The 60,948-nt window shown below is 36.6% G+C and overlaps 3 protein-coding genes across 3 annotated transcripts; 2 read left to right on the forward strand and 1 right to left on the reverse strand.

Moving 5' to 3' along the window:
• The first annotated feature begins 19,931 nt into the window (after window positions 1-19,931).
• On the forward strand, window positions 19,932-21,531 carry LOC114532145 (collagen triple helix repeat-containing protein 1-like). Its single transcript, XM_028553721.1, has 3 exons — window positions 19,932-19,946; window positions 20,139-20,384; window positions 21,178-21,531. The coding sequence occupies exons 1-3, from the start codon at window positions 19,932-19,934 to the stop codon at window positions 21,529-21,531; spliced, it is 615 nt and encodes a 204-aa protein (XP_028409522.1).
• An 18,543-nt stretch (window positions 21,532-40,074) lies between these two features.
• Window positions 40,075-52,065, forward strand: LOC114532174. The gene is made up of 2 exons (XM_028553750.1): window positions 40,075-41,050; window positions 48,301-52,065. The coding sequence occupies exons 1-2, from the start codon at window positions 40,499-40,501 to the stop codon at window positions 52,003-52,005; spliced, it is 4,257 nt and encodes a 1,418-aa protein (XP_028409551.1). The 5' UTR covers window positions 40,075-40,498; the 3' UTR covers window positions 52,006-52,065.
• Window positions 52,066-54,572: 2,507 nt separating this feature from the next.
• On the reverse strand, window positions 54,573-59,589 carry LOC114532188 (hemagglutinin/amebocyte aggregation factor-like). Its single transcript, XM_028553761.1, has 6 exons — window positions 59,504-59,589; window positions 59,370-59,415; window positions 56,805-56,920; window positions 56,467-56,637; window positions 55,729-55,918; window positions 54,573-54,696 (listed from the first exon to the last, which is right to left on the reverse strand). The coding sequence occupies exons 3-6, from the start codon at window positions 56,905-56,907 to the stop codon at window positions 54,666-54,668; spliced, it is 495 nt and encodes a 164-aa protein (XP_028409562.1). The 5' UTR covers window positions 56,908-56,920; window positions 59,370-59,415; window positions 59,504-59,589; the 3' UTR covers window positions 54,573-54,665.
• Window positions 59,590-60,948: the final 1,359 nt, after the last annotated feature.

Here is a 60,948-nt window from a genome sequence, read left to right on the forward strand (position 1 = left end):
GGGATAAATGGAAAACGCTTTTTATGACTGTATTAGATAAACATGCTCCAATAACAGAGAAAAGAGTTAAAAATAAACCAAGTGTCCCTTGGCTAACAAATTCAATTAAAAGACAAATTAGAGAACGAGATCGTCTTAAACTCTTTGCAATAAGATATAAATCGAATAACTACTGGAATGCATACAAATTGTCCAGAAATCAAGTAACTGATACATTGCGAAAAACAAAAACAGCTTATTATAAAGTACAATTTGATAAAGTGAAACATGATCCAAAGCAAGCTTGGAAAACTGTCAATAAAATTTTAAACCGAAATCAGAAATTCTCTGAAATAAACTCTATCAAAACTCAAAACGGAGAAATATCTGATCCAACTGAGTTAGCAGAATGTTTTAATGATTACTTCATGCACAAATATCGGTCCAGATATTGCCACAACTGTCGAAAATTGTGACGGAAATTTTGCTGACTATATGACTAATAAAACAACAAGCAGCCTTAAGTTTCAAGCAGTGTCAGAATCCAAAGTATACAGACTTCTTTTGTCTTTAAATCCCCGTAAATCTACCGGAATTGATAAAATTCCAGCTAAAATTATTCGTATTGCGTCCCCAGTAATTACAAATTCTTTGACAAAGATTTTCAATATGGCAATTAGCAATGAGTCCGTTCCGTCTGAATGGAAAGCAGCGAGAATTACGCCTTTATATAAGAAAGGTCCTCGAAATCTGTTAAACAATTATCGGCCTATATCTATTCTACCTATTGTAAGTAAAATTTTCGAAAAAGTATTATATGAACAATTATATGATTATCTTGTGGCAAATAACTTGTTATCCCATCACCAATTTGGTTTCAGGCAGTTTCATTCGACAGCGTCTGCTCTTTTAGACAGTACGAACGAATGGTTCGTAAATATGGATCGCGGTCTTTTTAATATTGCGGTATTCCTTGATTACAAAAGGCTTTCGACACGATAAATCATGATATATTATTGAAGAAACTTGGTTTATATGGCTTAGAAAAGCCAGCCTTAAACCTTCTGAAATCCTACCTAGCAAACAGAACCCAAATGTGCTCTGTAAATGGGGTAATTTCTCATAAAAATTGTTACATGTGGAATTCCTCAAGGCTCAATTCTTGGTCCGCTTCTATTCCTAATCTATATAAATGATTTACCTAACAGTTTGCAGTATTCATCAACAAGAATGTTTGCAGACGATACGACCCTAACTGTTTCTGGTAAATCAATTTCTGATGTAGAAGTGGCCATCAATTCTGACCTTGCTAACGTCAAGCGGTGGCTCTCTGTTAACAAATTATCCTTAAATCTTATAAAAACTGAATACTTACTAATTGGATCACGGCATAACGTCAATAATCTATCTGCCGCTCCAAATGTATTTGTTGGCGATGTGCCAATTAAAAGAGTAAGAGAAACAAAATCACTCGGAGTCTTGATTGACGAGTTTTTATTATGGGATAAACATATTGACAAAATTGCTAAAAAGGTCTCATCCGGAATTGGAGCAATCAGAAAGCTTAAGTCTTGTGTGGATCGAAATACATTAATTAGTGCCTATAATGCACTCATATTACCACACTTTGACTATTGCTGCGAAGTTTGGGATACTATTGGTACCACCCTTGCTGATCGTCTCCAAAAATTACAAAATAGGGCTGCTAGAGTGATTACAGGTCGTAAAAATGAACACGGCCAATCTGAACTTGCGTTAAATGAACTAAAATGGACTACTTTGAAAGAACGTAGAATTCAATTTTCAGCAAGTCTCATGTATAAAATAACTCATGAAATAGCGCCCAAGCAATTAACCGATCTTTTTCATAAGACGCCTTCCTCTCAGCATTATAATCTACGAGGTTCTACCACGCAGCTCCAATTGCCTAAACCCAAGACAGAATATCTTAAGAAAAGTCTTAGTTATAGAGGAGCAAAGTTGTGGAATAGCCTTCCAGATGAAGTAAGAAATATACAATCATTTAATCTATTTAACTCAAGTGTGCGACACCTGGCCAGTAGACTAAACTAATTTAGTAATATATGTGTTAATTAATAATTTGTAATTAGTAGATGTAAAAAAAACCATGACCAGCCGACAATTTAAGAAAGTAAAGTAAAAAGCAAATTCCGAACAAACAAGACATCTTGAGAATCAAAATATAATTCAAACAAGACACAGATTGAGACTGTAAATTTTCGACTTTATTACAAAGTCATCTTCAGACAGAATGAAATACAATACTTTACAACGCATATTTATACAACACAGAGAGAGAGCGCACGTGTCAATCCAGCATGTAGGCGGAAGGCCGGTAAACCAAGCAGAGCGAAACATGATAAGGTTGTGAATAAAACTAAATATGTATGCTATATTTACAACAATATGTTAGATAGATTAATTTAAGGAAAGAAAGAAAGACCCGACAATTAAGATAGAGAGATTAAGTGAACAGTTGTAGTTCTTTGCTGGCTTTAAGTCCAGTGTTAAGGAAAGGTTTGTTGTGTTTGATTAAGAGTGCTTCAAGAAAGGCGAGAATATGATAGTTATTCGATTTAGTTATGTGTAGGATTCTATAGTTATTGAAAACCAAGTTCTCAATAGGAGAAGGGTTATTCAAAGATAATGGTATATCGTTGAGTATTGAGAACTGGTTTTGTAGTGTGGCTAAGAATTGAGCATGCTCACACTCAGAGAAATGTTGGCCTACTGCACTAGAAGAGAGCCTAGTGGAATGCTCTTTCAAACGTACAGAAAGGCACCTTTGCGTCATGCCAATATAGGTTTTCCCGCAGCCAGGGCAAGCGACTTCGTACACTAAATTGCTACGAGATAAAGAAGGAAGTTTGTCTTTGTTAGAAACAAAATAAGACAACCTTTTAGTGTCGTAAATAGTGACGAATATACCTTATCTCGGAAATCGGGGCGATTTTCTGCTTAAATCATGTCTCAATAGAATACAAAGATTTCTTTCCAAACCGGTGAAATTCGTCACTATTTACGACACTAAAAGGTTGTCTTATTTTGTTTCTAACGAAGACAAACTTCCTTCTTTATCTCGTAGCAATTTAGTGTACGAAGTCGCTTGCCCTGGCTGCGGGAAAACCTATATTGGCATGACGCAAAGGTGCCTTTCTGTACGTTTGAAAGAGCATTCCACTAGGCTCTCTTCTAGTGCAGTAGGCCAACATTTCTCTGAGTGTGAGCATGCTCAATTCTTAGCCACACTACAAAACCAGTTCTCACTACTCAACGATATACCATTATCTTTGAATAACCCTTCTCCTAATGAGAACTTAGTTTTCAATAACTATAGAATCCTACACATAACTAAATCGAATAACTATCATATTCTCGCCTTTCTTGAAGCACTCTTAATCAAACACAACAAACCTTTCCTTAACACTGGACTTAAAGCCAGCAAAGAACTACAACTGTTCACTTAATCTCTCTATTTTAATGGTCGGGTCTTTCTTTCTTTCCTTAAATTAATCTATCTAACATATTGTTGTAAATATAGGATACATATTTAGTTTTATTCACAACCTTATCATGTTTCGCTCTGCTTGGTTTACCGGCCTTCCGCCTACATGCTGGATTGACACGTGCGCTCTCTCTCTGTGTTGTATATATATGCGTTGTAAAGTATTGTATTTCATTCTGTCTGAAGATGACTTTGTAATAAAGTCGAAAATTTACAGTCTCAATCTGTGTCTTGTTTGAATTATATTTTGATTCTCAAGATGTCTTGTTTGTTCGGAATTTGCTTTTTACTTTAGTAGATGTAAGTGTAATGTGTAATTGTAACTTTTCGTTTATATCTGTAATCTGTTGTAAGCTAATTATTTGTAACATTTTTAACCTACGTCCCCCTTGGAAACCAGCGTATGCTGTAGGGGTTAGCGTAGTCAAATAAAGTTTTTACTTACTTACTTAAATGTCATGGACGTTCAATGGTCATGGTAGTTGTGCGCATGCGCGAAATTTGAACGAAGAAAGAACGGTCGTCTACAGCTTGCTGATTGGCTAAGACAAAAAGAGAGCATGCATATGTGTAATGTGTTCGCAAATGTAAATGGTTCGTGCTGTGTTTGATCATATTCTTCAATGGTGTGCAAACTGCGACGTGTCAACGTGCCCATACACGACCACATCTTGTTAAACGGCGAAATAGCAGCGATATTATTAAAATAAGACCGGAATCTTTGTGTAGTAAATATATTCTTACCCCAATGCTAAATTGCAGAATACCCCTCCACTAATGATATCATATCGTCTAGCTTCTGTTTCACTGGATACGCGATGAGATTGATCAATATATATGGGTACGATTGGGTATATAGCTATATATTTTAGTCGATACGTGAATTCGCAGTCTCGATCACAAAGATTCAGTGGAAATTTGCATACCTATTGATCAGGCAGTTCACTGAGGCAGTCAAGCCACACGTTCAAATTTAATCAAATCACGCATTTACTTTTCACAAAACATTTACTATAACAAAAGCTTGGAGATTCTGAAAATATAGAGAACACACGAGTGAAAAGGCTAGTCAATGATTGCGTATATTTGAAATTGCCGTAGGAAGGTATTCTCATTCAATTCTGTTTGTTGAACCCGCTAGGAGTGACATCGGAGTATTTACGTCGACAGCAGAACTGCAACGGTGGCGTATCTTAGAGGCCGGTTTCACCTTTAAGAAGCCGTATTTTAGTGTTGCGTTATCTGTTTTGAGAATCTGTAGTCTGCTCTCGTGCTTGTGAATCAATGAAATACGCTATCGGCTGTATTCTAAAAGCTCACTCACACTCACACTGAAGTTAAACTCGAGCGAGCTGCTCCCAAGTGTGATTGAAGTGTGAGAATAATGTTTATATATATATATATATATATATATATATATATATATAATTATATATATATATATATATATACAGTCGTTATCAAAAAGGTTGTCCCGATCAATACATATAGAAATATAGAAATATCAATCACGTGACCATTAAACATGGCTTATTTTGATCTTTTATCACTTGTTTCTTTATTATTACAATTGTTCACCTTACTATGACATTTCAGAAATTTTTACGACAGATTTCCAACAATTTCTCATAAAATTAACGTATCTAGTAAAATCACGTGACCGATATTTACGTATTTATATATATTTCCATATGACAACCTTTTTGATAACGACTATATATATATATATAGTCGTTATATATATATAATATCTTAAGAGCCTTTGAGTAATGGAATACAAAGCTACACATATTTGAATTGTTTAAAAGTGCCTTGCATGCAATTTCGTGAATACTTGCGAAATGTACTTGTGCAACCGTCTATGCCACACATATACATTGAAAATTTGGGGCACATCTGTGACTTCTCCCAATCTGACGGAGAGCTGCTGGAAGGTTTCTGCTATATATGCGTCACAAACACTGCAATTCCAAGGCATTCAATCTAAAGAATTTTCGATATTGTTATGACAATTTCTCGAATAATGTATTTGAGATATTGCTATATATATACCTAACTGCCGAAACCAAACCTAATAAAAATAAACATTTTGCTTGTGGCGGTGACCCATAACATAATATGTTATATGTCTTAGCTGATAAAGTCGAACGGTGCATTTTATTTACTGTTATGGAATATATTTAATATAAAAACCCGTTTAGAAGCGGTAAATATTTTCTTGTATTTGCGTTCCTCATATTTCCATATTTAAAACGTCTGCATGCATGCGAATCATTCTTATAAAGATTATATAAAATTATAAATGTGAAAACCTACAAGGGTTAAATGCGTAGGCGTCTAAAAAAATATAGTCAGACTGGCAAATCGCACTCCTTTGTAACAACCTATAGTAAAGTTGGTAACCCGAGTTTGCGTTTCTCCTCTTCTATGATCTATGACTATGATATAACTGATAAGTATAGCAGTATACTTGGCGTGTCACTTACTGTAACTATGGGCATATATACTGCTTAGTTCTGTCGCCATATATAAACACTCCTATAAATCGTACTCTATAATAATTATGTGCATGGTCACTGAATTGCGCAACAACGAACCTATAGCGCACTTATTTATACGCATCTTCATGCTTATTTCAGGACGCAAGGGTTTTGGAAAAAATTGTATTAATTTATATAACATTTTTTTAATCAACAACTTTGAGTATATAGCCATTCGGCGCACATGACCGTCCTAAGTGCATTTTAAATCTCGGCAACTTCGCGCAAGAATTTAAAGTTTTGTGTCATCCAATATGAGCAACGTTAAATTCATTTGTCAGTTATAGATCCCCACATATATGTACAATCGCTGTTGGTGCTGACCACTTGTCGATACATCATACATCAACGTCGACATGCCTCGCTGATATCACGCATGCGAAAAAGTATCAAATATTCGATGACGACATAGGATCACGTGCTTTATTTTAAACCAATCCCGAAGAGTACTCCTTTTGGCGGTAAAGATAAGAATTGATAGGATACCCGACTCACGGTCACGGATTGTCTATTCTCTTTCTTGTGCTCGAAGAATACAGACGCGTAAGCTGATTTACAAAGGTGAGAGTTACATATGCTCGTCTTATGTATATATAAATATATATATATATACACCCATTTGCAAAAACGTTGGCCGCAGATAGATATATAGATAGATACCCGAAATCTAATTAGAATTGCATATGTTGTGTAATATGATTGAAATCCCATGCAAATGTAATCATATGCATTTCTAATTAGACTTCAAGTATCTATCTATCTATCTATCTCCGGCCAACGTTTTTGCAAACGGGTGTATATATATATATATATATATATATATATATATATATATATATATATATATATATATATATATATATATATATATATATATATATATATATATATTTATTAAATATATTGGATGCACTGATGTCGTATATCAGTTTTTGGCTGAACGCCTTATGATTTGTCAGTAGGATATAGGGATATGTTGTTTCTAATTCCTCGATACCTTCCCATGTTTTAACATTAATTCTTATATATGCATGTGACAATCACTGCACGTGCACTATAGATAATACGCAATATATATTGTCGTAATTCATAGTCCAGCTTCATGTTCAGGCAATTTTAACGCTATTCGTAGGTTTTGGCGCGCAAATTGCACGAGCGGCCTATAATGCTGAATGCAATGCTTGTAAACCAATTCTTGTTGTTATTACAATATGGAAAGACGTATCATTTTGGGATATATATCACTCAATTGCAAAATATTATGGATAGTCTCACGATTTAATTAAGTTTGTACATTCCAATCTAAGCTGTTTATCCATAATTCAGTAAAATATTGTTGTTTAACTTTGTAACGATTGCGATTAATTAACGCTAACGCGCAAATGAATTTAGGTGGGTTTCGTCATTATATATTCTCCAAACCCTGAATATATCTTGGTACCACAAGGGACCCAGTAAACAAGATTTGAGCGCACAAAGTGTATGTCACATAGGTTTGGCGCGCAAAATTTAATTCATGGAGATGAAATTCTAGCCATAACTATTACCCATTATCTCAAAAGCCGTAAATCGCCTTACATTCCTACAAGATATGCTCAGCATTAAACTGCTTGCACTCAACATGACTTATATTTTCATAAGCCTGTTGTTAGTGGATTACTAACTATTATAATTTGCTAACTATATAATTTGCCATTACTCTAACAGCGTCACAAGTGCTTCACAAGCTATAACACAACATGATTAACTGCAAAAATTACCTTACGTCAATGTATATATAATGCCTTTATGCGCATCTCAAGTTTGTGGCAGTTTGATGAAAAGTTTTTGGCGCGCGAATTGATTTCATGTAAACGCATGCGTGTTGTAAATTGCTTGTTCAATAGAATATTAGTTTATATATTACCGCATCGGTCTTGTAATCAACATACACGAGACACATAAACTCAAGCCGTTTTTGTCTTTCTTGCACAAGCAAAATATTAAAGATCGTCTTACAAAACACGTATGGCAAAAATCAAATTGCACCCAAACCACCTAGTTTGAGGCGATACTAACTGATCACTGGACACTGATCATGTAAACTGCTTTGTTCAGGCAATCTAAGGTCATAGTTTAGCTAGGCTTGGGTTGCAAAATCGACTGCAAAAAGCATTCCAATGTAGCGTGACTTTTGTAAATTAAAGCTGTCATCGAATGCGGTGACTATTTCAGCAAAGATCGTGAATATTAAAACCTAAAAAACATGCACTAAAGGGCACATTGGACCTGTTTCATAGGTTTTCACGCGCAAATCAGTTGATATAAAGATTTTGAAATGTGGTTTCTTGAAACTCAGCATTCATCGTCGCGCAAGGATTATGTTACAAAAATGTCAAAGATAAAATTGCGCCCTGCATCAATGAACACATCAGTGGCGTTGCCAGCATCGATAAGTGGGGTGGACATACCTATTCATATATTCATGTTCACAGACCATTAAAACAATCAATTTGAAAAGAAATGAATAATGTAAAACACGAATGTATTTATGTATGAATAAGTCCACCCCACTTATCAAGCTGAGGACGCCACTGGAACACATGCAAGAAACATTTGCACTTGTATAGTAAAATACCGCTTTGCATTTGTAGTAAAATACCGCTTTGTATTTGTAGAAAAATACCGCTTTGTATTTGTAGTAAAAACATTTCAAAGTGTACATGTTATTTCTTTTTCTGTGGTTGAAAAGCATGATTATTCCTTCCAGCATATGGTTCCAACTTTAAAAGTATGCCCACAATTTGTAGACGTAATGAGAATAAAAGTAGCTATATACCTATTACGAATAAAAACTTACCAGATTTTAGACGAGCCATGCAGTACGCGTTTGAATGTCGCTTGCTGTCATCTGATAATCACGATCAAGTACAATTCAAATCAAACCATACTACATCATATGCTACGGCTGCGCGTTTCAAAATCTCGTATAAAAATCGTTCCGCCCAACAATCTGTTTGTTATTGTCGATGATGATTGATGATTGACGATCATCGCGTCGATGATGATTGTTTGATGATGATGATTGATGATGATTGTTCGCGTCAATGATGATTGTTTGATGATTGACGATCATCGCGTCCAATGATCGTCAATCATTGGACGCGATGTATGATTGATTTATTTATTAGTCATTGAAAAGGGGAATGTGAATCAGTGGACGGTTCCGGCAATTCTAAAACTGGAAAAATTCGGAATCTGGAAAGCAAAATTTAGAGAAAATCCATCTTTCGACTTGTGTACTTCTCATCGACTGCACTAAATACCATACCCTTTTCGATGGCATAAAGTATTTCTGAAATACGTACAATACCCCCACCTTTTTCCGAAAAAAAGCGATGTTTATCGCTCAAATGCGTCGTTTTCGAACATGATACCATTTTTCGTCGATCTTGTTGTAAAGAAGTAGAACGGTAAAAGGTACCCTTTTCGGTAAACTACATCCTATGTCGTTGGATGAAAAAAGGTACCCTTTTTGATGAACTTATGACCTGTTGGAGACTGACAGACATTAATTAAGTAATTTGAGTAGCGGTTAATTGTGGGGAAATTAGGTTAGTTATTTGAATCCAATCAAACGTGTTAGTGTGACTGTGACCACGATGGTGAAAGGGTGTGTGTGAGACTTGTGATTATTGTGAGACGTGCGATTGAGCTTTATTAAATATCTTTATTATTGTTAACCTGGGACTTGTCGAGGACTACGTAGTTCGGGGCAAACATTCTCGACAGACCTCCGTAATAACGAAAAAGGGTAGACTGGAATTTGATCTGTTGATGTCAAATAGGATTGATATCTAGGTTGAGTGTATAACTTATTGTATATTTTACAGTAAAAAAGAGTACTTATAGAGAAAAATATCGAAAATACAAGGTGTCTAAAAAAACGGAACCTGCGCAAGTATTTATGTATTTGTTACATTTCTGTGCCTCTGGGATTTCATATATTTTGACACGTATGAGTGAAAGCAAAACAAACCCAACTATAAGGACTCTTTTACTATTTTTCCGTTTTTTTGAAGAGCACCTTGCATATGCGAAAGAGTGATTATGTCCAAAATAATTAAAACTATCGGTAGATTAGCGGCACCTTCAAGCAGCATTTCCCTGAGGTTAGTTACGTTCCTTCGGTAGAAGCATTCGGCTATTCCTGTTTAAAGCATGACATGGCAAGAGGACACATTATTTCACAGTCTATAATAATTTTTTTTAATTGATCGATATATATACAAGACGCCTGTTCTGGCATTAACTCCGGCGCACGTGCCAGACTTCAATATAGAGCTTTTCATAAACAATACACTGTTCATATTCGCATTTAGATGCCTTGCGAACCTAAGTGTTCGATCGCAAAATTCAGAAGCATATCGTACTTTAAAAAGTATAGAAGTTCAATTGTTCAAAAATGTAAATAAACCCCATGATACATTCGCTTTGTCTTACCATTTGCCTTTGGAATTCGCGCTCATATAGTTTAATATATTAAATCTTCAATCCTGTGCAAACTACGACGTGTAAACGCGCCCATACACGACCACATCATCTTGTTAAACGGCGAAATAGCAGCGATATTATTAAAATAGGACCAGAATCTACATTTATTTGTTCCTCTTGGAGGAATTGCCGTATCATGCAAGCGAAATCGAATCGCGCATCGGAAATTATTAGCCAAATGCCAAAGCTGTGCACCACAACCCTTGGGAGATAAGACTGGGACGTAGATAAATACGGTCACATACATATTTCAAATACTAGTATATTTCGCGCCATTACAGACTTGCGACGACGAAAACAAAACAAAACAAAACCGGGGCTAATTTTCTATTTTCAACTCCGTCGCTGACGCCGGAGTAATAAGTGTAACCTGTCCACAGATTAATATAGCCCTTGCGAAAGGATATAACTATGATAATGGGCATACCGTACTACGTATGTTATCGCTAGATTATATGTTATGGCTAGACTATAGTTGATAGACTATAGTTGCATGCAAATACAGGCAGCATTTTTGGCTTTTTGGCAGAAGTATTTTTGGCTTTGTAGCGCATGCAATGTGACTGTTTGCATCACTGCATGGCCAGAATTATTTTTTTAGTTAATCTGCATATACTATATACAGCGCACTCAATAGTGTGCGGCACAATATAGTATACGGCACATGCATTCTCTAGTGTCAGCTGTGTCGCCTTAAAAATGTCTACTTTTTCGTGCTAGGCCTTTAACAGAATAAGAACCGGAAGCTTCTTTCGAGGAACATTGACTGACCTCAGGGAAATCTAGTTTCATTAATATGCACTATTCTGCTGATAAGTATAATTATTTTGAACATTGTCTTTAGCATATATTCAATATTTCCCCTGCCATTTTTAATAAAAAGAAGAGAGAATAAATTATACACTCAGCCTTGATATCAATGGTATAAATATTTCACACCATTTCTATATATTCCTATTTGAATTCAACAGATCAAATTCCAATCTAAGAGGGTACCTTTTCCGTCTTATTACAAAGGTCATAAGTCATCGAAAAGGGTACCTTTTATTGTCTTACTTCTTAACAATTACACCATCGACGAAAAAGGGTACCCTTTTTCATCATGTTCGAAAACGACGCGTTTGAGCGATAAACATCGCCTTTTTTTCGAAAAAGGTGGGGGCATTGTACGTATTTCAGAAATGCTTTATGCCATCGAAAAGGGTATGGTATTTAGTGCCGTCGATGAGAAGTATTGTAAGGCTGGCTACGCCACTAGATGATATGTAAACTGCACTTCAGCTTGTGTTTGTTATGATATATGAATAAAAAAGAAAATTGCATAGATTGTACTATGCAGTAACAAACTATAATATTCATTGAATATATTTTTTTTGGTGTAAAATTTCCTCCATTATTTGCAAGGTAAAAATAACTCCACTTGTTAAAGTCACCCCGAAAAATCGGGTAATATTTGGGACAAAAAAATTACCTCACGTTTTGGGGTAAAAATTACATCCCTACCGTTACTCTACTGTGGAGGTAATATTTACCCCCTTCTTTGAAAGGAGTGAAAATACCCCTAAAATACGGACAGTTTTTGGGACAAGAAATTACCCCCCTCTTTGAGGGCAAATTTTACTCCCTGAAGTTTACTGTGCATGGTATTTTAAAAACCGCTTAAAAAATTACGGGGTATTCTGCAATCGCTCCTAATTAAATCTAAACATAGTCGAACAGCATCAAAAGAACGGTTTATTTGTTCTTCGTGGAGAAATCGCCGTATCATGCGAGGGATTTCAAATCGCGCTTCGGAAAGTTGTCCAAAGACTTCGAGCAGTGCACCGGTAACGAGCCGAGCTGCCTGAGAGACACACACGTTGAATCCAGTTTCTAAGTGTCTTTTATTTCATTCTCGTGCTCCCTTTGGCTATGTATATGTGTTCAGGACTGTCATATCTAATTACAATAGTGCATTGTTACATTATCTAATTACAATAGTGCACTGTAACATTATCTAATTACAATAGTGCACTGTAACATTATCTAATTACAATAGTGCACTGTAACATTATCTAATTACAATGGTGCACTGTAACATTATCTAATTGCAATAGTGCACTGTAACATTCTCCCCTCACTTAAGTTTTCTTCCCCAAAAACACATTTTTTTACATACCGACGATTTACCTAACCGTAAGCACAACGTTTGGGAGGAAGTATGTTTTGCCGAAGTTGTCTTTTTGTAATTTCCTCGTCTGGATCTTCAATAAGTTAAGAAATGTGAAATGTCGTCATTAAAACAAAAGGCTTACTACAAGCTCCCCCATTTGAATCTTTGAAGAGTAGTGTTTGCATCTTTGCACTTAGTCAATCACATTTTCCTCATGTCGGAAATCGGCCGTAAATAAATTCTGACGACGGTTGTGATACCGTCATCAACCAATTAAACGATCTAAACTGATTTTAATAGTGTCTTTTCATCAATAATTTGACACAATTCAACGCTAATAATTATATTATAACCTCAATTCTATAAACTCACCGTACCTTCTAATTCATATTTCCCCCTTGTTACACATTACTGCAATTTTTTGTTTTTAGTTTTACCACCGCAGAGTAAACCAGTACAAACCTTATTGTGATTACAATAATAAAACACACATTTTTTTTCAGAACCTCTCTTTTTCCGCAATCGCAACCATTCTCCGTTTCAGATTTTTGGGAGGTGACAAACTACACGAACGCTGTATCGCGATTTCGGGATAAAATTGCATTGAGAGTTGCAAGAAAGTTTCATAGTGCACCGCCTTAAAAGGAATTAGGCGCACACAACGTGAATATATGGATATGCCCCCACCCCAATTATCGTGCTAGCTACGTCACTGTGTATTATCGATGCATTAGTTTAATTCCATTGAAACAAATAAAATATGTTGTCATCCACTCTGCTTAGTTGTTTGCGCGTTCAAGCAATTCTTTCTCGTAACGGTGCAAACTCGGCTTTCTTCAAGATTTTGCCTGCATGTTTAGTATGGAGACAAAACATGTTTAGTATGAAACCGTTTAATTAATGGCGCGAGCTAATAAATTACGACTAACGTGTTATTTAAGTGACGTGTGAATGTGTATTTAGGTAATTGCGCTGATGAAGCCTCGGGTTAACGGACCGAAAGCTTTGCAGTATTAAATACTTACCTGGTGTACCTACAAGCTTAATTGCTTAAATAAAATATGGAAAATGTGACTATGTAATTTCCCCATGCAGAAGTGTTAAAATACTTTCCGGAAAATTATATGATCATGTTTTCTATATTCTAGTTTCCATAGAATTAAAATAAATGTATTTATACAGTCAAAATCATACAGGCGAAGACGATGCCAAATGTCCTCTTATAATCGATCCTGGATATTTTTTTCTAAGAGATATGAATTTCTTTAAGAACGCGAGAAATAAACAAAAGTTTTATTATTACCATGCAGGGAGCAGCGTGGCAGGGTCATCAAACAACTTAGCATCAAATGTGGTATAACAACTGCCTAAAATAGACAAGAACACTTCTCGACATTTCGACCTGAGGGCCTTCATCACGAGAGTTAGTTATAGGGAACATAAAAAATTTCCCTTTTTATATTTATAGGCTGCCAAACATTGATTATTGCAATAGTTTTATTTAATTAAAGTTTTTATTAGCTCCTAGGCAAAAAATATTTGCAACTAGATCAAGGCAGTAAACCTTTTCGGTGATTACATCACTATATTTTAACGTCGCAACTTTTAAATTCAGAACCACCTTGAGTTAAATCGATTAAAAGTTTTACTCTCACGAGTCGCGCGCAGATGCAAAACATCCTTCTTCAAAACATGTCTTCTTTAACACATCTTGAAGAAGGATGTTTCGCATCTTAGATGGTTTAAGAAAGTAAGACTTGAAATCCATCTCATTTAAGGTGGTTCTAAATTTAAAACGATAATGTTGTGACGTAATTACCGAGAAGATCTTTTCCATCATCCTGCAGGTGACGATGGAGCCGGCGAGGTTTGGTGGATTGGCAATGGTTTGGGCCATAATTCCTGGGCGAGCAAAACTTGCGATAATCAATTCAATGCAAACCGTTAGAAGGCCGGGTTTGACTGCATTGGATGAAATTGCGAATATTTTGCTTAAAGGCAGCGGCACCTACGTTATGGTGGGTGTGGCAGCTGTGTCCCTCACTGCTGATGCTAAAAATAATATTCACCGCTGGTGGAAGGGTGAAATATCAGGAAAACGGTGCAGCAAAAATGTTCTGGATGCAACGTGTGTAGCTGGGGCTGGTATTGCTGGTGGTTTAGCCGGAGCTGCTCTCGGAACTCTTCTTGGAGGTCCTGTCGTCGCTTTGGCTGGTATCGTTGGTGGCTATATTTCTGCCTCAAGAATGGCTCGTTTCTCTTTTTCTTTGACACAAAGGCTATTTGGATTGCCTAGAGAAGAAGCTCTGGAAAACGCTTACAGATATTTGGGGGTTGAAATGACCGCTTCAAATGCACAGGTTAACACCGCATACCGCCGGATGTCTCTGATACACCATCCTGATAGAGGTGGCAGTCATGAGGAGTTTATTTTCCTTCAGACATGTATGGAAATTATCAGACAATCCCGGCGACATTAGTAATTTAAATAACTTTTAGTGTTAATAAGAAACCTTTACCATGATTAGGTTTCTGAGTTCTGACAAATGCTTATGTTTATAATGGTTATGTTATACTTAAAATCAAACCGGGGTCTAGCTGTGCTGAACTAGCGAAAGCAGGGTCAATACCTCAAAGGCGAGGTTTATAGTACATATGATTTATAGCACTTCCTATAAGTAGTCGCTAACTGTACGTTTTTTTAAGTGGTGTACTGTAAAGAAAATACTCACGGAAGAAAGCTAATAACATCAAACTGTCCACAATCTTCATCGTTATAATTTGGATGAATATCTATGTGAATATCTTTACAATACTCAATAGTGTAAAAATATAAATGTTTAAAAACTTAGGTCGATACTGGACTTCCTAAACTGAGAAAATAGCCATTCCGAAGCTGCAGTAAGAGACTGGTGGTAATAGTGATATTAACAATACATCATGCTGCCTTTGCGAGTAACCTTTTTGGTTACGTCCCAAAACAGTCCCTTAAGGTGGCTCGATGCGTTTTCTCGAAATTTCTAGATGCATATTTTAACCAGGGATATTAAGTACTTTTAAAATGTTTTGCTAAAAGGCTAAAAGTTTATATACTTTGCAGGAAACATATTTAGAGCGGAAATCTATTCAGAAGTTGTGCCTGGCACCCGTTACCTTGGCAACTGATACGCTTCAAAATGGCCGCTAAATGGGGTTTAATCGTGTTTATATCGAAAACGAGTTCGGTGACCCCCAATTTCTTTTTCATCAAACTACCACTTTAAAGCCATGCATGTCGACCTCACTATCAACAGTCCACTGCCACAACTCGCAATGGCCAATTCTATTATGATTTCGACTTCGCACTTGTTAATAATTCGTTAAATAATGTTATTATTGATTTATAGAAAAAACTTTCACACAAAACGTTTCTTGTATTCCTGGCGTCTAGATAATTGGTCAGTTAATCTGCGATATACATGGTGTATCAAAAAACGTCAGCCACTTAATATTCATATATGCTCGCTTCTATTCAATGACAACAGATCGTAGGCCCCTGCATGGGAATTATTAGGGTTGCAGTTTTTTTATACCTTCAATATAAGACGAAAGTCAGAGAAGTTTGAAAAATATTTAGGGAAGGAAACACCAGACACATACCTAGTTTTCTGTATGTTCGTGACAAAAATGAGGTTTTTAATTTCCTCCGCCGAAAAGTCGAAAACCCCCGTGTATATCACGAATCGGGTTGTAATTCTTGCTCTACAATATTGCTAATGTAAACAATTACATAACTTCATTTATTAATGTATTTGTAACATAAATCTGTAGGGAGCAACCTTAAATAATTTTGAAAACTTCAGGCAGACCACATTTGATTCTAGGTGATGTTGTACGTACGTACAGTATGGTTGGACGACTTAATCGATATTTACTAATCGACTCAATGTTTACTAATCAGAAAATTTTTTCTGACTGAAAACCAGCCTTTTTGGAGTACACTTTCATGTGACGTTTGATTTTGGAAAGTTTCGTTCTGTTTGTTGCTAATGTTACTTTGTTACTTGGATATGGTTACTATTTTTATTGTGAGAATAAAGGCTTCTGTTCTGTAAAATTTTACGTGATAATTGCACTTCGTATATCGGGCAAATTTGGTGTGAAATCAAACATGAGATCACAAATCGCACGACCGCTCAGTGGATGCAATTACCATTGATATCAGTAGAAATTGTGAAGTCGACAGAATTTTGTTGTAAACACACCGCCTTTGTATGAATCTCTGAAAAAACCACAACACAACATGTTTAGGATTTAATAAAACCGAATGAAGAACAATAGAGCTGTTCTATTACAGAGATTATAACAGATGAATTGCTAGATGCATATTTTAAACAAGGGTATTAAGCATCTAAATACTTCACTAGAAGGCTAAAAGTTTATATACTTTGCAGGAAACGTATCTAGAGCGGAAATCTATTGAGAACTTGTGCCTGGCTCCCGTTACCATGGCAACAGATACGTTTCAAAGTGGCCGCCAAACAGGGTTTAATCGTGTTTATATCAAAAACGAGTTCGGTGACCCCCAATTTCTTTTTCATCAAACTACTACCTTAATGCTATGTCGGCCTCATTATCACCAATCCACTGCCGTAACTGGAAATGACCAATTCTATAATGATTTCGACTTCGCACTTGTTAATAATTCGTTGTATAATGTTATTATTGATTGATAGAAAAAACTTTCACACAAAACGTTTCTTGCATTCCAGATTTCTAGATAATTAGTCAGTTAATCTGCGATATACAGGGTGTGTCAAGAAAACTGCAACACCTAATATTCATATATGTTCGCTTCTATTCAATAACAAAAGATCGTGGGATCCTGGGAATTTTTAGGGTTGCATTTTTTTTTAAAACCTGTGTACAATAATTACATACAACATTGCTGATGTTGTATCAAATATACATATCACATGCAATGCATATCATCTCTGAGCCGGTGCACACGAGAGCTATTTGCTCAACGATCAGCATTAAGTCACCCGTAAGCGTAGCGTAAGCAAGTTTCCACAGTGTGCGGCGACGTCTTGCGAGCTTTTGTTCACTCGAGCCATTTTTGGCCCGAATATTGAACATGTCGAATAATTTACTGTAGGATCGGGTGCATAGTTCCCCCCGTTTCCGGGCAAAGAGAGCGAATTTCTGAAATAAAAAAGCCAAAAAACATATGTAAATTTATGCCTGTTAGCCTATCATAGCTGAAATTAGCTTTCTTTGCCCGCACTCGCGGGGAAACTATGCATCCGTGCACCAAATTATTCAACATGTTGAATATTCGGTGCAAATGGCACGCGTGAACAAAACCTCGCAAAACGCCGCCGCACGAAAGGAGACCGTGAAATGCATTAGGTAGACACTAGATTGGCAAAAATCATTTAACCAATCAGGCGTCAGATGCGGCTGGCTGATCCCAGGGCCTTTTACCCCAACCCAGAATCAAGGTAAAACTCCTGGGAACGAGGTTAGGTCATTTATTAATGATTTTGGAACATAAGACTGTAAAGAGCCACTTTTGAAGACTTCAGGCAGTTAGTATCCCACATTTGATTCTGGGTGATATTGTACGTACAGTATAGTTGAACGACTTGAATCCATCTTTTACTAATCGACTCAATGTTTTACTAAGGAGTAAGGATAATTTTTTTGACTGAAAACCAGCCTTTTTGGGTCACATTTTCATGAGACGTTTGATTTTGGAAAGTTTCGTCCTGTTTGTTGTTAATCTGGCTTTGTTACTAGGATATGGTTACTGTCGTTATTTTAATTGTGAGAATAAACGCTTCATTTTTCTAGAATTTAACGTGGTAATTGCACTTTGAGCTGTTTTATTACAGAGATTATTACAGATGAATTACAGGATATATCTGATTTAGACAGCAAAATCTAGAAGCTGAAGAATCGGGCTGACTAAATGAATATTATTGGTAAAGATCTTCAAACATTTACAAAAAGATTATTATATTTATATAGGCCAATTCAGAAGTGAAATTATTTCCATTTTAAATTTTTGTTAAAGCAATAAACATGGCACAGGAAGCTTTTCATGTGTTAGACTGTGTATCGAATGACGGTCATTGAGTGTAAACAGTAGGATTAAACAAGACAAAGAACGATTCGCTAAGACTAAGCGAGACCTTTTTGTGGGTGGTTCCGTTGACAAATTTACGCCATTTGTTGACCCACTGACGCAGTGGCAGGTCTGGAAAGTTTCTGACCTATTTTGGACCAAAAGGCGGAACTGGGCTTCCCCTTTTTCAGAGTTCCCAGTGAGTGATGTTTGTTCTGTGTAGATTCAGCATGTGCCGAGAACGACTGTTTTACGGCGTCAACAAAATGACGGTAACAAACTTTCTTTTATCAAACTAATAAACTGCGAACTTTGCAGTAATGAATAATGATGCAAGCGAATCTGGTACGAGTTTGCCTGTATTATCTGTGTCCAAGGAGTCTTTTTCTTCTTGAACAGTAAGATCCATGGCTGCTTTGCACGTGGAGCGAAGCTAAAAGACAAGGAATAGAAGCGGACGCTGAAAGTTACAGGTTGAGTTAATAACGTTAAAAACACTGTATTTGAGCGAAGTAAATAAAAATAAGCATTGTTATATTGAGGCAAGTACCGAGCTGAAACGATTCAACCTGTTAGTTAGTTAAATTAAATTTAGAGATTAGATTGAAACGTCTGCAAATTAGAATAACAAAACACATAGGCTCAATAAGTACTAACTCTGAGCGTCTCTCAAAACACATTGCTACAGAGCTTATTAAGAAGCAGTCGGAATGATCATCAATTGTTACATCTTGTATACCAGTGTCTGAAGGTATTGTGAACCTGACGTGATAGTATTCCCAAACTTATTTTAGTGCATTAAAGAAGAAAATTAATATTGATTTTAAAGCTAAAAATTTGACATGAACGAAATGTACCGGGCCTGCTTTTCAAAAGTAAACTTTAATTTGGAGTTAGTGCTAAAATTGCGTCAACCCTGTGTGTCAGTTAACCCTGTGTTGTTCAAACCTTGCGTTTAGACAAGCTTTGTGCCATGTTCATGCATATATAAATTATGCAACAACAATGCTTCAATTTGCTTATCCTTCATAATATAGGTAACACAAAATGAATTTAATTTTAATTGCTTTGGCTTTATTTTCTACTTTGACGATGGCTGCAAAACAGGTAAAATTTTACGTATACGCATATTATTTTTTGCATTTCAAAGATATTTACATGAAAAGAATCCGTTATCTGTTACATCTTGCACTTGTCCAACTTCATATAATTCGAAAGTATTCTTCATTTCCCGGTTATATAATTTACAAGACTTACTCTATTTACTCTAGAATTTGATACCTTACTCTATATTTTCAGCAAAAGTGTAATAATTCTTCTGCTTGCGGTTGTTCACATGGGATCCCGGGAGTACCTGGTGTACCAGGCTCACCTGGGAAGAATGGCATACCTGGTTCGAAAGAGGATGTAGGTCCTCCAGGACCCGCTGGGATGAAAGGTGTTTCTGGAGAAAAGTGTGCGCCTGGGTTAAATAGGTGCCTCCACTCGAACTGGAAACAATGTACTTGGCAAGGGAGTGACGACAAGGATAACGGATTAATACAGGTAAGCCTAATTAAAGTCAATTTATAACCCCCGAGTGGGCGCGCCTGCGAGGGTACTAATTCCATTCGGAGAATGGGAACTACACTCGGGTATGGTGACAGAACATAGCGAAATCCAAAGTTGTCTAAATTCTATGTAAAGGATTGTGGACGTTCGACCGTTTTGTCAGTTATTCGCATGCGCGAGTAAAGAAAATTAATCTTCTCGGTAAGGATCGATGCAGTTTATTAATTATTTGCATAATTTTGAGCTTTTTATGCCGTTTTGCAAAGCCATAGTCATTGAATTTTGATAGGACAAATATCACTTCACACTATAAAACTTTAGGGTCGACTGAAATCACAGAATAAAATAACATTTGAGGTTTTTTCTTTCCCTCCGAACATTTTGTACTGTTTTAATGGTTGGAAGCATTTACTTAAATAATTGTTGCTAGAGTCCATAAACAGCCTGCCTAATTGGCGCGTGATGGCAGCAAAAAAACCCGGCCAATGTTTACACTAGCTTTATGATTCTTTTTGTTCCTAATGATGGAAACATCAGCTATAATATACTCGGTAATTATTATTACTAGTATATAATTTATGAGCCGGTTTTGAGTCATTTCATAGTAAAAAGTTTAGGTCAGTTTAGCTAAGGAAACTGTGTACTTGGTTTGAAAAAGAAAGGGTTTGCTGCATGCATATATTTCTAAAACTGCCTAATAACTCCTTATCAAATTTGGTACAACAGCTACTTGAAAATAACAGAGAAAAAACGTGATATAAGATAATATTTAATATATTTTCTGAAGGATTGCACCTTTAACAAAAAGGCCAACGACTCCTCTCTCAGGGTGTTCTATGGTGGTAATCTACGTATTCACAACTGCAACTATTGTTGCAAACGTTGGTATTTCGCATTTAATAGTATTGAATGCAAGAATCCCATGGCTATTGATGGTATTTTTTATATGGCGAGGGGATTGAAAAGAGATATTCTACGTCACCGTCATATTGAGGGTTACTGCAATAAACTACCCAAAGGCAAAGTCCGCGTTGGATTTTGGGTTGGAAATTGTAAGGGCTACAAAAATGCTGATGCTTACTCTGGTTGGAACTCCGTATCACGCATTGTCATTGAAGAGGTTCCACCACCACAATCTTAATACGTCTCCCTGCATTGTGCATTGGATTATGGATAATACATCAATTTCCTTTTTAATTTGTAAACAGTCTTTATTGTGAAATTCATAAGTAATCCTTGTAGTTTGTCTCTGAAACAAAAATACTTGATCACAAATGACGACATTTATGTACTCGTACAATTGTTGTTCATAGCATTAAACTGATAAACGCGTCGTATAAAATGATATCTTTCTCAGTTTTATAATCATTCGAAACTGTTTTTGTTGTTGGTATTTGCTTTGCATATCAGTGAACAAACTTGTCATAACATATTAATATCAATCTTCGGCTAATAACTGATTCGAGGGAAAATTTCCTGAATTAACTCATGACCTCATGAGCATGGGCCCTGCTCACATACTTGAGAAGTACGCTTCCAATAAAACCGGTTTACTTTCATTAAGTTCGAGTTTTTTCACCAGGTAATTATTAAGATCACGAATCAGTAAACATTTGCGCATTTCTTAGATATCGCTGGAATGCTATTTCTACTCCCTTCCAGGATTGATATGATTAGTGCCTAGATAGAGTCGTCAACTTTAAAATCTTAATTTTATAACAAAAAAATTTAAAAAATTGTAGCAAAATCAAAAATTTCCTTCTACAACATAACATGTCGACGAATACAAACCCATGACCCACAACCGCATCAAAAAGAGCCATTAAAACATGCACTTATCTGTATCATGTCTGATGTTAATTTAAATATCGAGTCCCAGGCAGACGACTTTGGTATGATGCTCATTGGAAATTTGTTCTCTTCAAATATGTACGCCAGTACTGCATAATAATTTTTATTATCCTAATTAACAAAATGTATGTCCCAACAAAATGAACAAATTCATGTTATATCAATCTCAAATACAAGGCTAATTTAACGATTTTAACGTTTCACGATTTCGACCAATCTGCTTTTAATATTCTTGTATGTTTGCATAGTTCATCAGCACGTATCTCCTGAAATTCCTTCATCGCACTTGTATCATCACAATAGGTTACAATTTCTTCACGAAATTTATTTACTTTATTTTGATAATCCTGGTCAATTTCTGCTTTTCTTGTTTCCTCAGAAAGCCGTATCGCAACTTTTCAACTATTCAACTTTTAAAGATTTCCAATGTGACGAACTTTCTCTTTCCAACGTTCTTCAGTTGCGTTCATCATACACGGTTTTTACTAAAAAAAATCAATAACAATGGGTATAATTATGTGCCTTTAATGAATCATTATTGTAGTTTTTATGGTCTCCAGGGTTATGTTTGTTGTCCGCTTGTCTGCTTTGCCGTAAAACAGTGGCTGCGGAAGATAGTTAAAGGGATGGGGGTGGGGTCAGTATATTCATATTTTCATATAAAAACAGTAAAATTCAAATGAAGCTAGAAATTCTGAACGTAAATATGGGAATATTACCCCCCCTCCCATTTAACATTCTTCTGCTACACCCCAGTTAACTTAGAATCAAAATACTTCCGGGAAAATCCCATATTCATATTCGTAATTAATTAAACTTAACTAATTAGCTAATGCAGTATTCACAGTTGAAGACGAAGACGAAGCTCAATTTCAAATCTATATCCGCTATTGTTTTATGGTAAGCTTTGATAAATACTTGAATAAATTATGTCACTGTAATATCAATAATATAACGTCAAAAAATTGTGGACAAAACTGAAGATTTTAATTCTGACACAAATTGGCAGGTGTTTTTTTTATAGTTTCATTATTTATACATTCCTATAACAAATGCTTGAACTTTTTGGCACTATTGTCGGACATTTTCGGGACAACTGGATATTTATGGACATCAATTAGACTTTTTTGAACCCTGCATGAACTGCAGAATTACTGAATGCAATTAATAATGTTTTCTTGAATGTCTTCAGGACAATATATCTAGGTATATAATCCAAAGAAACAGAGGCCAAAGCTCAGAGGCAAGATGCTTGGCAGCTGACTAAGTGCAAGAATATAGTTTCAACCAAGAGTCATATTTGCATAATATACTTTTTATTAAGGTCATCAGCTTAAAGTGCCTATATCTCTTGTGGGATTTTTACGGATTTGAATAGAGCTTGAAAAATTAGTTTATAAGTTCTACAACCTTTTTTGATATAATTAAATAGTTTCGGAAATATTTACATCTAAACATGACGATTTCCCTAAATTTCCGTCGTGCTCGGTGGCCTGGGACTCAGGAACCGAGTTCTTGTCAAGCATGATATAATCAATTGTAATTTTACTTCGATCTTCCAATAATGTAAAATATTTTGAGAAAAACTCGCCCAGTTGCTACAGCCATACACAACGCACCGTTCCCGCATTTTTTTCTTAAAAAGCGCAAACAATATCGCCAGTGAAACTCTTCGTGTTTACATTATAAAAGACGGCGTGTTTGCAAATAATTCCTGATTCCCAGTCCCACCAACCGACGTATTTTCGAAACTATTTAATTATATCAAAAAGGGTTGTAGAACTTACAAACTAATTTTTCAAGCTCTATTCAAATCCGTAAAGGTCCCACAAGTGATATAGGCACTTTAATTGTACCTCAATTGCATGGCTATAAAAGTTTTCAATATTATCTAATTGCACCCCTGGTCTTATTAATGAATAATATTCATCCCTCCATAGACTCAATTACTCCTGATTAGCCCATATATTGAATTTAGCTCTAGGCCTCTTGAAGTTTGATACCATAAACCGAAAATTATAAAAGTGGCCGCAGATTGAAGATACGTACTGCTCACACAATGCATGTGTATATTTATTTCTTTTACAAAAATAACAATGGTTATAAAAATACCAGCCAGCAACAAAATCAGATAACATGGTAATTAAGGATATAACAATGCAGATTCAGAACAATGTGTATAATGTGCTTGATACATCTCAGTTCAATGTTCCAACAAATATTGCATGACAATTACATGTAATAAGCCATCTCTAGCTGGCTTTATTTCATAGCATCTTCTTCCTGAAAAATATAAATGGAGATCTGATCAAGATTTATTCACAAGGTGCAAGAAGCTAAAAAATCAATTACAAGCCAATATAATTGATAAATTCATTTAAATTTGACAAGGAAAACAAGATGATATATTAACTAGGTTTTAACAGCCACCATCATCAGAGATTAAAATTTACACTGTTTGCAGCAAAAATCTTATTACTTTGTATCAGCACCCACTTAGCACTTTTGTCAGCCATGCAGATCATGTTAATTAATGCTTGATCTAGTCAACTGGATGGAAGGTTTACCTATTTACATTATTGTTTGCTATCATGAAAACAACATAGACCAAACTCAAAGATTTACATTGCCAGGAATTTAATTCCTTCCCCACACAAGTCAAGAAAATGATAAAGTTTGAGTATATAACATTGCACATGTCATTGCACATGGTACCAAAGGTCTAAAATAGTACATTTGCTGTTTGTACCATAAGTTTTGATGGATTTATATGGCTCAGGACCTTTGGTAATCAGTTTGTATTCGAGTCCAAAGACAAAAAACTGAAATTGTTATAAAAACCGGCTTACCTGGATGCCATAAAATAACAGCAGAATGAGAAAAATCATTCCCCCGATAAGTGAATTAAGCCATTCACAACGTCAGAAGACGTAGAGCACGAAGCTATGTGTCCTTTCCATTTGTTCAACAGGGAAAAAGAGAAACACTTTTGTCCATTTTATATGAAAAACAAAAAATATATACGGAAAGCTGAAAATATTTCCATTAAAACCAGGAGGGAGATGGACACAGTTTTTCACCTTGTATCGCGGTATGTCAGTGGTAACCACCATGAGCAAAAGGAACCATGTGGCGTCATGTTTTCGCCATGTTTTTGGCGACACGATTTGGCCGGGAGCCGGTCCTCCAGGAATTTTAATATAGCTCAGTGATATGAGCTAATATCTGTCTAGTAGCCAACCAATGAGGTTGCAGCATACCTCATATCTGGCGCTTGTGTGTATATAATAATCAATTATTATTGGATGAGGTTGAGCGTGATATTGAGAATTAACATGCAAAGCAGAGTGAGCGTATAGGCTCACGTCATCCAAGACACTGATCTCATAACATTGACGACACTGGTCACATCACACAAATGGATAATAATAATTACTCTTCCAAATCTTTGATTAATTTTCTAGAGGATTGAACAAAGACAGATAACTGTTTATTTATATAGTTAGCTTCGAATTTTGGGTCCGTTGTTCGAGTGCTATTCGGGTGTACGAATGCCCGTATTCGTTGAAATCTTGCAGTCTGGAGGGGCCGCGGTTGTATGAAGGCCGGATAGCGTTATCCACCGGATTGTGGTTTTTCAATGGCTTTAAGATCGCCCGTTGTTTGCTATAATTTTGATTAAATCTTAATATTTCTAAATCAAGGATCCTCTTTAATAAATGTTGATTCTAAAGTTAAAATTTTATCGCTTTTCGAGCATTTTTAGAACGAAAAAATCACTATCCGCTGGATAGGCTATACCTACTGGCTTTCATACAACCGGCCCCAGAGAGCCAAAGTCAGTTGGGTGGCAGGACATAGCGTCTTCAGCTTGGTGCTTCATGCCAGGGACGTAGATCATTCTCAACCTGTATCCCGGTTGATCTACGGCTTCTTCATTGGCAGAGAAGTTCCCTGCATGTGCATGATTAGGCCAAGTTAAGCACTGTCTTCCCGGCTGAGGAAGGTTTTGTAAGATTCGTTGGTGACGTATGTGATTTGGCGGGTTTCGAGATTTTTTCCATGTTTTGAGGTTCCAGAGTATAGACTTCACCAAGGATCTTTATTCCGCCGTCATTGGCAACATAATTATGCACTTTCATGGTCACCGAAATTAATTCATGTTTTCGTAGGCCGAGACATTGGAGTATAAAAACAACCTTGTCTTCCCATAGTTCCCTAACCAAAAAATTCTAGAGTGATACTTTCACTGCATGCTGTCACATAATAATGAGATTAACGTTTTTCTAGACAAATCCCCTTACAATGGCTGAAGCTGAAGAGAATTGGAAAGACGAAATCCGCGAAAAACTCTCTCAAGTTTTTAAAGACAAGCCTGAGGAGTTGGTCAATATATTATTCTTTCTTGACGAAGAAGACATAGCGGGCCAAGAAAACGTTGACGCGCCACATTGGAGATCCCTAAAAGCTGTACTGAAGTCGGATGAAGCTTTTCAATCGTTTGCTCTGCGGCTTTCTGAAAAAATTCGAAAAGCGGTGAGGACTTTTTTGTTGAAATCTGCAAATTCTTGTAAGCCTTTTCAGTTAGTATCACAGTGGCAGTGGCGTAGCCATCATTGAATATTAGCAAGTCTATATTCATATATCCATGTGTAATCTTGTATCTTGTATCTATAGTATCTTAGCAGACAAAAGGCAATCGATTTCAAAAGGAATTTGCCACTCACAACATAAATAGTAATTACATGAATTTGTACATGTCCACCCAATTGTCGTGCAAAGTACGCTTTGCACTGCATATATAGCATTACAAAGAATAATTATGTAGACTGGGGACAGTAAAATGTGGTATGTTTTACATCATGTAAATACATACATGCAAAATCATATGATTGCAACAACGGCATACAGGCCGGCCTCCACTTGAACGTTCGTATGCGAAATCGCACGTACGCATTACCAGAAATTTGCGACATGATAATTTGCATTTATACTAATTTGCATTTAACTTTCAGCATAATGGCCTTCAACTTTTACTATAAAATACATATAGTAAATATACAAAACCTAAAAATGCCGTTGTCCTAGACCGTGCCTACTGTTTGCCGACCTCTGGGTCAATAGAACAGCCGTTTCCCAACGTTTTAATGATCGAATTACTTACCTTAGGTATTTCTACGTTCGGCCAACTGATTGTGAACAAATGTGTATATAGCCTTCGTAATGTTCAAGTTCCTGATAAGACTGATAATATTTTTTAAAGTGATTGCAGTGACAATCGCGAGCCGTACAGAAAAGTTTATACACAAATACGAAAGACAATATCTTTAACAATTTTTTTTGGTATATTACACGTCAATTCATCAACTACCTGAATCGAGATATTCGAATCAATGTGAGCGATTTTATAAGTTCGTTGACAGAACACGGATGAAACTTTGAGCAATATATTTTTAAATTTGGCAGATTGCAGAAATGCCCAAGCTAAAAAATTTGGTCACCAAAACGTTTCTAAACAGTTGCTCTACCGATCTAGAGGTCGGCAAACAGTAGGCAAGGTCTAAGGCAACGGTATTTTTAAGTTTTGTATATTTACTCTATGTATTTTATAGTAAAAGTTGAAGGCCATTATGCTGAAAGTTAAATGCAAATTAGTATACATGCAAATTATCATGTCGCAAATTTCTGGTAATGGGCTTGCGCGTTGACTGCTGCCTTGAAGGTATAGACTACAGTTCTACTGTCATACGTACAAAAAATAAGCATGCGCCAAATCGGCCGCATTGGAGGCCAGCCTTAAAAGCTTTTTATTAGTTTCCCGATGACTGCTCGTATTATCTCGTATCGAATATCTGTTTGTTTGTTTCTTTAGTTTTTGTTTATTATCTGTTTTACGTTAAGGATTACAACAACAACCATGTCTTCTCATCGGTTCCTGGTCCCAAAACATTCTTTAGTTGGATATCGATCACTACTGTCATATAATAATCAAATTATCTCCGTTTTTCAAGGCAAAATTGTCTGAATTGATTGCAGCTGACGAAATTTGGAAAGACAAAATCCGCGCAAAATTCGTGCAAGTTTTAAAAGACAACCCTGAAAGTTACATCAGATTAGTCTTCTTTCTCAACGAAGAAGACAAAGCTTACACAGACAACATTCATCGCCCTTATGCGCCACATTGGAAAATGCTGAAAGCTACGCTGGAGTCTGATGTGGATTTTGAAATGTGGGTTAAGCGGCTTTCTCGCGAAGCAAGAAAAGCGGAAAAAGACCAAGGTTATCGAACACGCCTAAATCACTTTTATGAAGAGATGTTGGAGCATTTTGTTAATTTATTTCCTGTAGATAGCTGCCAAAAACTTGATAGGAGTAAACTATCGGAACTTTCAGTACCCTTCATGTCATTCATTAGTAATTTGGAAAAGATCTGGAACGTGATTCCTACTGAATCAAAAGTCTCTCTTTTAAATTCAGTAAAAGGATTGGCAACCAGAAGTAATGTGCTGATGACTGCAACAGACGAGTTCGCAAGTCTTGGAAGTAAAACGTGCGGAACCGTAGTTATGGTAGGTTTAGCAGCGGTGTACCTCGTTTATTCTGCCTATGAAAATATTACACTTTGGTATGAAGGTAAAATATCAGGAAAGCGATGCTTAAAAAATTTTCTGGATGCAATGTTTACAACTGGGGCAGGGATGGCAGGCGGTATTCTCGGAGGTTCTTTATTATGCGGTTCCATTGGCGGTCTGGTAGGAGGTATTATTGGTGGGTTTGTTTCTGCCGCAGGGATGGCTTATATCTCTGATTATTTGACACAAAAGCTGTTTGGAATACCACAAGACGAAGCTCTAGAGAACGCTTACAGATATTTGGGTGTTGAAGTGACCGCTTCAAATGCGGTGGTCAACACGGCATTCCGTAAGTTATGTCTTCAGCATCATCCCGATAAAGGAGGTCAGACAGAAGACTTCACCATTCTTCAGGCAAACATGGCGCTCATAAAACTTGCAAGAGAGAATAAAAAAACGAAGGAACCTGAAGCAAATATTGTTAAATGTCTTACAGAAAAAGCCGATGTATATAACCTTGATTAGAGACTCTGAGATGAAAACATTTTTAGTCCAACTATATACAAAGGTGATTTTTTCAAATAACCAATCTGTTGTTATAATAATAAGCTATTATGCACGGGCGTTGCACAACTAAACATTGAAACATTTTTAAACAATGAACATTGCTTAATTATTAGACACTTGAAACTCGGAAACGGTGAATATTGATTAGTGATTAGTTGAAATTAGTGTGAGAGGCAACAGCACGAGCCGGAGGTACAGTTTTAATACATTTCTAAAAAAGTTATTGTTGTGGTTCTAATCTAATATATGTTACTGGGCTATTCCCCCGGCCCCGACGATTCCGTTTAAAGATACAAAGAATAGGGGTAGTGTAACATTGGTAAAAGATGCTGGCAAGAGAAAAAACCCAACGAAATCTAGACGCTGACAGGTCAAACGCGAACGAAGAATAAAGGCCGACACAGACCGGACGCGAAGCGGCAACGCGGCGCGAATTTTCAGTTTTCAGAAGCATATAAATTAAATTCTGGGATCAAAATTTGGAATCTATGGACGCTAAACCAATCAAAATTTATTATTTTAATGCAATCTACAAAAAAATTTTGATAAGTTAAAATTTATTTGCTTTTGAAAAATATAAAACGTTGAAAATTCGCGCCGCGTTGCCAATTCGCGTCCTGTCAAATAAAACCATTCGCCATTGGGCTGCCTATGGTTATACACGGAAGTTAGTAGACCATACCGGTGCAGGTATGACTGAACAGACTGTGCTCATTAACAAGTTATCCAAACTGTTGAATGCTATTCAGAAGTCTACAACCACAAATCAGCAAAGCCAAGAGCAAGTTGCTAAAAATACTGAGAGAAGGTATTCAGAGCCACACCGATCTTCTCAAATTACAAGAACAACAACAAGCTCAACTGACAACACTAATTGCACAAAACACACTACAGGTAGACCCTGCTCTCCAGCCCAAGCCTTTTTTTGGTAAGCCAACTGATGATATCACAACATTCCTAAACCATTTTTAACGCTATGCTAATTTTTGTGGGTGGGATTCTAAACAACGTTTATGCATGTGCCTTACCTCTTTATTTACAGGGTAATGCGGGTTCTTGGTATGCTAGTCTAAATACTAGTTTTCACGAACATGATAATTAAGGTTAAGGCATTAAGGGACCATTAGCAATCCGGCATCAATTTTGATTTTGCGTCAGCAATTTTCAGCGAGAAAGCAGCATGGAACTGAGTCTGTGGCTAACTATATAGCAGAATTATGTTGTCTTAAGAGTTAGGTTTAAGCGACATCGAAAGCATGCACTATTTTATTCAGGGCCTTCGACCAGATTTAAAAAGTCATGTCATCCTAGGGCAGCCAAAGAGTCCGGCAGAGGCCGAAAACCTCGCCCACCTAAAAGAAGCCTTGTCAATGAGCACACACGATTTAGCACAATGTCGGCTTGAATCTCAGCTCGAATCTGTTGTTAAAAGTCCAGAGAATCTTGTTAGTAAAACTGACCAAAACCAGGCTCCAAAATGTAGCAGCATATAATTACAATCCAAAACTTGCGAGATCTAACGAAGTAAGCAACCCAAGTCGCGACAATTGGCGCCAGTCCTCATCATTTCATCCAAGGCATGAATCAGATCACATTTTGAAAAATTAGTTTGGGATGAGGTACGGCGACAGACACAGTACCTAGCACCCACACATCACCCGTTTGATGTGCCCTCTAACTGTAACCGTCGCACAACAGATAGGTTACCTATATGCAACGAATGAAATAAAGTTGGCAATATCGCTCGTAACTGTAGAGCAAGAAGCATATCACATCGTCCTAGTATGCAACCCCACTATCAGCATGTACCTCAAGGTTATCAACATATCCAATCTGACATGCAACATTAGCTTTCACAGGGAGCTCAGCATAATTCACATATTCGTTCTAATGCTCCTGTATTTTATCCTCAACAAAAAAGCACTGGTAATAACCCTTTCCATTGGAAGTCGGGAAACTAATTGCTGCTTCTTTATACCGAGACGATAGGCAAGCAAATTTTTTAGGGAATTGATGAGATTGATGATGATCCATCTGATCACTATCACACACACTAGTTATTATTGAAGAAGAGAATGATTTGGTCAGCCTCCTATTTGATATTGAATTAGGACAAGTATACATCCTGATCTTATAGGTATTGATTTTAATTTATCAGTCCACAGATGAGCCTGTCAATGTACTATATGAAGATCGAGGGTATTTCCTCCAAAGATGAATTGTAATACAGTTTCCATGAATGTATTAAGTCCAGTAAACAAAATGTGTGCAGATAATTTAGAGGTGAATGAGTCACCATAGCACTATACAGAACAATGTCCCTTACCTTGTACAGAATAGATGTACCAATCTGTGATGATTTAGTTGATTTGTCATTTAAAGGAAGTAAAAAAATGAATAAAGAATCGAGTGTTGTTGTTTTGAATTCTGCCCTGAGGTCCTGTCATTTTCTGTCCCATCAGCAAGTATGCATTCTGTTAATTCTAATCATATTACATTTAAGATTCGCAATAATTGCCCATTCGTGCAAGGCCAAGTAAGTAACATACTGACATCATATTTATGTGACACTGGGGCATCCGTCAACACAATTAGTGAGACTCTATTTAACAGAATACCAAATCTCAAGAAAGTGAATAGTAATAAAGTGTTTCCAAATGCCATCGGAACTGTCAGCGGCGAAAGTATGCCAATGAAAGGTGTAGCATTCAAAGGTGCATCAAACCGAAGAGCTTAATTGTGGTAGATCTTTTATACGCAATTTACATTAATATATAAGTTTAATTTCACGAGGCAGGCGCTAGGAATGTTAACGTTTGTATTAAAGCCGGAACAGGACGATGCTTGGGATCCCAGCATGTATTTCTATACTATTCATCGCATTCTCTTTATATGGAACTGGGCCGTTTTTCATCGCGTCCCATGCACTCACTTGCAATGTTGAGATTAAATTGCCGGAAAACTCTAGAAGTGTTACCTTCACTCTCTGTGTTTTGTGTAACTTTATTTGTTTCGATTTTTACAGTGTAGATCACGCTTTTATCGCTACTATTAGTCGATTACAAATCTCAAATCTCTATCGCTTCTCAATTCTCCTTCAAAATCTACATACCGCATGCTCTCATACGTCATCTGACGTATTTCCGGTCTATTTACTTTTATAAATTTACTGTTCAATTTCGGAGGGTACACTCTCCCCCTCTAAAAGAGTTATCTTCGGAATGTGAATACGCGACACTTCTGCTTCGTCTAGTAACACTTCTTCTCAAATTAATTATTACTTAACTTTGAAGTGGGTTGATCAAGCCCATCGTTAATAATCTGTTCTGCTTATACTCTTTTCACTGTCCTACGTACTCCAACTGAAAGCCGTTGCTTTTTTTTTAGTTACCCTAAAATTGTTATGTTACATGCCCCAAAACGTTATCTTTCGCTTATCTTAATTAAAGTAAAACAATAATTTGTTCTTGTCCTCTGAAATGTTAATCTACCACACAGTAGGAAGGGTAGGGTATGGGTTCCAAAATTGGAGTGTTGCGGGTGGTGTTCCGTAAGAAGGAAATGGAGGATTCCAGTGAAATATCGGAAGTGGAGGGTGAGGTAGATAGAAATGTTGGTTTGCGTAATCGCTGTGGACTGGTGAATACTGTTCAACTTTTTCCCCACAAACTGGGTTGATATACGCGGGATTTCCAGGACCATAATATGTAAATCTTGGGGGGGGGGTCTTCTTCGCACCACACGATTACCGTCGGTTTCCATTTCTGGGTTAGGTATCATGTTCTCAGGATTCCTACCACCATGCACATTCTCCTTAGAGACGTTTGCTTGGGTGTCATCTGTGTGACCCTGAAGTTCATCAATTGCTTCCACGTTTTCTTGCACTGTATCTTGCAGGGTCTCTTCCGCAGTGTGATCAATCTCGTTTGCAGGGTCAATTTCTAATTGAGCTGGATCAAGAGATTGCGGGTTAATCTCCGTTCTCTCTGCAGGTCGATGGACGATAACTCGAAGTTCATCCTCGGTATCGCTTTCACTGTTCGATTTTTCGTCTTCGCTCTCATTGTGAGGTACGCGTTTTGTAGCTTGATGTGTTTCCATTGTCTTTGGAGTACGTCACGTCGTGCCGGTTTTCTAGTGGCAGATATTCACATGGAAGGAGGAGATTCCTATGTAGCACACGATTACGTCCCCGTCCTGTTTTGGGTCTAAACTCGTAGACTGGGCTCTCGGGTCCCTTGCGTGAAACGATTACGTGTACTTCCTCCTCCCAAAAGGCTCGAAGTTTCCCCGTCCTCCCCTCGGTGAGAGGTTTCGAAACAGAACACGATCGCCTGGTTGTAAGTCCACGTAGCGTGTACGACGATCATAATTCTTCTTTCCCTTTTCGGCACTCTTGTAATGACAACCCTGATGGCAATTCCGCATTATCAGTGGGTTCAAACAGAACTGGAACGGTGATGTTTATTCGACCAGTGTTCGAACGACAAGATACGTCAATACTTTAGTTTTTCGGAATCACAATATCTGTTTTACGACATAATATTTAAAATTTATATAGCGCAAAATACATATGTATATGATCTAATGCGCTTTACATGAAATAAGATAAATACAACCAAGATATAAGTACAGTATTAATTTACAAATAACTAAAACTATATTTGATAAAACTACACCTACTGTTCATATGCTAATTTAAAAAGATACGTTTTTAAAGATGATTTAAAATTATGCAAACTGTTCTCAGTTCTAAGACTGGTAGGTAATGAGTTTCACAGAGCTGGCGCGGCCGCAGCAAATGCTCTATCTCCTGTAGTTTTGTTAGTTCTCTCTTTAGGGTACCCAAGGTAACACCCGTTATTTGAGCGCAAGCTATAACGGGATTGTTGTTTGAAACTTATTAAATCTGAAATATACCTTGGAGCATTGCCTTGCATGGCCTTAAATGTAATTAAAATGATCTGAAAGATAATTCTGTACTTCACCGGCTACCAGTGCAGTCGGTACATGACAGGAGAGATGTGAAAGAAACGAGGGGTGTTAGACACCAATCTAGCTGCTGCGTTTTGAACACGCTGTAACTTGTTAATTTGGTTCGCCGGCAATCCATAAAAGAGGCTATTGCAATAATCCAAGTGTCCAATAACCAAAGCAAGTACAAGCTGTTGCGTAGACTCGTGTGTGAGGTACTTTCTAATACGTCGTATATTATGCAGAAAGTAAAAGGCCAGGTTGACAAAGGTCACCCGGTTCCTCTGCTGAAATAAGATCGATCAGTACTTTTTCTCCCTTACAACTGAAAAAAACTTCTCTTCACAAATGTTTCTTTACCATCACTCATACTATTGGCCTCCTTTACAATTAGTTCTATGACATTAAATCCAATAATCGGGGGTCCAATATTCTCTTCTGTTACCAAAAACGGTACTAAAATATCAGGTTGGGTTTCATTCAATCTCACGCTAACTTCAGTCCAACCACAATACGGATTTGGCGTGCCATTTGCAGCTTTCAATTCAATTTTTCCTTTTGCTCCTAAGAGTTCTTCCACATGTCTTAGTTTACTTGTTAACATCTGTTTACCCATAAAAGTTTGCGAAATGATCGAGACCTGTGCGCCGGTGTCCCACAATGCAGTAACAACTTGCCCATCTAACTGACAGTTTACAGAGCACTTGTTCCTAACTAGTTGTGCGACACGAGTATGCTGTCTAGGTGACAAGTGACTAGGGTAAACCTGATCATCTGAACTATCTCCTAGGGAAACATAGTTGGCTACTTGTTCTATCTTTTTCAGCATCCCAATGGTCTTGCATAAGTCCTTATGCTTTGGCCAGTCATGTCGCTGACATTCTTCCGAACAATATAGTACAGATTTACACCGTGAACATTGCAACATTTTACTTGTCAATACCGTGTCCGATCTTGTACAATTACTGCATTGGGACGAATTTATTTTGTCATCAGCTACACTCCGTCCCGTGGGTTCAGCCTCTGTCCGTTTCCCGACCACTTTTGTTTTCCTCTTCTACAATACCCAGCAATGTGACTTAATTCCCCATACAACTTTTACACTTCCGAGTCGCCTTTGCTGTGCCCTGATTTTGATTCTGCACCGTCTCACGGAGTGTTTTCATCTCATTCTGCATGGTCGATAAGTCAGTCTTGACTTGTTAAATAGCTGCTAAAATCTCTTGTCCTCTCTGTGTCCTCCTCTTTTTGAACTGCCGAGACACGCGCTTTTATGTTTTTTTGCTGGGCTTGCTACATTAAACTTCTTATTACAATCTGTTTCTGCCGACACCGCCAAAAACATTGCTTCCATTAATTCTTCGTCAGATACATCAGTTTTTGATATTAAAGGCCGAAGTTTGGCACGGATTGTCTCATCTTTAAGACCGGTTTCGAGTGCGTGTAGAAACAAACTTTGTACCGAAGAACTATCATATTTAATCTCACTACCTGATTCCTTTGAAGCGAATACAATTTTCTGTCTGATAGTTAGTGCTCTCATCAGAAATGCTTGGGAATCTTAATTCGGCTGTTGGACTATATTCGTTAACGCTTGATACAATTCAGTGGCATTTTTCTCGTGAAAATGAAAGCGCGTTTGTCCCAAACAAAGGTATTTTTGCTGTGTCAGCAACAATCGGGTTGCTTCTACTTGACTCGGGGACATTTTCGGAGTGTTTTGTTTTTAATAAATTTTAACTCTATTTCGAGCTTTTCTAGCTCGGCCGTAGACTCTACCATGTTATCTCCCTCACCGGACTGCTTAGGTTGAGCATTTTTGTCGAGAAAATCAATTAAACCTTGTAAATATTCGCTAATCTGTTCGTCAGAATCGAGCATATTTATTATCTTTTCGAGTTCGGCTCGAATTACTTTAATAATTTTTACCTTTGTTTGTCCTTCTTTGATCATCGCTTTATCGACTTTCAGATACAAACCAAATTCAGTCAGTTCGGTAACACTTAACGCCAGCAATTTACCGTCCAAAATGATCTCTGTTTCTTCAGCTGTAGCCATAATATCTCCCAGAGTTCACGCTGTATACTGTATACTTTGCACTCTCATCTAGTCGCCAAGTACACCGAAATACATCGCTAGGTTTCCCGCCTGAGCCCCCAAAATGTTACCTTCACTCTCTGTGTTTTGTGTAACTTTATTTGTTTCGATTTTTACAGTGTAGATCACGCTTTTATCGCTACTATTAGTCGATTGCAAATCTCAAATCTCTATCGCTTCTCAATTCTCCTTCAAATTTCAAAATCTACATACCGCATGCTCTCATACGTCTATGACGTATTTCCGGTCTATTTACTTTTATAAATTTACTGTTCAATTCCGGAGGGTACAGAAGCACGCCTTAATAATTGTCTCGTATGTTCAAATATAAAGCGACAAACAACACAGTCTAGTAATAAGAATACTAATGATAATAGAGTTCAGAAGATTAAGAACAGCTTTAATTTAGCTAAAACAATAGAACCGGTCCGGCAGTACAATTAAGACCTTCTCTATATTTCAATTTTTCCGTGTTAAAAAGCAACGTCCCGGGTGTAAATGTCCCGGTGGAACAACGCTGGATTTGTCCATCCTGGTAAACGTCTCGACTCAACGCAGGACCAAAACTAGAGCGATACTTTTCGGGATAAGAGAAACAAAGAACAGAAACAAACGATTTTTTTAGACCTAACCTTTAACCGGGAATGTTGCGAGAAATGCAACTTCTTTCAACCAGCTGGCAGAAATCGTGACTGCAGCTCTTTGTTTTCCGAGCAATGTCAAGGGAAAGGTGTAATTTAATTAATTAGAGCGAACGAGGAAGATTGAAAGTCCTAATATTCAATTGACGTGTATTACAGTCTTAATATAATCTGGATGGAGAAAATCAGTGCGTATGCTAATATTTGAATGTACTTCGGGGCGTATTAAAAAAACGCAATATTTAACTACTGTGTGTATAAAAAAAATTCGAATCCAACTTTGACAAGCCGCTGTGTATAAAATACTAAAGCAAACGATATAATTTTTATATAGCAACAAAGATTAGCTTATTTAGTTTACGATTATACCGTTCTTATATCTACATGACCAAAACTGGCCGAGTTATCGTCTTTTAAAAATTGTTGCTCGAAATCAGATTTTTCCGCCGATGGGAATTCGAAATGAAGACCTCCAGACAAAAGAAAATGCAAATTTAATCCTTTGGGACTAATTTTGAATAAAACAAACGTCCAGTTCCCATCGGCGGAAAATTGTGATTTTTATGAACTTTTTTTGTCGAACCAGTACTTCTTCATTTTTCAACTAAATTACACGTACAACGTGTCATTTGAAAGAGAAATAAATGAACTTAACAATGGTGTAAAAATCAACCAAATTTGTCAAATACATTTTGCATTATTACACGCAAAATTTCGATTCGAATTTTTTTTTATACACCCAGTACAGAGTACCCCCTATTGAAATAAAGCTCGTTTTGGAATTTAAACGCTTCATTAAGGACTGTTTACCACAGTCGCGTTTTTTGTATACGTGCGTATACGCACATAAGAGTTTAAAATAATTTAAATGATACTGAAATCAAAGATTAAAAGGTTGCATGTAGGGTTGGTTTCTGTTGATGACTTGCCGGTGTGTTTTTTCTGGCACAAAATTAATTATACAACAACTTAGAAGGTTTTATGTTTTACGTTAGTGTATACAGGATGTCTCAAAAAAACGCAACCATGCACCTAAATATGCAAGAATATTAATATTTTTCGAGTTTGCACCATAGTTCAGCTAAAATGACTTTTAGCATTGTAAATAAAGGATTAAGAGCCATTTTCAATTCCCAGAGGTGCACTTTAGAGCTGTATTAATGTTCTTGCATATTTCAGTTGCGTTTTTTTGAGACACCCTGTATACGTACGGACAATAGCTGTAATGGTCTTTTGCGCCAGCTTATTTACATGTCGTCTTTGTGTGTATTTTTGCCACTTTGAATTTTGTCCATAATAATTATAATAAACAGAAAATTAAACGGTTTCGAGAAGAGTCTTAATTTCGAGTAGAATTATACACACCTCAAATTCAAGCCAGGAACAGTTGCTGGAAAATAAGTCAACTATCGCTCCTCAGGCAGGAATGGAACCTATATACGCTTTTGCGATGACGGTGCTCTTGCCATGCACTGAGCAAATTAAGACCCTTTGAACTCTTTGAATTTATACCTTACTTGCATCGAGTAAAGTGCCAAAAATCATAACTGGTTGCGAGAAGATATGAATTTATGTTCTCCTTCGCTGCGCTCACTCGTGAGGTACTGTTTTTCCCACTCGAACATAAAATCCATATTTTCTCGCAACCGTCTAATACTATATTATATTAGCTTTGTTCTAGAAGTAAATTAGCATCAGATTAATGTTCTTTTTTTATGGTTCCTCGAACTAGCAAGAGTAAGAGATCCAATGCAATATATTTTTTAGTTTACCAAACACAGTCTTTGCTTTCAATTGTTGCGCTGCCGTTAATAACCGAACGCAATCAGTGCAAACACACGACTCTCGACTGCAGGTGCACGACAATCATTCAACTGCGAACAGAAACCCACGATCGCAAACACACGGGTGACTAAGGGAAACCCACGACCCACAAAGACAAACCCACGACCCACGAAAACAAACCCACGACCCACGACTTTAGATCCACAACCGCATGAAAAGAGCCCGTTAAAACATGGAGTCAAATATCGAGTCCCAAGCAGACGACTTTGTTATGATGCCCATTGGAAATTTATTTATTTCATCTCTCTTCAAAATTTTCGGCCAGTACTGCATAATAGTCTGCCATGGTTGATTTATTCCGACCACAAATACGCGATGTCTATCGAGCCAATAGTCAGCCTTTGCTCAATGTTATGAATAAAGACAATCGTTTCATAGTTGATGATGTCGTCATACTGACGTTTCCATCTATTGATGAAAAGCTCAAAATTAATATCATTAATTTATATCTGATTTTTCCTGCGTCCACGGCATAAACATCACAGAACATCATGATATTTGTGGCAAAATGAATAGTCTGGAGTAAAAAATAAATTGCACAAATGCGAACGCCCATGGCCATGCACAGTTTGACTTGAACATAGCCTTGACACATCGCACTTCGATTTGACAGCGTCAAAATGAATATGCGTGGTTTAAACCAGGATTATTTTGCAAAGGCTATCGAGTGAAGCGGGTAAAACTGAATAATAAACATAGTCAAACATACTGGACACATCTTAACCAAAGAACGCAATATTTTTTATTGTATGAATGTAAATATAGGGAGGAATACTTAAAATGAAACGTCATCGAAATTAATGTAAAAATCTAGCCATAAACTACATGTAGAGTAGCGCTGAGAGTGATTCCATGCACGATAAGAGAATAATGAACATTAGGGAGGGAGCGAGTCATTTTGGCGAGTCATATTAGAATAACCCGTGTGTGGGATTACGCTTAACTAAGTCAAAATTGTTACTCCCACATGCCCGGTTTTTAGAAGTAAGAGGCAAACTAAAAATATTGAGAAAATGTAGCGACTCACGTATACTAGAAATATAAACAGGTTTTGAATACGATTACTGAGATTAGCCTCCGACTGACTATGAATGGCAGATGTTTCCCACATGCGCATGCGCATCGATGATATCAAGTGGACGACAGAGCCGCTACGCATGCAAGTTTTTGATATCAAAGATAAACATGTTGATCACCTTACAGCAAATGTGAAAGCGAAGTATTGCTTTGGGGAAAAAATTACTGTCTAACTATAAAACTCGCGCAGAGAATCAAATCGGTCCTCGCCAGCTGAAAATATCGAGAAAGAAAATATCGGTGATTAGAAGGCTTACAATGGAAAAGCGGAAAAACATCTGGCAACTAAAGTGACACCTCGTATTCGTTTTTTCCAGCAGCAGGTCATTAGTTGTAAATATGAATTTAAAACTAGCTAAGTTGTAATTGAATAAATCAGCAGAACTTTATTATGACTCGCCATTTCAGCCGGGAATAAAGAATATACGAGTGATGTAAACGAAAAAAGTTCATCGATCCTGCCGAAGTAAACTCCTCTGATAAAATGTTACGAAGCGAAGGAGACGATAACGAACGGTTTGTGAGAATAAGGAATAAAGTGATTCTCAACGTTGGCGGTTTAAGGCATGAGACCTACGTCGGCACATTGAGAAACATACCTGATTCACGATTGCACTCATTAACGAACAATAATCCGACGCAAATGCCTGAATTTGATCCAAATTCGGGTGAGTTTTTTTTCGACCGTCACCCCTTGGTTTTTGCTCAAATCTTGAACTACTATCGCACGGGAAAACTGCACTGCCCGAACGACGTTTGTGGACCGATCTTCGAGGAGGAACTGGCTTTTTGGGGACTAGAAGACGCTAGTATTGAGACATGCTGTTGGATGAATTATAAAAAGCACGGGGAAGCCCAAGCGAACCTTAGTTCATTTGATAAGATCGTAGAAGAAGCTGCGAGCGAACACGAATATAGTTTCCACGACGAAGGAGAGGACGGGTTACCTTTGCGAAGCTACAGACAGGTTTTACGCAGGTATAAATCAAGAATATGGCTAACTTTGGAGGAGCCGTCGAGCTCTTTAACTGCAAAGGTAATAATTATCTTTAATGCGCCGTTATTTTGTAGAACATATGTTAGAAATTATTCTGATTCAAAATTTTTGATTTTGTTTACGATTTGGCGCCTCGCATTCGGTTAAAATACGCGCTGACGAAGGCGAACTCAGTTAAAGTGATACGTTCTTTACATAAACATGATTCATTACCTGCTTGAAATAACCGTCTTAAACAAACAAGATTATTCGTACAAAACACGCTAGATACTAAATGCTGTACATTTATTCAATAGATATTTCGTAAACTAGCGATTATCTAGTTAGCGTATCCATGCAAGCTTCTTTTATATATTTACATTCATCGATTTATATTTTATATTATATTATGTTATTAAGTTTATATTACTCGATGTTCACTCTTTTAATGACGCGAAACCTCATCAAAATGTCATATATAATACGAAGTCCGGGTTCTTCTTGTATATATTATATAGATGATGAAGTTATATATATGCATGTTGTTGTGTTTTAATTTCAATTAATATTTCGTATAAATATTAAATAGCTGTAAGTTGAGCACTACATAACGTAAGAAGTGCAATAATATGTACAGTATGTACAACATGTGATCTACAAGACCATGCAAGCCACGCATCTATGATTCATGAATTAAACCAATTTATAAGCGTGTTTTTCAGTTCATTACCGACAGTCGGTGATGTTTTGTTTGGGGCCTCTGACGAAGATATTTTATTCAGAATAAAAAAGCACTATATCCTTCATTGTTCTCAGATAAGAGGCATAGCCGACGGTCAGTCATGACCTACACGGAAATCACGCTTTAGTTCTGTTCACACTTGTAAAGTGCAATTTATGCTTCCTCGATTTTGAATGTGATTTTCTCTTTTGACGGATGTGAGCGACTTGACAGTTTGATTGCTCGGAAGTATAAGTGCCTTTATTTGCACAACAGTGACTTATTTGCTCGTTCACATCAATTAAAAGTCGAAAGAAACAGCCAAAACTGCAGAGTCTTCATAGTGCAATTAACTTATTTTCAAATGCAAAATTCGGAACAGGTCGAGGCGTAGCATGCGTAAAGTAGAATTAAATATTAAACGGACTCGAAAGTATATAGTTTGGGGATCACGTATCCAGTCATTTTTTATCACTATCTCACTTCCAATCATTGTGAATTAAGCAATATTAATGCAGAGACATGCATTGCACTTCAGTATGGCTGGGGTAATATCGGTCTGAATCAGAGCACGTACTATTCATTTATTTAAATCAAATTATCTTCCAGCGAGATCGATTATAAAACTTACTAAGTTTAGAGAAAGCAAAGTACTAGACTGACGATGCTTTTGAATTAAGCAATATTGCAAAGGCAATACACTTCAGTAGCACGTACTATTCATAGTTTTTTCTGAAATAATCTTCCAGCGAGAATGATTATATAACTTACTATAAGTTTAGAGAAAGCAAAGTACTAGATTGACGATGCTTTTGAATTAAGCAATATTGCAAAGGCAATACACTTCAGTAGCACGTACTATTCATAGTTTTATCTGAAATAATCTTCCAGCGAGAACGATTATATAACTTACTACAAGTTTAGAGAAAGCCAAGTACTAGATTGACGATGCTTTTGAATTAAGCAATATTATTGCAAAGAGTGCCAAAGACAGTACACTAGCTTAAGTCGCTTGAGTAATATTGGTCAAGACAGAGCAAGTCCTATTTATAGGTTAATCTAAAATAGTCTTCCAGCGAGATAATTATATCACTTTCTAAGTTTGGAGAAAATAAAGTAGATTCACCAGATTTACGATGCTTTTCAATATATTTAACGAATTGAAAGTATACTATTTGAGCTGCAAATATCATTTTGCTATATGCTATAAGTTTAAACTTGTCTTATTCTTGTTGGTTGGGTGTCCAGAGCCATGCGTATAATAACAAGGAATTTAAATTATCATGATTCAGTATAAATTTCACTCTTAGACTAAAGGTGAATGAACTAATTCACATTTAATTACACGACCGAAATTTCGTGTAATGACATGTCTGGCATTGGAGCGATGAAAATGAAAATTAAGACAGTAGAATAATGCATATTAATTTTGATGATTCGTTTTCCATTTTGTCTGGATAATGAAACGCAAGAGGAAGGATAGTCTACAGGGGTCATGAGACAAGCTGCATGATGTGTTAAAACTCAACACGAGCAAATGTTGTCCCAGTGCTTTACATAAATTTGCCTTGTTCATTAGGCTGAAGCAACTTTCATGAACGCGACCCCTGTATATATGTGAAAAGGTTCATCGAATAATTTTATAATTTTGAATGGTAAAAATTGCTCCATATATAAATGTGGTCAACTCTTGAATCAGAACTGCTTAGTTTTTTGAAGTATAGATTCTTTTGAATTTAAAGCTTATATTTCAAGCGAGGAATTTTTTGCTGAATTTTCTGCTGTGATGAGCAATTTCTCAGACAGGAAAAAGTGCTTTTACATGATATAGACAAAGGCAATGATTCATATATTGGCAGACTGAGTGACTAAAAGGCATTTATCGCTTCTTGTGCATAGCATAGCGGAATGGAGAGGGAATAGGAACATCTATTGGTCAAAGACGGATATTATTTATTTACATTGCCTTGCAAAATATCTGTTAAAGACGAAAACAGTACGGGTCTGCACTTTTTTAAAATGATCTGCATGACTTCAAAACTGTCAAAAATATAATTGAGTGCGAAAGTGGTAAACACTTGAAAAAAATATAATATTATAACTAATCATGCCCTCTCGGTCAAGGTAAACATTGATAAAACTATAGTTCGGTCGAAAACAATGATATAATTTGAAGAAACTAGAAAAACATTCCCGAATGTTCTTCTTTGCCATTTTCCTTAATGCACGGTGGAGGGAAATCAAACCAAGGAATGGCTTTGAGTATGCAAAATGATTCTGGGTATAAGCCGTCCAATTTTGGTCTGTTAATGCCCCGAAAATGCTCTCACGCTTGGTTCAATCTCAAATAATATACACTTAAGGTATGCATGTTCCTGAGGGAAATAGTGAGTTTTGTTTTCCCAAGAGTCTGAATGTCGTCGAGGGAAACATTAAGACTCGAGGAAAAACAAAACTCACTATTTCCCGAGGTAGTGTGCATCGAGTGTTTTGTTATATAGGAACAAAAACGTTTAAAAAAACCCACTTTACATTGTTATTACAAGAAGCGGGCAACAATTTTTCACTTGTTTCCCTGGCGGGAAACATTGCAATTATTTAAAGTCATGTGACTACGAATGAACCAATCACATTTAAAATACACAGAACCTATATAACAACAGGATTTAAGTCATAAATAAACGGCCCCGGACAACCATGTAAGGATCCACGAGATTCTAGTGTATTTCAATAACGGTAATTTTTTATCAAATCTCTATTACAAATAGCTTGAAGTCTCTATGTTTTGGTCAAAGGATCCGTCTTATAAATTAAAGAAGGTCGGAACGCTGGTTTTCTTGTATATTTACGACGCTGCAAAGCTTCTCCAAGCAATGTGATTTAAAACCAAGTTCAGAAATATTAAATCCCGGAATATTCTGAGGTTAATTTGAAAAATGCATACCCCGTCATCGATGCATGATAAGCGTTTGTTTATCACGAAAATATCTCGTGTCTTTCCAGCCCACACGTACCGGAGACGACCGCCAACGCGTCGAATATTTTTGTTTCTCTCTGTCGGATAACTTTGATTCTGATTTACATTTTTTGACATGAAGCGCGGATACATTTTGATTTATCTTCGTCGTATCTGCAATAAGCTCCTTTCATAACACGTTTTTATTTAATTTTAATTTCTGAAAATTTCGTCGCTTAGATAAAAACGCGTCCCATGCACGTATGTTGGGTGAGTTTATAATAGTTGAATTAGGTGCTCCTTATGGCCAATTTTATTCCATAAAATGTATATAGTATTTACTTCCTATTGGGTATTTGCTGATAAATACATGCGTGCACGAATCGTAATGACGTAGCATACAATAATAAATAATTATTTGGCTGAACTGACATATTAGATTAGGGCCACATGCAGCAAGAACGATAATTAGGGGGTGTTTATTCATATATTCAGTTCTGCCCTCTATTGTAAACCATTGATCTTAGAAAATAAATCCGTTGGACAGAACTAATTTATAACAATAGACAGCCCCCAAATATCGTTCTAGAGCCACGCCGCTGAGGGTAAGCTTTTAACTATAAGCCATGCAAAAGATTAAATGCGAGTGAAAAGAAGTTGTTGAAGTATTTCTCAATAACTATATAAACTACATGAATTATGCTCTCTTATTTATTTTGTCTCTAAAGCCTGGCGCACACAAACCGATTTTTGTTGTACGCGATTTTAGTCGGTCGACTATATCCTCGCGTGTGCAAGCGATGTTATTTTTAAGCGATTTTTTATTTCATTATTTAGGATCATCTCTTAATGATCCTGTGTTGCCACAAGATGAGACATAAAATTATAAGCTAAAGTAAACTAAACTAGCTATATCATTATACTAAGATGCCTATTCTGAACTGTTCATCCTGCAATTAACAGAGTACATGTAGCTAAGTGTATGCTCAGTAGTTGAACTTAAATCAGCCTAAAATTTTTACAATCCCCTTAAACAACTGTGTTTGAGACTCAAGGGGGGGGGTTTTGTCTTTTGATAAACGGAGTTGGATAAATAAAACATTGCACGGCTTACAATCCCTCACACTCAAACAACTGTGCATTCAAGGGTATATTTTATTGACATTGTAGCTATTTAAACTTAATAGGTATATAAAAAATGTTGCCATTTCTTCTGTGATGCCTAATAATGTAAGATTTGGCCACTTACGGTGTGACAAAATGTATTTTCATCCCCTAAATACAAATCATTACAATGATTTAACCTGTCTTTTAAAAACGACGCTAATCTTCTACAATCCCGCAAACATGAGACTGTTCAGACTGATTGTCTATGTCTTTGACGCGTCCATTAATTTTTTTTTAATCTGACTGTCACACAATCAACTGAGGTAACTATATCTAACACAGGAGAAACAGTGACGCAGCTATAATTCAACATTCAGATATTATGATATAGATTTAGGTTGGGGTGATAACAAAATATAAAATCGAGATTTTTAAAATGGAAAGAACTGATGCTCGCTATATAGCTAAAAGACGCTGTTTACGATAAAAAAAATGGGAGAACTAAGAGTAAGAGCATGCAACGTGGGAGAGCAAAGACGCGCGCGTCTGTTGTTCCTTGATAATGATATGATTTCATCAAACAGAGTAAAATATAATCATATTATATTTACATACACTTTTGGAAATTCTGTATATAAGTTCTAATGCGGCTAATGCGTGTTTGCTATATTCACAGCTAGTGTGTTAGATAGCAACGCAAATTTATAATTTAGCATTTCCAAATAGGCTATAATTCATATTTATCATTCAGCGTTTATATTATGCCATATATATTATGTAGTATATTCAAATCATTCAAATATTGGTATCAATTCTTTTGAGTAAGCTAAATATAGGCTGAAAACCGAACTTTAAAAAAGTATAATTATTTGCCTCGTCTTCGACTGATGCAGTTGATACAGACTTGCTAACAATCACCTCGTTTTCGGTGACTAATTGTTAAATATTATTTATTATTTTAAAAATATTTTTGTTTCTCTTTATTTTCATGCCCCCTCTGAGGGCAGCTGTATGCAAATAGATTGCAGGAGCCGTGATTATAATTGACTAAGTGCGAAATTTAAGGCATTAACAGTTAAAGGCATATTATGCATTTTCGAATGTGTAAATAAGCACCTGCATGCTCAGGATATATTCGACGTCATCTTATATAGTGTGTCCCAGGAAAAGAAGTTTCAACTTAAAATAGTTGCGAAAACGTGCAAGTATATTGAGAAAATGAATGGAATACAAACCACGTACAGTACAAAAACGTGTTGCCCCGCGAGTACACTGTAGAACTGTGAACATGCACACCATGTCCACACAATGCCGCCGAGGAATTTGAAAACGCAAGAATACTCTTACATTTTCGAGTACCGTCCACACGTATCCGGCGTTTTCATCCACTAAACGGAAGAATCTGAAAACGCTCTCCAGGATCGAAGAATTTCAAAATGACGGCTGAGCGATTACGTGTGGACGCCGGATAACGGATGACGTCACGTATCAGATCGTTTCCATATTAACCAGGCTTGTATCAAGTCTTGTGGCTTATGCTCAACTTTATACTGCTATATTAGCCTCAAATAAGTCGTAGTTAGGTTATTCTCATGGTGGGTGAAATCTTCACAAATCGTTTTAGCATTCGCGAAAGTATTTTACGCGAGAATTGCCGAGAAACATATCCAAAATGTCAGAGTATCGGGTTATACACAATTTTTCTTACATGAGTCATGCATATACTCAACAACAACATTTAGAAGTTCGGGCTTATCGTCTGTCCAAACAAAGTGTCCATTCTTCTCTTTACTTTGGATTTGGTAGATTTTTGTTTTGAACTCGACAACCAACCTGTGACACGCGGGTGGAAAACATGAAGGTGTACTGCGGGATGAAATAACGTTGCTCCAGCTACAAATAATACTCGGAGCATGCGCATTTGATTCAATTTTGTAAACAATATAATGGCTACTCGCCTTGCTGAACTTTCGGAAAATTAGTTGTATTGCTTACTGGAAGAAAAAAACGCGGAAAATACAAAAAAATAATAAGATAAGTGAATTATAAAACAATTATTGAACTTGGTTCTCGCAAAATATCGTGATTTATCGGCGGCTGGTAGATCAATTATTTGGATAATTTTTCGCCACCGACAAATTACGATATTTTGCTCCACCTCGTCCAATAATTGATTAGTATCGCAATCGGAAGTATTTTCCATTTCTTCTCGAAATTATGCAAAACACAGTGGCGTAGCTAGCCTGATGAATTGGTCCTTTTATGTATAAACTTTAAGTTATTATTATCATTATTCATTTCTTTAGAAATTCATTTATTGTTTTACAGTGAATGAACACCAAAATATTCAACATAGTATAGGACTAAACTATCATGCAGGCTGGCTACGCTACACAGAAAAAAATAATAAAATATAAAAAATATGACACAGTTTAGCATGTAAAAATTTTCCCATAGTAGTGTTGTTGGATAAAAAACGTGTGTTGAATAAAAAATCTTTCTAAAACTTTTTTGGTATTATTTCAGATAATGGCATTGGTGAGCATGCTGTTGATCATCACATCTGTGATAACGTCGTGCTTGGAAACCATGGAGTATTTCTCGAAATCACCATCAATTCAACATCAAGTCATTCACATTTGCGAAATCATCTGTGTGGTGTGGTTTACTGCAGAATTACTGATACGCTTCGTAGTTTGCCCGAGCAAAAGAAAATTTATCAAACAGATTATGAACTGGCTGGATTTCGCAGCAATTATTCCATTTTATGTCCAACTTTTCCTTGCAAACACCGATATGAATTCTATACTTGCTCTGCGGATTATCCGTTTAATTCGGGTTTTCAGAGTTTTTAAGCTATCAAGGCACTCTTATAGTCTTCAAATCCTTGGCCACACCTTGAGATCAAGCTTAAGTGAGCTTTTTTTGCTAGCATTCTTTCTTAGCATTGGTGTGGTAGTGTTTTCAACTTTGATGTATTACGCCGAGCATGAATCAAAAGAGAATAAATTTTCAAGCATCCCGGCAGGGTTTTGGTGGGCAGTTGTTACCATGACAACATTGGGATATGGCGACATCGTGCCCGTTACACTTACCGGCAAGCTTGTTGGCACGGCATGTGCTATATGCGGTGTTCTTACTATAGCATTGCCCATACCTGTTATTGTGAGCAACTTTTCACTCTACTACTCTCATGCTAAAGCGAAACAGAAGGTCCCCCAACGAAAACGACCACTTGTCATCGGAGCTGCTAATGCTTTGAAAGTTATTGAGCCGTTCGTCGGTTCCAGGGCAACTAAGCTCAGATTGAGCGCAATGTCGGAGAACGCAAGCTACGTGAGTCCTGTTTCATGCGTGCGAACTTGGCCTAAAATTGCTTTAGACATGGCTGGGAGTTCTGTTGACAGCAGCGAGCCACCCACGAGTCCGAAAGGAAGACGCTTGTCTAGACCACGGCAATTTGATCAAGGAAGAAATCTTGACAACCGAAAGCAAAGCAATGTATCGAAAACTGCAGATGACGCTTCAGGCAGCGATATCTACGAAATTCCCAAAAGGGGTTCCGATGATTGCGCGATAAATTCCGAAGGCCGCACGAACGTTGGCGCAAGGCGATCGGAGGATGCGACAAATCAGAAAGATATGTCTTCAAAGATTAATAATCGTAAGTCGATATCCCTTTATGGAGAAGATGAGCCTTTTCAAGGCTTGGTAAAGTGTTTGAAACCAAACAATTCGAACACATGCGAAGGAGCGTACGAGAATAAAGCCATTGAGCAGAACGGTGAGGGTGAACATATGTCGAGCACAGTCCCTATGAATTTTGAACTCGATGAAGACGAAATAGAAGGTGGAAGTGACGAAGACAAAATGCACCAACAGCAAAGTTCTTCACACCAGTTTGCCTTACCAAAAATCGAAATTATTTGTAACTCATCTGCCTCCCAAATGAGCGGTTCAAATAACGAGGACGAAGGCAGTGAAAAATCACACAGGAAATTAAGCAAGAGGAAAACCAAAAGGAAACTGAAAAGAGGTCATTACACTGTAGAGAAATCAACTAGTGCACCCTCCTTAGCTGCAACAAATCCTGGATTTTCAGGAAAGAATCTTCCAGGTAGAATGGGCCGACGAGGAAGCGTATTTGTGGTGGGATTCCTTGGAAAAAGATGGCAAGCAAAGGTTGCAAAAAGTCGAGAAAGCCGTGCTCAATCAAAGCAAGATAGGATCGAATGTTCGCCTGATAAATTGCAGTCGAACTTGCTTCAGGTGTCACCATCAATATCATCCCAAGTAAGCACAGCAGACGAAGAAACGTCACGTAAAACTAGTATGACCAGCTTTAACAACACACCAATTTCAAGCATTAGTTCGAGGTCCATGTTCCCAGATGATCAATGTTTCTCTGAGTCGAGTTTCTTTAGGCGCTCAAGTTGTCCAAATCTGCAAACTTTAAACTTTCCGGGAGATAGAATAGACTCTCGTTTTCGACAAGAAGATGACCTCAATCAAAAGAAAGTGAATAAATCCCCCGTCGTCAAACGAGACTACGAGGAAACTAGCTCAATGGAAGAAACTGACTCGAGTGATACTGTTATTGCCGAAGCTTCACCTCATTCCAGACCGATCCCGCATCTTATGCCAAATTATCGAGAAAACAAAAGGTGTGAAGAGATAGACTTTGTCGAAATCGACGAAAGGCGGACTACGGAAGAGACGATTAAGGTAAATAAAACGATTGGAGACAAAGCTAGCAACGAGTCTAAACATGAGACTTTAGCAAACTATCACAAATCATTGGCCTCGAAAAAGGATTCAAGTCTAAACGTGGGTTTCGACAAGTTCGTTCACCATCCCTCGTCTGCTTTGCCTCGACAAAGAGCGTTGATGTCTTTCCGTGGACGAGATGATAAAATTCCGGACGATAGTGAAAGTGATGAAAGTGAGGACAAAGGTCCTGGTCCAAATAACAATTTTAAACATTACAATGGTTCGGAAGCGGAAGACGACGACAAGCATCATTTTCATGATGAAAAACTTGTCAAGGGCGGACAGGAAGAATGTGCTTCGGACATGATTAACAAACGCAGCGCTCTTCGTCGGATGAAAATCGGTAAAAACCAACTATCAAGTAGTAAATTTTTAACAACACACAGCGATGAGAATGACAGGTGTAAACCAAAAGATGATACCAAAGAACATGAAAATGAAGATATTCAGCAAATTTTGGTCGAGGAGTTGATTGGGAATAGCCCACAAAAGAACAAAACACTCATTGATGGAAATAAAAGTGATCAAAATGAAAACGATCCATTTGAAAGTGCTCGACATGAAGACCATTTTAAAAACCGTAGTGAAGTTTTAGATGACACGTTACTTTTCAAATCTGATAAAAGACCCATTATAGGGTATTCGAATGAACTTCATCCGAAATACGATAGGCATGGAAGCATTCAAACAAATTCTTCCGAGATGGAAAATACCGCGAGAAAAAATGCAGATGTTGTAATAAATGGTTTGATGAACCAATCATTGCCTCTTTGTATAGAAAACGGCGTATCTTTGAATTATAGCGATCCAAACAGTGAATCAAATTGTGATAAGAGCAAAAATACAGAACACAAAAACCAAGTAAATGGAGATAACCGCCATGAATTAAACGTCATGAAACAGGTTGTACTTCAAAAAAATAATCATAATTCCACCGCTGAACCAATGAACGAATCTAATCCCCTTATACTGAGCAGTCAGCAGACAATAAACATGGACAAAGAATTGACTTCAAATACAACTTTTGAAAAAAACAATAAGGACGTTGGATCAATTCCGAAGAATAGGCGTCTCTGTGGAAATAGTATTAATTCTAAATATCCGAATATTTATCCGAAAAGTTTGGCTTACACTGGAAGGCAATGGCACTCTTTGAAAAGCTCAATCAACAGCGATGGCTCGGCAGATCGTTCGACATCGTTTGATTTTGCACTAGATCCTGATATGCGACGAAAGGTTGAACCGCAGGACTCTGGAATATTTTGCAACGATTATAGATCAAGTGTCGACTCCGTATCGAGTTTCAACGAAAGAAATTGTGATAGAACTATACTGAATACAATTAACGAAGTCGAACATGATTACCGAGATGGTATGTTGTACTTCAAACCATTTTCTGCTCCATATTATGAAAATAGTAGAAGTTGTGTACTGGAAATTCGGGATGAAACTGCAGTATAAAACAGACACTTACTTTAATAATATTAATTATGAGAATTCGAAAGCACCTCGTAAAAAGTAATGCCGTATAAATTAACATTGCGAAATAAAAAAGCTCTGGTAATCTAGCTGCCATATATTTAGGGGATTGGTTTTGGAGGCATCCGAAACTCGGGGCATATGGCAGTAAATTTAGTACATAGCTAATCCCAAACAACTTTACAGAAATGATATTTTCGGCGGATCTCTATGTCTTTGAGTGAAAATTCAATAGGTTAAAGTGGAAGTCAAGTCCGTATGTAAACAAACGGTTTGTTTACATTTTAAACTTCACTATTTTCTAAAATACGATGTGCTGTCTGAATATCTAACACTATTTAAGTTCGTTGTGCTTGTAAATTAATATGAACTAGAGTTTATGTTAAGAAAAAATAAGAAACATGCGAAATTTAGGGAATTTTCTCATCAGAGGGCCCACACTTGTTATGAGCAGAACCTATGTGCAGAACGGACTTGACTTCCACTTTAAGTAATAAATTCCCTCGATAGGCAATAGGATGGCACTCTTGTTGCAATATGAAAAATTATGCAAATTTATTTCAATGCCTATGTTAGCTATGATTGGATTATGGCGTACTTATATAGGTTAGTTCAGATAATTAATATCAGCTCATATTTTGATGTATTAGCAATGTAACTGGGACCGGTTGTATTAAGCCCGTTTAGCTTAAACGGTGGTTAAGTTCAAAATAGAAAGCAAGTCTATCGTTTTATTCAAGAAGCAAAGTAAATGTTTTTAACCTCAATACAAAGATACTGTTTACAACTATATATTCAGTGCATAAAATTCAAGTTGACTCATTCAAGAGAGATGTAAGAGTGTTATTTAATCCGCCGTTAAAGCTAAACGGCCTTGATACACCCGGCCCCAGGTCTTTAGATATGATTGGATTATGGCGTACTCAGGTTAGTTCAGATAATTAATATCAGCTCATATTTTGATGTATTAGCAATGTAACTGGTCTTTAAACTGAATCCATCGGTATATTATTTTTATAAGCCAATACCATCGTTGTTCACAATGGTTAATTTATCCAGGGTGGGAGAAAATAAATTGCTATACAGCTATAAATTACAACCACATGCATTGGCATATTTCATATTAAAAATATTCTTAAGAAACTTAAAATCAATAACTGGTTATTCAGGTACCTTGAATTTAAAATCAAGCTAAAGCAATTTGACTAATGGTGGTTCAACCACCAAAAAATATTAATTTTTTTGGAAAATTTAATGTATAAAATAGGGCTTATCTATATGGCTATTAACTTGTAAAAGATAATAGAATCGCTTGAAAAGCATAAAATATAGTCTTAAATTGGATAAAGATTTGAATTGAGTTTCAGCTATATTAAAACATTAGTGATGTTAAAATATATGTTTCTAAGTCCTGTCATTTTATTATTTAACGCATTTCATAGCTGTATGATATAAATGTCTTCATTAGACTTATAAGAATAGGCAAATATGCACCATTACACCAATTAAGAGCCCCCAAAAAACTTTTAAATACAATTTTAAAATCAAAGCTGTCGTTTTTGTTTCCTTCGTATGCCCATCTATACACGTGCCCAAATGGTTTTATAACTAGAGCATAAATATAAACCATAGTGGTAGTGTCCTTCCAGCTTTGGCAATGAAACCGTCCCTATACATATTTTAGCCCTTTTTATTAACTAAAAGTGCCTATGGAAGTTGGTGACCCTCCCCCCCGCCGCAATTTCTGGATGCTTCCTACGCCCATGATGACTTTGGTATAGGATGCTTTTGATTGTTTGGGGTGCCTTCGCTTGTTCCAGAAAAAAATTCGTTGCGACACCCCTCTCCTCTGCCACTCCTTTATTCTTTCTGACTTATTTGAAGAAGCCTGCACTGAACCGCTGCTCTAAAGAAGCGAAGGTTCAAAGCCAAATTGATCTTCGCTCGTTTCAAACAACTTTTTTTATCGCTAAATTATACCTGAGTTTCGCTAGACAAAATATTTTTAAAGTTACGTCTTTCTCAGACTATACAAAATGGTGTATAATAGATAGAGAGGTTTCCAAATGCCTGTTTTTCAATCAAGAAAATAATATCACTTGGAGGTCCAATATATATTATATGTAGGAAATTTTACATCCCGATTTTTTGAATGTTTCACTGATCTTCGCTTACATGAAATGCCATTTTATATTTGGCCCAAATTGTAAAATAATATCAAAGAACTATTTGTATAGCAACATATGATCATTAGATGGTTTAATGAAGGTTGTATTACTAGCATGCAACAACTATATCAACGACATCCAATGACTTATAGACGTCAGTATGGCCTGGTTGTTCAGTCAAGAAGTATATGTTTGTCGACATATAGAGGAATATTGACATTAAGCATTAAATCCCGCATATAGGAAACTATGTATATTTTAGCCGAGGCAAGGATTATACAAGAACGAAGCTCATGCCATAGTATTTTTTAACTCAATATAGATGACAGTTAATGCTATAAGATGAAGAAAAACATAGGAGATCGTTTTTTTGTTGCATGTAATTATTCTTATCATTATTCTTACAAAAACACCAAATATGATCAAATGAAATCAAGCATGGGAAATATCCGACATTGTCCTTTAACCACATTGTTAACATGTAAGGAATCTCCATCTTCTGTCTCTATATAAGAAAAAACAAGAAAAAATGACGTAACATGAGCCATATTAATTCCATAACGTTTTGGGGCCAGTTGTGCAAAAGACAATAGTTAACTATTAACTGTAGTTAAGGACAGAATTGGCCAATCAGAGTTGTGTATATCCCTGTTAACTAGGATTTTACCGTCTGCAAAATGTAGTTAAATAGTTTTACACAACCGGCTCCTGGAGAACAGGTGCGGTCTCTTTCCTATTACAAATCACATTTAATGCCTGCATGAGCGCAGGCTTGTGTTTTAAAGTCTTTAGTTGAGTATTTTCACGTTAAATACCTGGCTGAAAATATCATTAGCTTAAAGAGGGTACGTCATTTGATAAAAGATGACGGTCTGGCTTAGTTTGTGGTCATGTGTCTTTCATCAAAATTTTTTAGCAAATGGTTCCGATATAGGGAGAAGCTAGAGAAATCAAATTTCAACAGCGCTTATATACAGACCGCAAATCCTGAGCATATCCTATGTCCTTGAAATTGAAATTGTAACAACGGGACCTTAACATTAAACCGAATGCTTAGCTTTTATCACATGGTCGAGTCAATTTTTACCGCAATAAACAGCCCCACAGAAATAATATTGCAGCCGAAAATTAAATTTTTCAACGATAATATTTTAAAAATTCCTGCGGCTTTGACTGCAATTGCATGTCGGGTGGACGAGAAAACTGTGTATTTTAAGTGTTTTTTTGTCTCGTGAAAATTCCAAGTGCACATTGCAGTAGAGAGAAAAATTTTGTTTCAAAAATGGCGTTCGTTTGGTTCACTTCGTTCTCAGTAGACCTGATAAAAAAGACGAGAAAATGCAAGAAAAAGCACACTTCAAAGAAAAGCATCTTCCAAGCTGCTCAAGATATGAGCGATTAACAACAAGACAAGTTTTTACGGTGATATATTTCTACTTTATTTCAAAGTCATTGTCAAGCCAGAATTCAAATGAAGTCGAAATATCTGACGCAGAAATCTAAAATCCTAAGACAAATGAATGTTTAATAGACTTACCCATGGCCTTTGCTGTGATAACTGAATAAGCCAACAAGATAATAATTATGACGTACGCCATAGGTCACATAACCATCCCAGTTGTTGACAAAGCCAGTCCAAGTACAAATACGGGTGTAACTTTTGGCTTTACAGCATTTGAAGCTATATCTTCTGTCTTTATGATATTTGTTATGGTACGATTGCACACCTGAAAAAAGGATAAACTTTACTTAACACCTCGCGATCTTGTGTAAGCGGGCTCTAGAGGGCTGCTGATAATAACGAAAAATGTGATTTAGTTGATTATAATCTCTGTCTCTGCCCAGTTAATTGACCTTTGCCATACCGCAACGAGGCCATTATGTCATTTCCGTAATTAAATGTGTCTAAGGGACTGTATACATGGAGAGAGTTATCTGGCTAGCTAGGTGAAAAAACTGCATGTAATGAAAGACTAATAAGGTTAAGCCTTTGATGTGATGCACTTTTCACCTCGCCTGCCCGGGATAACTCGCTCCATGTAAACTGCAGGCCTTAAAGCATGATCAGATTAGAAAAAAATTGCAAACTGGAAAAAGAAGGTTACTTAATTGTTATACATGGGCGTAGTGTGGGGGAGGGATCCCAGGATCAAAGTAAAACGCCCTGGGAACGAGGTTGCGCCCTATTCAGATTGTTAGGCAAACAAGGCACAATGACCTTTTAGGTCATTTTAGAGGTATTTATATCGTGTAGGCAGTTATATTCAACTGTTACCCGCAATAACTCCATCTTTGCATTGATAAAGGATCATTTCGCCAAACAAATTTACCCATCCAGACCAAGAACATGTACTTTGTGTGACTGGGTCAGATCTGCAGGTGAATGTCCATGAACGATCCTCATGATAGTTGCTATGAACACTGCTTATATGCCTGATAGATTGACCTATAGTTATGAACAAATTAAATTCAGTTCGTGAGTGCGAGACTCTTCATCTTTATCTTTACCCTAATCTTAATCTTCACATCGTCTCAAGGACTGGCTGACAAGAAAGAGCTGCAAGTCGAGTCTAATAATATTCAAAATAATGACGTGTACAATTGACGACGTACCTGAAGGGCAATCAAGTTTCCACGTCGAAAAAAAGTTTGTTCCAGCGTTGATGCTCATTGCATGAGCAAGGAAGACCAAAGCCGCAAACATAAACTGCATCATTCTTGAGTGTGTCCTATTATATAAAATTATATAGTATCGTCATTTTCGACATTCGCAGAAACTGAGTGAAAACTTTTAGCATGTTTCTTCACTATAATTTATATAGTCACTGCATAATTTGTTAGAGCAAATGTCGCTGACTGCAATTACGAATTAAAGAATTTACTCGGCATTTGAGTTTTAGTTTTTGTGGGTAGCCTGCGCATGCGCGGCTAACCACTATGTAGTCGAAAAAGTGTCCGGATGTTTGTGTGTGTGTGGGTGCCACATCTTCGGTAATCGTCGGATATACGAAAGATGACGAACGGTGGTTCTTCTACTTCCGGAAAATTTCGTTGTTTCGAAGGACCGTAGAAGTCACGTTAATACGTTTGTCAAACTTTAAAGCGAAGCCGAGTGCTTTAAAGACAAAAAAGCGGTGATCGGTGAGCGTTGAATCGAAAACTACAAAGTTACACTAATAGAAAATAAATAAAACATTACTTTATTCGGCAAATGGTAGTAACAAGTTGCCCTGTTTTATAAATTTTAATGCAATATTTCACCTGTCAATTTCTTGCTTGTGGACATGCAGCAATTAAACCAAATACATTACTTTATTGCAAATGGTAGTAACAAGTTGTCCTGTTTTATAAATTATAATGCAATATTTCACCTGTCAATTTCTTGCTTGTGGACATGCAGCTATTAAACCAAATGCTTTGGAGTTTAAAAAGAAGCATAACTAACAAAAGCAAAACTAACAAAACATATTTTTTAAAAAACAAAACTTTTAACACAAGTGCATTTAAACTGAACAAAAATCTTTAAAATATTGTTCAGATACATAGATGAGTCCTTTGACATTGTTATGCTGAAATGTTTGAAACAATTTTGGACTCTTTGTTATATATATGTGACTGTAAACAAGAACAAAGTTCTCTGGTAGCCTTACTGGTAAATGCTACTCATACCTTCCTGGTAACTACTACTGAGCAATACACATTTATATGAGTGATGAATGATGGCACTCAATGTTGACTGATTGTCGGACTGATTACCACAGTGATAAGATATTGTCAACTGATAAATTTAAACTTAGAAAAAGCCACACAGATTTTTTGGACCTACGAACTGGTGCTATTATGTCCAGCTAATTGATGCTGATAAGTTATCTGTAATCAACATTGCAAATTACCTGTACCTTCCTACTGGATCAATGAAATCATACTATCTTCTTCAGTTATAATGGTGAAACATATTGCAAATATTCTTTTTCTCCTTCTAAACTAAGCTTTATGTTATCAGATGATGTGTGCCACCATCCCGGAACCTTACTCTCTTTTTTGTTCTCTTCACCTATTCTGCAAACATTTCATTTCCTATCTCTTGTAAAAATACTTATATATGTTTTGATCTGTCTAATTTAATACAATAAAATATTATAATATATAGATTGTGCACTAAATTGACTTCGTTATAGCTGTATTCAACCAGCTAACTATAGGGCGTTTATTCCCTTGTCTATGGCATTAGAACATAAGACTAGAAAATAATATTTGATTGCATCAGTTGATATTTACTTGCCACTATAGCAGCTTTATCGCAGTTAATAATGTTTTACAGGCTACCCACATGTACGCATTGCGTACCTATTTTTAAAGATTTTGCACTGTTTTGATAGTTGTGCTGCATGCATGCATTATTTCCAGTATATCAAATTATATATATCTATATATTAATTAGTATTCAATGCTTCATTTCGGGGCTTAAATCATAATTATTTACCTTCGTAAAGAAGGTTGAGAGTTAAACGTCAAGTAAGCGTATACCTGAACGCTAATACCTGGCAAAAAGAAATCTTGCCCTCGTTTCGAGAGTGACCAGTTGGTTGACTCTGAAGTCTATGAGGCATTATAGTCAAACAGTAAGACAGGAAAGGACACTAAAAGGACGCTAAGGCGTTTATCGATTTACATGCATGTAGCTACTTGGGACAGAATAATAGGACATTTCCAGGGCCAAAACACAGGCAGAAAAATGACTCAATATAACTAATCCTGATTTACATACAACTAAATTATAGTCAAAACTGCATGATTTCAACATTATGGACGCGATATAGTAAAAATATTCAGTAATATTCTATGCATGATTATATTAACATTTTTGCCGTGCATTGAACACTGACCTGCATGCATGGGCGAATTCGAGCGCGCGGTTCTAAGTTCGTCCTGTTCCGCAGATATGAACGTATATAGCCCAACTATGACAATAAACTTTCTTTCATGCTATATAGTATACGCGGGAAACATACACACTTTTTACAAGTAATAAATTATGTATAAAATATACATATTTATAAACATTATAACTAGGCGGGAGCAGCCTTGTATCGTCTTCAAATAAATTAGCATCAAAATGTGGTATAACAATATAAAATTATATGATATTATAAATATAAACATTACTGAGCAACTTACCAAAATATTTTACAGTTGTATAAACTGTTCAAATCTGCAGTTAAAGCTGAAAAGGAAAGAGAAACACTTCTTTAGTTATAATTAAAATAAGATATATTTCTATATAACAACACATTTTAATTTTAATTTTATACCTTATATATTACTGGAGAGAGTATATATAGAGCAACAAATCGTGAACATATAATGTCCAAAACCTAATCACCCACATTATTATATACGATCGCAGTAGCAAAAAATCGACTTCCTTCAGTTCAGCTCTTCAGTATAGAAGTTACTAAAATATTATCATATAATGGATGTAAAACAGATCCCGGGACAAATCCAATGCTCAATAAATAAAGATTAACCTGCGGAATTTTTTTATTTATATATCACTACAGAATTTGAGGGTATTCCAAATTTGCAGAACAGTGAATTAAGTTAATGTTTTTGTATACTTGTGAAAAGTTGACTGAATTTGACCTGGAATTTCGGTACTCTAAATGTAAATCTATATACTGCATGCTAACCCTAACGCATGTGCTTGGATTGAGACAGCGAGATTCAACTTTCTGTTTTGTTTTCGTGAATTTCGAAATCTAAGTACCTCCTACGTGTCCTTAGGTACTTCGGCGAGCTGTCAATCACCTCTCAAGAGATCTGACGTTAAACATAACGTCCATGCATGATCCTGAATCTGTTGAAATGGGTATAATCAAGATATTGTTTTCGTCATTTCGTGTCCTCAATTTTTTCTTACATGGACATTTTTATCTATAATAACTTATATTAATTAACACGCATGTCCTCATTTTTATCTTGCACACGAGCAATATTGATGACACTTGCTGCAAGATACCTGACACAGATGAGCTAAATACAGATTGAAACTTCTGCATGTTTCTGATTGTTTTATGTCACACGCGTTGGGCGCGCTTGATATAACTTCAGGTGAGCTTGGCAAGTGTCATGAGGGAATTTAATGAGTAAAACGTCGTGTTTTTAACTAATTTTATTAGCTTTTATATTTTTATTATTGTACGAAATTTGCTCTCCAAATGGCAGCTTTGATTAGATTTTAGCCTTTCAGAATGTAAATACATATTCATGGATACGGTTTCCCTGCCTTAAATGCGAAATTAACTCAACTGAGATTTTGTGAACAATATAATATTATTAATATTGGTTAAGTTAAATTAGCATGTGGGTGGATAAGTGAACTCTCGAAGCTACTGAAGTACCGACATGAAGTACAGAGGCCGGTTGTTTAATTAAAACTCTTTTTTCACGGCATAGTCAAATCCTAGTTAACTCAGAAATATACTAGTCTTATTGGCCAATTCTGTCATTAACTAACGTTAAAAGTTAACAATTAACAAACGTCTTATATACAACTGGCCCCTGCATGATATTTATTACAGGCAAGGTAAAGCATTTCCGTAATACACGGTAGAAAGAACATATATACCTGGGAAGTGGTTGGATAATGAGACTGAACAAGTTAATTGTCTTTACTGCCTAAACGTTGCAACCTTCAATCTAATTAAAACATGTTTTATGATCACGTGTACACGTTTAGATGTAAACGATGGTAATT

This window comes from Dendronephthya gigantea, unplaced genomic scaffold (assembly GCF_004324835.1).
Source record: "Dendronephthya gigantea isolate DGI-Jeju-01 unplaced genomic scaffold, DenGig_1.0 000078F, whole genome shotgun sequence".
NCBI lineage: Eukaryota > Metazoa > Cnidaria > Anthozoa > Malacalcyonacea > Nephtheidae > Dendronephthya > Dendronephthya gigantea.

Bases quoted from the DNA above. Each gene is read 5' to 3' on its own strand.
- LOC114532145 (XM_028553721.1), top strand. The intron at 20,385-21,177 runs GTAAGCCTAATT...TATTTTCTGAAG, and splicing joins AGGATAACGGATTAATACAG to GATTGCACCTTTAACAAAAA.
- LOC114532174 (XM_028553750.1), top strand. From the start codon at position 40,499: ATGTTACGAAGCGAAGGAGACGATAACGAACGGTTTGTGAGAATAAGG. The intron at 41,051-48,300 runs GTAATAATTATC...GTATTATTTCAG, and splicing joins CGAGCTCTTTAACTGCAAAG to ATAATGGCATTGGTGAGCAT.
- LOC114532188 (XM_028553761.1), bottom strand. From the start codon at position 56,907: ATGATGCAGTTTATGTTTGCGGCTTTGGTCTTCCTTGCTCATGCAATG. The intron at 55,919-56,466 runs GTAACAGTTGAA...TCCTTTTTTCAG, and splicing joins CAAAGATGGAGTTATTGCGG to GTGTGCAATCGTACCATAAC. The intron at 54,697-55,728 runs GTAAGTCTATTA...TTTCTTATATAG, and splicing joins TATCACAGCAAAGGCCATGG to AGACAGAAGATGGAGATTCC.